Source organism: Benincasa hispida, chromosome 4, assembly GCF_009727055.1.
Source record: "Benincasa hispida cultivar B227 chromosome 4, ASM972705v1, whole genome shotgun sequence".
Lineage (NCBI taxonomy): Eukaryota > Viridiplantae > Streptophyta > Magnoliopsida > Cucurbitales > Cucurbitaceae > Benincasa > Benincasa hispida.
This window is the reverse complement of record NC_052352.1, coordinates 3840651-3912739: the sequence shown is the minus strand read 5'-3', so window position 1 is coordinate 3912739 and position 72089 is coordinate 3840651. Positions and strand designations below refer to the sequence as shown.

The window sequence follows — 72089 nt, the reverse complement described above, 5'->3', positions numbered from 1 at the left end:
GTTTACTAGACGACAACTTCTTGTTTATTAGATGACCGAGTACCCACTATACGATAGACTTAGACATTCTCCCACTTATTCGATCGGTTAAATTCCTCCTTCCCTCTACCAAATCCACACAGAGACCACACCTCCTAGCTTCTCACGCCGAGAATACCAAGGCAACAGAGTGGTAGTGTCAAGTGTTTCTGTTTGCGGGTCAAGAATTAAGTCTTACTCGATTGGGTTCGAGGATTTGACAGTTCATGAGTTGCATTGGTTGTTCGTGGTTGCTTGTGATCGATTTTTCGTGGACGCATGATTGGTGTTGATCGAGGGATACTTGAAGAAGAGTTCTTCAAAGGTATATCACTCGATTTCCTTTGGTTTTAAATGAAAGCATGCTATAATTTTCTTGATGATGTATAACTGTGGTTGTATGTTTGTAAATACTTTATTCTTTCACAATAAGTTTGGAACGATCTTGCTTTCGCTCACTGGTTCTCTTGTTTAAAAGTTCCTTCAATTGGTATTAGAGCCAGATTGTTCTGATATTCCTAAATCCATTGATGTGTTAAATTGCATTTACATTCTTGGTGGGTTTTAAGCATATCTACCTTGTGTTTAAGTGTTAGATGTATTTGTAGATGTTAATTAATGGAGTTTATAGGATGATTGTCTCTGTTTACTGCTTTTTTTTTACATTTCAAAGTTAATTTGTAAGGGCCCCTTTGTTTTTGGCATATTAACTTGCTATCGAGTCTATATTCAAAGTGTTTGGAGTGTTTTAAGTCGTTCGTGATAAAGGTTCAAGGCATGAAGATGCAGTTTACTTCGAGGAAGAAGAAGACCAAGGGTTAGTTAGATCGTGTAGCCTAGGCTAAACGATCGTTTATATTTGGCTAAGGCGATCGTGTATAAAAGTTCTACTCGATTGTGTTGTATTACTAAACGCTTGCACGGCTGATGCTACGCGATCGAGTAAAGAGTTTACTCGATTATGTTACGTTAGCTACTCGATCGTGTAAACGATGAGAGTAAATGATCACTGAGTATGGGATACTCGTTGCATGGTAGGCGTGCGCACTAAACGATCGAGTAAGCCAGCATGCTCATCGCATAGTCACTGGCTACTCGATCACTCAGTATATGATACTCAACACTTGCATCTCGATCGTTTAGACGATCATGCTTCATCACATAGTTTTTGTCTACTTGATCGTTTAGGCATATGTCATACTCGGTACACTACATGACCAAGTGCCCTTCATGCTTCATCGCATAGTTTTCGTCTACTCGATTATTTAAAGCAAGCTTATGAATCATATAATATAATAGTTATAATATATGCATGCATTAAGCATATTCATGCATCATCTTTATTTGATAAGTGTTATAGTATAAGGGTGTACGAAAGCATATATGCTTGGTTCATTACAATTTATATAAGAGTTATATATAGTAATGAATGGACATTGCATGAAGCATGACACTTAGGATAATTTATAAGAGTTATAAATACCTAGTTTAGCTTAGCAATATGGATGGTCTTAGTTGTTTCTTTTATAAGAGTTATAATGGAAATTAGAACTAAAATCAATAAGAAAGACATGTATGCATGCTTAGGCTTGAATCATGTTTTAAAAGAGTTTTAAAATTTGATTGAGATAGACCTAAGATCACAGTTCTAATGAGACTCGAAACGTATGTTTAATCTTTTAATCGGTTTAATAGGATTAAATTGACCAATAAAAGATTAAATATGTAGCAAATCTATCTATAAGGGACCTTTTGTCTAAGGCGGGTTCTGTCTAGGCTGGGGTAATTAAGCTGACGGAAACAGAATACCCCTACCTGGGAACCGACCTGGAAAGGTGAATTAAATAGATTTGATGCATGCATGCAAATTTGATGATAGTCTGTTAAAATGTTTAATGGGACTTCATTTGAACTTGTTTAATTATCAAAATCAAGAGTTGTTTTTTAGTAAATTAAACTCACACTTAGATAAAATAAGTAGTCGGATTTCCTAAGTTAATGAATCCCTCGGTAGAACATTCAGTGGGAGGTACTTGGGTATATGATACTTCACTTAAACCTCTACATATTTCTCCCTAACGTTCACACCGTGAGATCTATCCTTGGCCTCGAGGCACCCTGGAAGTATCCTCCTAAAAATTGAGAATGTCTCATCCAAGTGAAAGGGCACTTGATCACCCCACCGGTGACTTTTGTCCTACCTCTTTGGAACATCATTGCAAAATAGATGTCATTTCACTTAGGGTATATTAGAACTATTTTGATAAAACCTAAAAGTGGTATTAAAAGTGGTAATGCAAATAGACTTATTAAGTTTGTTCATGTTTTTCAGCAACTTTTAAATAGCAACCGCCACTTTAGCTCTATTATCTACCGAAAAATTGACCGGCGAAAACTACGTTAGTTGGAAAAACATGAGTAATACCATTCTTATCCTCGATGACCTCCGGTTCGTCCTTACGGAGGAGTGTCCTCCTATTCCAACTCCGATCGTCGCTCGAACTGTTCGAGAGGCATATGAGAAATGGACACGGACAAACAAGAAGGCCAGAGCTTACATCTTGGCTAGTCTAAACGATGTCTTGGCCAAGAAGCATGAGCCCACGATCTCTGCTCGTGAGCTCATGGAGTCCCTGAGGGGAATGTTCGGACAACCGTCTGGGCAGCTCAAGCATGAAGCTCTTAAGTGCATCCTTAACTCCGAAATGGAGGAGGGTACATCTGTTCGAGAACATGTTCTAAACATGATTGTCCACTTTAATGTGGCAGAGATGAATGGGGCTTGCATCGATGAGGGCAGGCAGGTTAGCTTTATTCCGCACACATTACCAAAAAGCTCCCTACACTTTGTAAGCAATGTTGTTCTGAACAAATTTGATTATACCCTTACAACTTTCCTCAACGAGTTGCAGACATTTCAATCCTTTCTTTCAGTAAGGAGAAGAAGGTTGGTGAGGCAAACGTTGCTTCATCATCTAAGAAGTTCCATCGGGGTGCGGCCTCAAGAATTAAGCCTGCACGTTCTACTTCCAACACTAACAAGTGGAAGAAGAAGATGGGTATTAAGGGGAAGGGGAAGACACTGGCTAACCCACAACTTGCCGCACAGCGGGGTAGGCGACCAATGTCGGTTGAGAAAGGAAAATGTTTCCTTTGCAACCAGGGTGGGCATTGGAAGCGGAACTTTCCATGCTGGTTAAAGGAAAGGAAGAAGGCTAAGGCCAAGGCCAAACAATGTAAATGTGATTTACTGGATTTGGAAACTTGTTTAGTGAAGAATGATGATTATGCCTGGATTATAGACTCTAGGGCCACTAATCATGTTTGTTCTTCTTTTCAGGAGATTAGATCTTGGTGGCAGCTTGAGACTAGTGAGATAAAGATACGAGTAGGCACCGGGCATGTCATCTCAGTTGTGGCAGTGAGAGGCCTCTAGTTGACTTTATAGAATAGATTTATCATTTTACATTATGTATATGTAGTTCCTGAATTAAAGAGGAACTTAATTTTTGTAAAATACTTGATTGAATGTAAATATACTCTCAACTTTTCGGTGAATAAAGTGTTTATTCTGAAAGGTGGTGTTGAGATACGTTCAGTTAAACTGGAAAATAATTTGTGTGTGTTAAGGCCGTTAGCAACAAATTCCCTCTATAACATAGAGATGTTTAAAACTGTCGTAACTCAAAATAAATGACTTAAAGTTTCTCCTAAGGAAAATGCCCAACTTAGTCACCTTCGATTAGGGCACATTAATCTCAATAGGATTGAGAGGTTGGTAAAGAATGGACTTCTAAGCGAGTTTGAGGAGAATTTTTTACCTGTATGCGAGTCATGCCTTGAAGACAAGATGACTAAAAGAACTTTTACTGAAAAAGGTTATCGAGCTAAAGAGCCTTTAGAGTTAGTGTATTCAGACCTTTGTGGTCCAATGAATATGCGAGCCAGGGGAGGCTACGATTATTTCATTACTTTTACTGATGATTATTCGAGGTATGGGTATGATTATTTGATGCAACATAAGTCAGATTCCTTTGAAAAGTTCAAAGAGTTCAGGTTGAAAACGCATTAGATAAATGGATCAAAACACTTCGATCAGATTGGGGTAGAGAGTTTTTGGATTCTGAGTTCCAAAATTGTTTGATAGAACATGGAACCGTTTCCTAATTCTTAGCACTTGGTACACCTCGGCAGAATGGTGTATCGGAAAGGAGAAACAGAACCCTGTTGGACATGGTTCGGTCGATGATGAGTTACGCTTTCTTATCGAACTCATTTTGGGGTTTTGCAGTAGACACTAAAACTTATATCCTCAACTGTGTTCCTTCCAAGAGGGTTTTGTAGTAAGTGGGTAAAGCTAATTTGCTTCACTTTCGCATCTGGGGTTGCCTAGCACATGTGCTTGAGGCTAATCCTAAGAAACTGGAACCACATCCAAGGCTGTGCCTATTTGTAGGCTATTCCAAAGGAACATGAGAGGTTATTTTTATGATCCTAAGTAAAACAAGGAGTTTTTTTTTTGACAAACGCTACCTTTGAGGAAGATCATATAAGGGAGCACAGTCCAAGAAGTAAAATCGTGTTGCGTGAGCTTTCTAATGAAACTACTGAAACTTCAACAAGAATTATTGAAGAGCCTACTACATCAACAAGAGTTGTTGATGGAAGTTCATTTCGTAGGTTAAATCCCCCTCAAAAGTTGAGGAAACCTCGATGTAGTGGGAGAGTCGCGAACCCACCTATTCGCTATATGGGTTTAACTGAAATTCTGCTTATGGTAGTCGATGGCGAGGTTGAGGATCCGTTGTCTTATAAAAAGGCAATAGAGGATGTTGATCGAGATGAATGGGTCAAAGAAATGGATCACGAGATAGAGTGTATGTACTTCAACTCAGTATGGGATCTTGTAGATCAACCTAATGAGGTTAAACCTATAGGTTGTAAATGGATCTACAAGAGGAAATGGGGTGCTGATGAGAAGGTGCAAACTTCAAGGCCAGACTCATGGCAAAGGGTTTTACTCAAGTCGAAGGAGTTGACTATGAGGAGATTTTCTCGCCTATTGCCATACTTAAGTCTATCCGTAACCTCTTGTCCATTGCCTCATATTATGACTATGAGATATTGCAAATGGATGTCAAGACTACCTTTCTGAATGGTAATCTTGAGGAGACCATTTATATGGTGCAACTCGAGGGATTCATAGCCCAAGGTCAAGATCAAAAAGTGGGAAGTTGAATCGGTTTATTTATGGGCAAAAATAGGTGTGTCGATCTTGGAACATAAGGTTTGATACTGTGATAAAATCTTATGATTTTGACCAAAACATTGATGAACTTTGTGTCTACAAGAAAATCATCAACAGTTCAGCAGTTTTCCTAGTGTTATATGTAGACGGTCTTCTACTAATTGGGAATGATGTAGGTTTACTGACTTCAGTTAAGAACTGGCTAGCAACCCAATTCTAAATGAAAGATTTGGGAGAGGCTTAGTTTGTTCTTGGGATTCAGATCTTTTGGGATCGAAAAAACAAAGTGCTAGTGTTATCTCAGGCATCGTACATTGACAAGATGTTGATCAAGTACTCGATGCAGAACTCAAAAAGGGGCCTACTGCCTTTTCAACATGGAGTTACATTGTCTAAGGAACAATGTCCTAAGACTCCTCAAGAGGTTGAGGAAATGAGAGGGGTTCCTATGCATCTACCATTTGTAGTTTGATGTATGCGATGTTATGTACTAAACCTAACATCTACTATACTGTGGGGATAGTCAGTAAATATTAGTCTAATCTAGGACAGGGTCACTGGACAGCTATCAAGAATATCCTCAAGTATCTTCGGAGAACGAGGGACTACTGCTTGTGTATGGATCTAGGGATTTGATCCTTACGGGATACACAGACTCTAATTTTCAGACTGATAAGGATTCTCGAAAATCCACTTCAGGATCAGTGTTCACTCTTAACGAAGAGTTGTAGTATGGCGAAGTACTAAGCAGGCGTGCATCGCTAACTCCACCATGGAGGTTGAGTATTTAGCGGCTTGCGAAACTACTAAAGAGGTCGTTTGGCTCAGGAAGTTCCTAATTGAACTGGAAGTTATTCCAGACATGTCTAGGCCCATCACTCTTTATTGTGATTATAGTGGAACTGTGGCGATTTTCAGGGAGCCTAGGAGTTATAAGCGTGGCAAGCATATAGAGCGGAAATACCATCTCATCCGCGAGATTGTGCATCGAGAGACATGATAGTCAAGAAGATAGCTTTGGAGCATAACGTTGTTGATCCGTTTATGAAGGCTCTCATGCTACAGTTTTTAGGGTCACCCACAGGGCATGGTTTTAGGGGACCGACCGCGACTGGACTAAGGCAAGTGGGAGATTTTTTATTGGGCCTTTGTGCCCTAGTTTATTGTTTTGTACTTGTATTTATCTTGTACATCCCACTAGCTTTAGGACAAGTGGAAGATTATTGGGGTTGATGCCCTAAATCTCGTAGGGTCCTGTAGTTTGTAAACACGTGTATGAACAAACATTTGTGATATAATAATATGAGATATTTTATTCACTACTGCCTATGAAATATGAGATATTTTAGTTGCATCAATCACTAACCAATAAACTAAGATCCTTGGTTATCGTTGTAACTTAAGCATTATGTAGAGGCATACAAGTGGCTCATGTCTTAAGTGACAACTTAAATGGTCTATAGTATATGGATAAAGTAGGGAAACCTTATCTTGGTGACACTATGGATACGACCCATATTGTAGATGTTACAAATGTTGTTAAGTGCTACAAATGATTTGACCCTGGTCATTTATATGGAGACATGCGAGCGGGGATATCCTATATAAAGGAGTTTGTATAAGACCAAACTACGAAATGTTTAGTCTCGTTATGTAACGCCGTTCATGACAGAGATTTCATTTCACTAGGATGCCCATAGGTAACATGACCTTAATCTTGATTGAGTTGGGAACTCCTGCCTATGAGGGTGGTTCTTTGATTTGCATGGGTGCGAGTGACCAGATCGCCGACTCAAACCTACTACTATGGAGATTTGTCTGATTGGAGAGCTAGGAACTTAGCTACACAAGATGAAATTCACTCATTCCCCAAAACAGGGGTAAGTAGATAAATTGTTCCCTTAAGGGCTGATTTCGGGGCTTGAACAATATGGTGTCACACCTTCTCATGGCCCGAGAAGTGTTCACTCTTAGTAGGACTATGATGTATTGTTCATCAGAGGAATTAGTGGTACTTAAGGAGTTAGATGTAACTATAGGGGCAAAATGGTAAATTGGCCCAACTGTATGCACGAGCGATTTGTGAAGGATTATCGTAATATTGATTGATTATATTCAATGGACAAAGAAATATATATATAGTGCGAAGAGTGCAGCTGTCTTTAGTGGAGTGTCCGAAAGTTAACAGATAGTGGATATCGTGATTAAAAAGTTTCGTCAGTTATTTACGTACGATTGGAGCTTCAAGCTACAGGTGCATAAGGTTTCCTTGGTAGCTCAATGGATTCAAGTTGGGAATTAGTTTTTGGGTTAGTTTGAAGTGTTCAAATTAATAGGAGGGAATTTGATTATATATGATATAATTAAATTGATTCAATTATATGTGATATAATTGAATTGATGTATTACATACATTAAATGGAGAAATTAATATAAATATGATTTATATTAAATGTCATAAAGGAGAAAAGAACAGTGGTTTAAATATTACATATGATGTGTTATAAAATTATAAGTTATAAATATAATATGATAAATTAGTTATTATATTTATTTATAATAAAACAATTATAAGATAATTGTTTAGTTGGTTATTATTTTCTCCTTTAACCGTGTTTCAGTGAGAAGTTACTCTCAGTTTTAATTACTGGTGAATAAAAGTGAAAAAGTTTCATTTTTTCATGATGGCATCACATAACGATCGAGTGAAAGAAAAAGCTATACGATAGCCTTTGTGAGAGCGAAAGACGAGGCATCGAGTTTACAAGATGTTAGCTTCTCATTTATTAGACGATCGAGTACCCACTATACGATAAACTTAGACATTCTCCACTTACTTGATCGTTTACTCGATCGTTGAGTTCCTCATTCCCTCTACCAAATCCATATAGAGCCCACACCTCTTGGATTCTCACACCGAGAATACCAAGGAAACCGAGTGGTAGTGTCGAGTGTTTCTGTTCGAAGGTCGAGGATCTAGTCTTACTCGATTGGGTTTGAGGATCTGACAGTTTGTGAGTTACACTGGTTGTTCGTTGCATTCATGCTCGTGATCGATTTTTTGTGGATGTGTGACTGGTGTTGATCGAGGAAATACTTGAAGAAGATTTCTTCAAAGGTATGTTACTCGATTCCCTTTGGTTTTAAATGAAAGAATGCTGTAATTTACTCGATGATGCATAACTGTGGTTGTATGTTTGTAAATGCTTTATTCTTTCACAATGGATTTGGAACGATCTTGCTTCCGCTCACTGGTTCTCTTGCTTAAGAGTTTCTTCAGTGATTGAATCCCGTGTTATATCATATAGTCCTAGAATTTCAAGTCTAAATACTTCCCACCTCGATCTGATCGATGTGTCTTACTAAATTTACCTAATTGGTTCTCAACCTCGGTCTTAAATTCCTTGAACTTTTCAAGAGCTTCAGACTTAAAATGAATAAGGTAATGTAACCGTACCTTGAATAATCTTCCATAAAGCTAATGAAATATTCATAACCTCCCCATGCTTTAACACTCATTGGTCCACAGAGGTCTGAATATACGAGCTCTAAGGTTTCTTTGGCTCGACGACCTTTTCCAGAAAAAGATCTTTTTGTCATTTTTCCTTCGATACATGACTCACACAACGGTATCTTCTAACTTGTTTAGAAGTCAATTTTTAGTCATTCTCTTGATCCTATTGAGATTAATGTGGCCAAGTCTCAAGAGCCAAAGATAGGTACTCTGAGAAATGCGTTGCCTTTTTCTTTCAGTTTCAGCTATTTTAAACATTTTTCTGTTATATACAACTTCAACTTTATATGGTTTTAACTTATATAAGTTACTATTTAAGTTTGCAGAACAGATTTGTATACCTTTTTTTGTAATGAACGCTTCATTAAGACAAAAATTTACTTATACAAGGAAGTACATAAAGAACATTTTCTAAATACAGATATCTATTTCCAAAAGTTAACTTAACAGCTCCCACTTCTTTTGCTGAGATACGCTTCCCTGATCCAACCTGGAGAGTAATCTCTTCTTCTTCAAGCTACCTCCAAGAACTATTTCCTGAGAAGAAAAATAAACATGATTAGTGGCCCCTGAATCCAATATCCAGGTAGAATCTTCATTTTCCACTATACATGTTTCAATAACTAGTATATCTAATATACCTTGTCTTTCTTTCTCAGCTTTCTTCTCGACAAGATATTTAGAGCAATTTTTTTTCCAATGCCCATTTTTGTTGCAATGGAACATTTTACTTTGGAAACTTTCTTTTTGCCTTTTTGTGTAGTTGGAGTCTTCCCCTTCCCAATTTCCTTCTTTTTCTTTTTAATACCTCTATTCTTGGAGAAGGAAGGCCAAAATTTACTCCCAAAAGACGAATTTTTCTGGGGTTTCCTCTGTGAAGTGGAAGCAATATTTGCTTTTGCCTCCGAACCTTTATTTTTCAATAAAGATTCACAAATATGGAGTTCGTTGAAAAGAGTCATCAAGTTATACTCTATCTTATTCATCATGACATTCATTTTGAATTGAAAAAGCTCTTCGGAAGAGACTGCATGATGAATCCAACTTGACTCTTCTCATTCGTGACGACTACATTCACTTCTGCAATATTGAAGTGAACCATCATGTTCAAAACTTGTTCCCTTACGAAGGTTCCTTCCTTCATTTTGCAGTTGTAAACGAATATTGTGTCATGCATGGCATATGTGGACGGTTCTCCAAACAACCCCTGGAAAGAGTCCATGATCTCTCTTGCAATAGTTAACCTCTCGTGTTTCTTAGACAGTACATCAGATATACTGGCTAAAATATAAACCTGAGCCTTCTCATTAGCTTTGAAACATCTGTCATATGCATCCCGAACTGTCCAGTTTACGTTGGGACCAGGGGATGGAGGACACTCCTCCGTTACAATGAATCGAAGATCATCTATTACTTGTATCGTGTTTATATTCGATTTTCAAGTTTCGTAATTATCGCCATTAAGTTTTTCAGAAGCTAGCAATTATATAATGGATGATGGCATTGCTAAAAAAGTAAAAAAATTATTAGATAATTGATTTAACTCTTTTTAATCCAATTTATTTAGCAAAAATTATGTACCCGTCCTCATTATTCTTTTACTACGATACTTCAGTGAGTCAAAATAGCCCCCACTGAAGGGCAATCGACTACTCCTTCATTGAATCAAGACATTCTTGACTAAATACTAATACCAGAATAACTTTTATCCTTATAGTACTTAGTTACCGTTCATTTGGTCAAGATCTTTACTAAAACTTAGTAAGTCTTGTAAGTATATATCCACTTTCGAATTACAAAGATCGGAATCAAACAAGCCCTCGAAGGAGAAATAATTGTTTGAAAACGAACCTAAGTAACCCTATCCATTTCTAGAGTTCACGGTGTTCCAAATCCTATGTTATAACCCTCCGAAAAGATAACCGACGCTAAACGACTAGCAAAGGGTCCCATAAAGCCAACCAGCAAGTGCAACATAGGAATCTTACGGTGTGATCTAATGGAAGAGACTGTAGGACATGTTGATACACACCCTTCACCCACTTACTATGAACTACATCCCCTATTCCCCTTGTTATTGACCCATGTAAACACTTTTCGAAGGGAAGTTATCGCTAATAGCAGCTCGAAGCCGAGCATGGATCTCACGGTGTAAACTCTTAGGAGTGAGAGCTAGAAATAATATATCTTATATACTATTAAGCTCCCACTGAAGTGTTCTATTTTATAAAAGATTGGTTATGTACTTGGTTATTAACCGGCTAATATTAAACAACCTAAGTCTAGGTGATTTTTCCTAGTCTAACTCTTATACTAGGATTAACATATGATGTCTAGGTGATAAACCAATTTTATTACCTTACACCACTCATGCATGCTCATAAAACTAGAGTTATTGACTTAGACGCCAGTTTAATCTCCAGGTAAGAGGTGTTCCATAAACTATCAACTTAAGTACCCCTAATCTTAGACAAGATCTCCCCGATTAAGTAAACAACTCTTGTTTTACAAGTAATCGACATATTCTAACTCTTTAAAAGGCGATTGAATTGCACCAGTTACCCTAGTTGAGCATGCATCTTATCTTTGTTATAGATTTTGAAAGTCTAAGTTATTTTATAACAATTATAAAATTAATTACAACATTTATAATCCTAGAACATTCATTTATAACATGCTTTAATATAACACTTATATTAAAACTAAGCATTCATACTATATACATTATAACACTTATAATATATATCAAATGCATGTCACATGCTTATCCTATGGTGAGGTTTTTGAAAAAAAAAAACTACATGGCATACTTTATGCACACATAATTAAAGTAATATCATATATCACATGCATAATAAATAAACATACTCAAGTGGACCGATTTTGGCATAAAAACAATCAAACAACTAAAATATTATAAAAATAAGCAAACAACTCCCTCGAACCGGCTTCAAACTCTTTGAATTTAAACCAACTCGAACCAGCCAAAAACCACTCGAACTGGCTCAGAAACTCCAAAAACCATGTTGAATCGATCAAACCGGCTTAACCAAGTCAACTGGCCAACGAGCGCAGACGTACATAGGAGGCGCACGGGTTGGGAAGTCGGGTCAACGATTCGGGTCGGGCCGGATCGAACAAGGAAGCAGGCGCGCGAGAGGAAACGAGGACGAATTAGGTCGGGTCGGTCGCATAGACAGGTCAGAGTCATATCTGGACAGGCATGCACGAGAAACGAGGAAAAGCTAATTGAGGAGCGAGTCGGGTCGGACCGCCGCGGGTCTGGAGCGGAATTTCCAGGTCAAGAAGCAAACTTTCGGGTCTGTGAGCCAGTTTACACCAAATTTGAAGCTGTCTTTTTGCCGGAATCGAGCAATTACATCCTAATAACGACTCTAATGATTCTAGCAAATTTACAGACCCTTTGCCACACATAAAAGCTCATATACATGTGAGCAATTACAAATTTCAACAAGAAATTAAATGAAAACAAATGCCAAAACCATAATGTATCTACTTTAGTCAACCAAACATTCAATAAATGAAAAAACACCCACCAATATGCAATAGAACGTTATAAGCATGCGCTGATACCAATTGTTGGAATATTAAAGAACACATGCACAGTGGAGTAAGGATCGATAATGTTCTAATTACATAAAAACAAGAATAAGCATGCATAAGGATTAGAAATTACAACCTTTCTAGAATCCATCGCAATCTTCCTCTCCCGAGCTCGATCGACACCACTAAGACAAATTCTTCCTATTCTCTGGTTGAAGAACACGGTTGTGGGACCGTTTTAGTAGCAAAGACAAGGGAAAATCACTTTAGTAAAAGGATAGTAAAGAGATTTTGATGGAAGAGTTTAGGTCAAAGGTCAAAGAAGCATTAGATTTTACAAAATTCAAAAATCAAACTATTTATAGAAAAAATACATGCAAATCCTATCTTGCAAGTCTTCCACCTCAAAGTCCACTAACATGTAAACTTTAGGTGTCAAGCTTGGGAAGTGTCACTTCAAAATCCACTTAGTTAGTGGGAAAATCCAAGAATTGGATTTTTTCACTAACTAATTTTTTATTAAAAATAAATAAATACAATTTTTCAAATTTAGAAATTATTTAATTAAAATAATTTCAATTAAATAAGATAAATAAATTTAATATCATATATTAAATTGTCTTTGACACCTAACTTTGATTAATCACATTAATCAAGTTTAAAAAACACTTTCATGCTAATGATCAAGTATACTATAAAAAATAATTAATTATTTAAATATAAATTATATCTCATATAAAGCATAATTTTTCTTAAAGCCCAAATTTGAACATTTCCAATTCTTACTTCGCCTAGTTCATCAATTTTGTCTGTAGTGAGCTAGCAATGAGACCCGATGGACCTACAGATCATGGGCTCCAACGATCCGAGACTAGCCGGTCAAACTCTTTAACCTAGTTAATCAACATTCGTTAACTAACAGGACTGTCCATTATAGCTTGTAGTTGCACTTCCCTCACTATAGATATATTATATGTTCATTTGATATAACCATCATCAATAAGTTTATCCTTCACAGATTGTTCGTAACCTTAGCGGTCAAATACTGAAATACCTCTGAGTTACATATTTTCTCCTTAGGTACCATTATCCCTCTAATGAACAATTGATTTAGGATCATAATCACTAAATCCATTCCCTCTCAGGCCAACGAGAGGATGGTGGCCCTTGTTCAAGACTTGGAATCAACCCTTAAGGGAACAACCTTTCTACTATCCCTAAAATGGGTAAAAGTTGAATTCTATCTTGCAAATTATGTCCCCAACCATCTACTTGGTCTTATCCCTGAAATGGAAGGCATATTGAGCAGCGAAGCTTACCTTCACCTATGTAGATCAAGGGACAGTCGTGAATAAACAGGAGTTCATAGACAGCCCAGGATTCATATCAAGTTGTCTAGGTTATCAATAAGTGAACGTAATCAGTATGAACAGTAAACGGTGTTAATATGTAACAGTGATTATTTCGTGGTCTGTCTTATACAATCTCATCGTGTAGAACACCCCCGCTCATATGTCTCTACATGAGCGAACTGATCACATCATTTATGGCACTTTACAATATTTGTAACAATCATAAAGCGGGTTATATTCAATAGTATCTCCAGAAATAGGTACCCAACCTAATTTAAGTACTATAGACGGTTTAGGCTATTTTACTTAAACTTGATCAAGTTTATGTCTCCACATAAAGTCCAAGTATTCATGAAAATAGCCAAGGATTCGTAGTTTATTAGATTTAAAGTTATTAAACAATTAACAACACTTGTCTGAATAAACTCCATGTTTATTGTTTACAAAACTACGAGTTTTAGGACATACAACTCAACACTATAAATGCATATGGTTGTGATTTGCTATATTTTGCAAATGATTATTTTCTGAACTTCAAGTTCATATTGATATGTATATGGATCTAAATGAGACAATAACGATGCATTCTATGTAATTTCTTTTTCCAACTTAATTCCTCCCCCTAATGTTGGAAAATTTGTCTCATCAAACTCACAATTAGTAAATCGTGCAGTAAATACATAACCCGTCGGGGATTTAAGATATTTGATAATTGATAAGAAATCATATCCAATATATATTCCTAACCTCCTTTAAGGACCCATCTTAGTGCATTGTGGTGGAGCAATTAGAACATATATTGCACATCCAAAAATTCTCAAATGGGAAATATTTGGCTTATGACCATAAGCTAATTGTAATGGCGAGTACTTATGATAAGGTACTGGTCTAATGTGTACAAGTGATGTTGCATGCAAAATAGCATGTCCCAAGGAAGCTTAGCTCTCATAATTAATGGTCTTGCAATTAATTACAAACATTTTATAAATGATTCTGCTAAACCATTTTGTGTATGAACATGAGCTACAGGATGTTCCACACTTATTCCAATTGACATACAATAACTATCAAAAGCTTGGGATGTAAATTCACCAACATTATCAAGACGAATGGTCTTAATTGTATAATCAAGAAATTGTGATCTTAACTTAATTATTTGAGCAAGTAATCTTGCAAATGCAAGATTTCGACTTGATAATAAGCACACATGTGACCATCTACTGGATGCATCTATTAATACCATAAAATATTTAAATGTTCCACTTGGTGGGTTAATAGGTCCACATATATCACCGTAAATTCATTCTAAAAATGCAGGTGATTCAGTCCCCACTTTAGCTGGTGATGGTCTAATTATCAATTTTCCTTGAGAGCAAGGAACTCTTCAATGGGTGTCCATTTGATTCTCCTTATTGTTGTAGATCATGGATGACCCAGATGGTCAAGCCAAATTGTAAATATGTCTAGATTCATGAACTTTAGATTCATTATTGCATATGTTTCAATTACTCGTATATGAGTATTATACAATCCATAAGATAAAACAAACAACTTTTCCAATATACGTTTTTCATTTGAGACAATAGAGATAATATATAGATATTCCACATTACTCTTACTATCAGTCTCAATATGATAACCATTGCAACATAGACCTTTAAAACTTAGAAGATTTCTCTTTGATTGATTAGAGAACAATGCATTGTCAATTGTAAATTTTATTCCTCTATGTAAAATAATATTTGCTTTTCCAAAACCTTCGATCAAGTTTGCATAACCTAATATTGTATTTACTTTTACTTTCAGCATTGTCAATTTCGAAAAGTATTTTTTATTTGTAAGTATTGTATGTGTAGTTGCACTGTCTGCCAGACGTAGATCTTCTTTATTCATTTTTTAGTCATCCAATATATGAAAATAATCCATGTTTCTTCATTAAAAAAAAAATACAATAAGAAAAACAACACTTAAAATATACAAAAGTTACTTAAAAAAACATGAAGATAGATAAAAGAAAACAATAATATTAAGTCTAGATATTCTTAAAATCAAAAGAAACATGTGATATTCCATCAACTGTACCAATCTTCTCTTCAGAAGATTCAAAGAAGTCCGCCACATCCAAATTTATCATATGGGATGGGTCAAATATATCATTATCCCGGTATGCAAAATTTGCTTTCACGTTTTTTCTTTTTTCTTCAGGGACACCTGATAGAGGTCAACAAAGTGTTTTGACGTACGACAGGTACGTGACCAATGCCCAGTCATTCTGCATAGGAAGCAGTTATTTTCAACACTTTTTGAACTCTTATCTTGTGAAGTTTTTCCTTTGTGATCATCATTTTGTGTGTTTCTTTTGAAATTTGAACGATTAAAATGATCACCACGAAAATAATAATTATTTCTTCCTCTGCCACGGTCATGACCTCGACAGCGTCCACGACCTCAACCACGATTACTATTAAAATTTACAACATTCACTTCAGGGAATGGTGTTGTTCCGGTTGGTCGGGATTCATGATTTTTTATCAATAACTCGTTATTTTGTTCGACCACGAGAAGACATGAAATTAATTCAGAATACTGTTTAAAACCTTTCTCTCGATATTGCTGCTACATGAGCATATTCGAGACATGAAATGTAGAAAATGTCTTCTCTAACATATCAGAATCAGTCATTCTCTCTCTGCATAATAACAATTTCAAACTAATTTTAAATCATGCGGAGTTGTAATCACTTATGGATTTGAAATCTTGTAGCCACAAGTACATCGACTCATAACAATCTTTAGGAAGAATAATTGTTTTTTTATGATCATACAATTTTTTTCACAAGATACGGGGATCTTTTATTGTAAGATACTCCATTTTCAATCCCTCGTGGATATGATAATGAAGGAAAACTATAGTTTTTGCTTTATCCTGACTGGATGTCGTATTTCCTTCTTTAATAGTCTCCCCAAGATTCATAGCATCCAGGTGGATTTCGGCATCAAATACCCATGACAAATAATTGTTGCCATTAATATCAAGGACGACAATCTAATTTTGTAAGATTTTTCATGACAGTACTATCATAAAATATTGTACTTATGTTAGAAATTTAATATATATTGAATATGAAAAATAACATTAAATTTATTAATTATAACGAAGAGGGAAAAATCGACATACCTTTAAGCCTACCTTTAGCCAAAAAAATGACAGAAGCTCGTGTTGATAACGTGTTATGAAATTGATGAGCACAATAGAAACACGGATATGGAGAAAATATAATATAATAATAATAATAATATATAATTTAAAATAAAATAACTAAAATTATAAAATTGGATAATAGAAAATTTAGTGGAATTTGAAGTGGATTTCTTACCAAAGAGTGTGATTTTAAGTTCCACCAAATGCCACTATTTATAGGTAAAGTGGCAAGTAGAATGTGGACTTACATGGACACTAAACATGAATAACTACAAGGCACATGGACAATATGAAGGGTGACATATGACTTTTGAAACACTAAGCAATGGGCATCTATTTATTATTGTAATATTCATAATAGGCTTTTCATTTAAATCTTTGGATAATTTGAAATTTTACCATATACCTGTTAGGATTTATTTTCTACATTTCATAGTCTATAAATTTGTAAATAAATTATTGAATAAATAAAGTATTATTAATTTTCAAATAAATAAAGTGTTATTTATTATTTGCATAACTCAAATCCAATAAACTAATATCCAGGGTTATTTAATATAACTTGAATAATATGTGGTTGACATACAAGTGGATTACGTTGAAGTAACAACCTAAAATATTTCTAGTATATAGATAAGATTGAGTGTTTTATCCTAGTAACACTATGGATGCGGTCCATTTTGTAAGTGTTATAAATAGTTCGTGTATAGACATGTGAATGGAGGTATCCTATACAATGAGATTGTATAAGATCGTACCACTGAATATATAATCTCTCTTTGTAACACTGTCTTAAGAGATCGATACTTCAAACGATAACCATGTAACTCGATCATAATCCTGAGTGAGTTATGAACTTCTGCTTGTGAGGATTGTTTTTTTATTTGTAAGGGTGAGAATGGCCTTAGTTGTCGACTCAATATGTCTGCCATTTTGGGGACGATATCAAGTGAGGAGCTGGGAACATAGCTCCACAAGATGAAATTAACTTCTTCCCGTTCTTAAGGTAAGTAAAAAGGTTATTCCCTTAAGTGTTGACTCCAGTACTTGAACAATGAGGCCTCACCCTCTCACTGACCCAAGAGGGACTTTGTTTATTAGCAGACCATAAATAGATTGTTCATTAGAGGATCAATGGTACTTAAGGAGTAATAAGTAATCACAAGCATAGAACAGTAATTTGACCCAGTTGTAATTACGAACAACTTTAAAATGGTTAAATCAATGAACACATAAATATTCTACCGTTCATAGGAGTGCAACTATGGGTTTTAAGTGGAGTGTCTCATAGTTAATAATTGTTGATTAATATAATTAAAGAGTTTATTAATTAATCTCGTACCATTGGAGTCTATAACTGTAGATCCATCAGGTCCCTCTACTAGCTCACAACAGTTAAAATAAGGATATTGAATGTTGAAAGAATTTGAAGTATTCAAATTATTTTAAGGAAATTTTTGTTAATGATATAATTAATATAATGTATATAGATATATTATAATATAAAGTTAATTTTGAATTAGATTCAAATTTAAACTTTATAATATGAGAATAATATTAATATTTGAAGGAAAATTTTCACAAGTAGAAAAAATTCAAACTATTTATAAAAATAGCAAAAAAAAAAAAAACATTGATAGACACTGATGACTTCTATCAACATTTATCACATAGTATCAGTAATAGACTTTTATCAGTTTCTATCACTGATAAACCTTGATGGATTTCTATTAGCATCTATCAGTCTCTATCAAATAAGATTAAATTTTTCTATTTGTGTAAATAGTTTTCTTTATTGGGTTGTTTTTAAATATAGAAAGAAGAACCAAGGTATTTACAACATATAACAAAATTTGAAAACTATCAATGATAGATACTGATAGCCACTGATAGACATCTATCAGTGTCTATCAGCGTCTATCATTGATAGTTCTCAAATTTTGTTATATCTTGTAAATATTTTCGACAATTTTACCATTTGAAATACCTTATTTATTTTTCTATTTTTGAAAATCTATAAGTTAAATTAATGTTAATGAGGTTCATATTAAAACTATAGGTTATGAGAGAATATATATGTTGGAATATGATTCATATATATTTAAATTAAATATAAGATATTTAATTAAATAAATAAATAAGATTTAATTGATATTTAATTTAATTTAATATATTGGTTATAGTTTAGTTAAATAACTGCCTTGCATGTGTAGGAGCGTGGAGGAGTGGAATGAAGAGAGTTAACTCCCCTCACGTGTTATTTGAGGTATATGTAATCTACACTAAAACAGTTGGTGAGTTTTTCCAGGCTCGATTTTTATGAAAAAAACATAACAGAAAAGAAAAACCTCTCCTTTTTTGTCATAATTCTCCCTGAAAAATTTACCAGAGTAGAGTTCTCGGTTAGGTTAAAATTCCCTGCTATCTTCACAACAATCCCATAATACTCATTGTTCCAATAGAGAATAGCAGAGAAGATCTTTGGTTATGTTCATGATTGTACATGTTGTTTTTAGAAGACCAGGAAAAGACCTTGAAGACTTAGATCTACAAAAGTATAAATCTTCTTCCCTTTTCTAATGTAGAAAGGCATGCTAAATATGTTCTTATTTCTCTGTTTTGTATTAATTCTTATAACAAAATTAGGGTAAAAGTGATCACACACTTCCGTACAAGAATTCGATACTAATTTTAAAAATTTCACCATCATTATATANGTTGGGGGATCGAACCTCTTTGACTTCGAAGTCGATAGTACGAGTTGAGCTACGCTCATGTGGCCACCATCATTACATTATACTCAATTTCATTCATTAGAATTTCAAACAAAATTTTCAATAAAATGAAATATCAAAGATATAATTGGGACATCCCTCCCCGCATCTAAACGTTCATCAATTTGAATGTTATCCTCTCGTGAGAAAATATGAAAAGAGTGATGACTCTCCTCGAGTATTAAGACCATAAGAGATGTATGGAGTACGAAAATAGGATAGAAAAAACCCATCTTAGTTCTGTAAGAATGAAATGACATATTTATGATTTTTGAAGACAAGTTTTGGAAGTACGATGTGACAATTAATGGTCACAATGGGATCGTATAGGGTGAACAAACAACATCGGGATGTCGTGGCTTTCCTTTATTACAACGAATTATTATTGGAAAACGAGAAGACATGTATTGTGGAGGGTACTAAAAAGGGTTAGAAATCAAATCCTCTTTTTAGAGGGGAAAAAGGGACACGAGTGGGTGTGACTGTAGAAGAAGATATTATTACATTTAAGATGGAAGTGAAAGGGAAAAAGCAAGAGATGTTGTTTTTTAGGGACAAAGACATTGTACTAAAAAGTGGTTCACGTGGGCATGGCTTTTCTTAAAATTAAAAATGATTACATACAAATAAGAAACAAACGCTGAATTAGAATCGTTTTTGGGACATCAAAACGTAAAACCTTCCAAATCCCGCAGTGTTGTTTGACCATCTCTGTCGTTTTACTTCCACTTTTGGACAACCACTTGTTGATAACCTCACGTGCTTGTCACATTTTCCCATCCTTCTTTCTTTCTTTCTTTTTTCTTTTTTTTTTTTCTACCCCTAGAATATCTTACTATCATGAAACTATAATTGATTGAGTCCTCAAACTTACAAAACTGTTAAAAGTTTTTTACTCTCAAATTTATATCATTATAGAAATTATAACAATTCTCTATATTTGGTAGTTCAATTTTTATCATTTGGATGTCTCATTTCTATAACTATTATAAGTTTGAGAGTCCAATTTCAACACAAGTTTGAGGATTCAAAAAATTGAAGCTACCACGATACTTCAGGGATGATATTTGCAATTTATTGTTCTTTTTTTTTTCTTTTTTTAATGGGGGATTTTCAAAAATAGAAAGATAAGAAAACTATTTAATTTTCTTTGATAGAAGTTGGTAGATAGAAATCTATAAGTAGTTTTTTTTTTTTTTTTTTTTTGCTATGTCTGTAAATAGTTTGACATTTTTTCTATCTGTGAAAATTTTCTTTTTTAAATTGTAGATTTGGTCTCTATAGTTTAGAGAAAGTTAGAATTTAATCTTTATGATTTTAAAAGTTAAAATTTAGTATTTATGATTTAATAAAACTTCATAAATATCTATATGTTTGGATAAAAACTCAATAAATTATAGAAACTAAATTCTAATTATAAACTATAGGAATTAAATTCTAAATTTTTTGAATTTTTCTAAAATTACATGGACTAAATTTGCACTAACCCTTTTCTTAGTCGTGTTCTTTGATTCACTCGGTTTCTTTGCCATCCATTTATTAACTTTTACAAAATGAAGATGATAAGTTGTGCTGTGTTTGATTCCAATATTATTTCTACTTCCACAAGAATTTGTCTTTTTATTGTTTTTAGTCAAAATTCTTTTAGTGATGGAATGAGCTCTCTCCATTAGATGTGCGATTAAAGTCCTACTACGAATGATTATGACTAAGAATAATTATCTCGGTTAATCAAGAGGTTTGTTATCTTAAAATGGGCGATATGATCATGATTATGAGTAAAAATCTAATCTATATTTATTAATACGTATGTTGTCGATATTTATACTATTTTAGAAATTATAAAGAGTTGTTGTCCCAACATTATTTATTGTCAAAAGGATAAAATAAATAGGTGAGTGCGTGTACATGTCACCCTAATTCAAAAAAATGTCTTTTGATTTACATTATAATCAAAAAAATTTAAGTTTTTTTTTTAGTTCAGGTCGAAGTGAGAGAATCGAACATCTGATCTCTCAATTAAAGGTATATATCTCAACTAATTGACATATACTCATTTTAACAGCTAAACTATAAATTTAGTAGTAAATTTGATAATCCTAGCAATTTAATTTTAAAGTTCAAAATATTTCAACTATGTCAATGAGTACTATTAACTAAATAAATACATGTAGAGTTTATTTGATTTGACACTACAGAGGAGATGAATCACACAAAAAAGTAAATTGGAAATCAAATGACATGTACTTCATTGTCACTTTATAAAAAATATGTACCTAACTCTTAGACCATGCCATTCTATTTTGTCTAGTTATTTCTCGTTTTTTTTTTCTTTTTTAATTTGTCACATCATGCTAAACGAACTAATATGAAATAAATTAAACCGTCATTTAGTCAACAATACTAACTAAATAACTAAATGAAAATTACAATTTTATTATTAATATAAGTGAGATATAGAGAATCGAACATTTGATTTTAAACGAAGAAGTGTATTTGTTGAATTACGCTCACTTTAATAATAAAATTACAATCATCAACCCTCACATAAACTTACTAATAGTTAACAAAATTAACCATTATAAAACTTTATAACTTTAGTCAGTTTTAAAAGACAATGAATCAGGGCCACAAATGAAATAGAGAGAATGATTCCTCTTTCAGGTGGGGGTTTTGTTCATGTGAAAGCAGAGTATCTAATATCAATTTATGGAACAGAGTTAAAACATTCATGGACCAAGAAAAATTTGATTCCAATGGGTTATCATACACCTCCATCCATCCACAATGGTCCAAAACCCTTTTAAAGTGATGGGCTTCCTAAGCTTAGAATATTCATTGTCTTAGAAAGTAAGGTTAAAAAAAATTACTTTTACCCTTGTATTTTGCCCCCAAAAATAGAATCAAATCCTAAACTAATACTTTCAATTTCATCCAATTCAAAACTAAATTTAAATGAGTGGACTAATAAATCTCTCTTTAAAACTAACTTAAACTTTGGTGAACCATTGTATAAGCTACACAAAATTTAACACACAATTCTCAAAATCATGTCACAAAAAATGTCCAAATCTAACTAAAAAAAAGTACCTAAATATTAAACAAAATCAAACTAGCATATATATCTATCATATATATATATATATATCAGTTGTCAAAATTAATACATATACTTTCAATAAATCTTAATTTAATCTTTTTAAAGTTAATTTTTATTAAAATTGATTACATAATAATCTTAAAGCAAATCTTAAAGTAACACCGACGACGATTAAAATTTTAGATTGAATTTATTTCCATTATTTTATTATTTTATTTATTTATTTATTTTTGAAAGATTTGGTATGGAACCTAGAATGTGGATGGAAGAGAGAGACGAGTGAGAATGCAAGGGGAGAGAGAATAAGAGAGGAGGTTGAGGGAGGGGAGAATAAAATGAAAAGATTAATCGACATTTTTTTCGAAGTCATCTTGTCATGTCAGTCACATATCAATTTTTTATTAAAACTTAATGAGGACCCTTTTAAACCTATTCTTAAAAAATCAAGGATTACCAAAAGGTATCTTAGTAATATGAAGACTAAATGTACCTATTCTTTGAAATTCAGAAACCAAAATAATTTTCATGTTAGAAAAGAAACATTGCAAATATATTTCCAAAATTTATAAAAGAACACTAACAAGAAAGTTCCAAAAGCTAACTCATATCACTCAAATCAATACAACTATTTCTAAAATTCATCTCTTACCAATCTGTCAACTTTATGAGTTCTTTGAACTGATTTTTAAAGCAATTTTAACAAAGAAATCCAAGAAAAGTTCATATATAAATAACTTTCAAAATATAAATAAACAGAATTTGCAAGTTTTCAAAAGTAATGGTACAACAGGATTCTGAAAGATAACCTGAATTTGAAGGATAATTATGTAGTTCTGTTCTGTTCAAGATTCTCATTTCCAGATTTATAAAAGTCCAACATTTCTTCTTCAACAGGATGGGTCTTTCCAACAATCACAAGACAATGTAGAGGCGGCCCAAAATCAATACTTCTCAACTGCTTCATGGTGCCTGCAACAATCATCTGATCTTCGCTTCCGAGACGAGCAAATCCCACACACAGTGTGTCATCGTTGTATACTGCAGCATGAAAGCAATTACAAACATTTCTCACCTAGCCATACCGTTTGGACAAACTAAACTCTACCGTCAAATATATTACTGACAAAACGGGAAAACAATCTAAAGCAAAACTTGAAATACCGGCGTGGCATTAGCTAAAATGATTCCGACGATCACGTTAGCTTGGGGTTCTCTTTACTCTGGAGCCTAACCACAATAGTTTTCCAAGCTTTGCTTAAGAATATTATTCCGTTCCGCGCGTTGCAGAATGGAAAGTAGATTTCCTCATCAACAGGCAGTAAAAGATATTTTGTTTCTTTGGCCTTCTCAATAAAACCAAAAATTTCAGGTCATTTACGTGTTCATACCAGATTGTTCTTCCATTTGCTCAACCTCCAAGAGCTGTTCAATTGCTGTGTTTATAGACATAAATCTGGGTGGTTCATACTCTTTCCTTCCCCTGAAAATTTTAGGTAAATCAGAAAAAAGAACTTTCCACCAATTGCAGAATGATTAAACTACTAATTAGAACATGGGAAGCATAGAAAGTTGTTAGGCGACCGATGTGGTAGGGGATCAGTTACAAACCTGCATAAAGACTCCAAAGAAGGTTCCTTCACTCGTATATCTGGAGAAATATAATATTTAACTAGATGTGTGAATGAAATACATACATATATAACAAGGCACTAATCGTCAGTAACAAGCAGCTGCAGCAGAAGACTTCAAAACATTTCAACCACAACATTCAAGAACACTAAACAAAATATAATAACAAGGCTCCTTAGTCATCGCTAGAGATGAAAAAAAACATCATGACTTTAACATAAACATAGAGCCAAATTTATACCATTCTCAAAATATTGGAAAAAAAAGGTTTACAGAACATGATATTATACAATACAATGGAATTAGCTTAACTTCAAGACTATTTTTCATGTTGGAGTCATAATATCTTGGTCTGAATGATTAAGAACAGTATCCTACCTAACAAGCAGAGCGTGTGCAAACCAAGTCCACGGTTTTTCTGAATCTTCTCATAGAAGCTACTCGGTTTCCACGTTTCAGTAAAAAAGGGTATCGAAACGGTCTCCCCGTAGCGATATAATTGCAACCCACAAATTCCAATTGCGTTCATCACAGATGCATTGTACACCACTCTGACTTCAATCCTCAAACTCTTTGCTCGAACTACCAGATCAGAGTGAGTCGTGGCTCTGTATTATGACACAGTATATAGAAGATAAATATTTTGCTCAAAAGCAAATCCAATTGCAAACATCTTCAAAGTAGAAAAAAGGTCTCCGCGCCCCCATTGATAAGGTGTTCAATGAAAATGAGCATAACGCAATAAAAGAGGGAAAACAAACTCAACCCGAGCTTTAAATTAGATCACTATTTTTCACTTCATCTTATTTAAAATAAACTCAAAATTGCACATACAGTCCAACCAATTGGAAGAAAATCAATAGATTCCTCTTTCAGAAGTGATTCATCCTTTCCAAACGTAACATACAACTCCCTGTTGTACTATAAACTAAACCCGGCTCGATCTTTTACTGAAAGGATATCACCTAAGTAAAATTATTCTTCTCCTAAAGTCCTACTAAATTAGCAAGAAAGATCATTTCGTGGGTAGAGAAAAATAGAAGTATGCCAAAAGATGAAAAACGACTCAAATTAATTTTTTTTACCAAAAAAAAAAAAAAAAAAAACTGGTAATATACGCACCAATCCCTTCATTTGTCTCGTGTGAAAATTATGTCTTTTAACACTTTTAAAATGAAAATCGTAATCATAACCATATGAAAACTTATGGCAACTTTCAAGCTAAGTTTTCCATTGCATCCTCATATTCACTTGATCTTTTTTGAAATAAAGTCAACACCTAAATAAAATTATTCTTCTACCAAAGAAGTAGATAATAATAGAAGTATACGAAAAGATAAAACCCACTGAAATTAATGAAAAACCGGGACTATAAATATGATTTTTGCAGTTATCTCAAATGAACATCAATCCAATAATTTGAAGAATTGTGAAACCTATGTGTTTTAAAATACAAATCGTAATGGGGGATTTTTTTAATTCAAAACTAAATTGAAATTTAACCAATGATCGAATTGAGATCACAGAAGAAATCATCCAGAACCGTAAAAAGCTTAAAAAAATGGAAACTTCGTACCCGAAAGCGTCGCCAACAACAAGAAAAGCAACATCAGAGTTGCGAGCTTCGGAGAGCATCTGGTCGGCCTTCTCCTCCACCATTTCCCGATCTGCAACTGTAATAGTCTTCCCGTAGAGCTTCTCCTGTTTGAAAACTCGAATTCAGAATCCAGAGAAAGAAGAAGTTTGTGAGGGAGATCTGGGAAAGAAGAGCAATACCAGAGAAGAAATGCCGTCGGAAGCAAGGCCGAAGGATAAGAGAGAAGTGTAGGCTTCCATATAAACCTTTTCGCATTTTTTCACACATTCTAATCCTCTGAGAGTGATGTCCTTTTCGTCTCCCAATCCTAAACCTATAATGTACAACATCCTTCTACTCTTTCTCTTCTGAACTTAAACCCTAAAATTCTTTCGAAATCTAACCGTTTCCTAAAACCCTAGCCTCCGTACGCGACGGCGCCACTGCTTTCGCCGGAGCCTTCCTATAACGTATTTAAGAGGCTTTTTCTTTCTTTCTTTTTTATTATTTTTATTTTTTTATTATTTTTTTCCCCTCTGTTTTCTGAATTTCAAAAGGATAAGATTTTAATCCAACCCACTATGCTCTGGGCTTCGGTCCATTTTTCATGTTCTGTAGTTTTTTTTTTTTTTTTTTTCTCCCTAGAAAAACACAGACTCTGAAATTGTAAAAGCTATGATTTCTAGCTTTTAGATTTGGTTTTCTTAAAAATTTGCTAGCTTCTTTGCTTTTTAAATAAATATATTTTGATAATATTATTTCAAATTGATATAATTTGTTAGGTCTATTTTCAAATTTTAATTTATTCATTTTTATAACAATTATTTTTTTTAAAAAAATTATCAAATAATTTATATTAAATAAAATTAGTTAAAATTTAAATACATGCAATTTTAAATAAATCATATGAAAATAATTGAAAGAGTAAACCTAGTTTGGTTCATATAACTAAATTACATCAATTTAGTATTAATTTACTAAATAACGTAACTAGTTTTTTAATTAAAATTAAAATTTATCAAACAATGTTTTATGTCATTACACAATTGATTTTTCTAAAAGCACAGCTGTCGGTAATTATTAAAAGCTTCAACAATCTCAAATGGAGTCTTAATTTAATAATAATTCGGTTCCTTAACTTTAATATGATATGATAATGAGATTTGTTATATATGTAGATTGATAAACTAATTTAACGATCAATTCTATATTTTAGAAAAAATAAATAATAAAATAATAATTCCTTACATGATAAAATTTTGATAGTTAATTTTGAAATTTTGTTATGGTCATAAAAGTTCAATAACTAAATATGATTTATGTGTGTGTGTTTTTTTTTAACTTTTATGTTTTTTAAGTTCAATAATGAAGTGAGGATTAAACTATTGATATTTAGAATATTAATAGATTTTTTTTTTTATCTAATAAACTATTTTCAAATTGACAAAGGAGCATACAAAAGTTATAATATTGCTGATTGAAAATAGCACAACTAATTAAAGTATATGTCCTCGAACAAACTTGATTCTCTCACTCTACATGTTGAATTAGCTAAAAAACATATTGTTGATTCTATGATCATTACAAGAAATCGAACTTCTCCTGATGTCACAAATCGCCAGGAAAGGGTGGAAAATGCGTCGGGAGAGTCTCTTCCGACGAATAATGGATTGTCAGGAGTTTGGTTGGGAAAAACCTGTCGGGAGAGGAACTCCCGACGTATGAAACAAAGGCGTCGGGAGTTAGTCAAAGAACTCTCAATGCATGTATAGGGCGTCAAGAGTTCCTCCAACTCCTGACGCAGTAAAATATACGTGGGTGTTTCTTCATTAGTTGAAAATTGTCTTTTAAATATTTTTAATTTATAATTTACAATTTTTTAAAATTTAATCTAAATAACCTGTAAAACATAATTAACCAACTTAAACAGATTCACATAATAAATAAAACAAAGAAAACGAAATCTATACTATAACAAATAAATCAAAAATTACAATATCCTATAATAAAACAAAGTCGATACGAAATAAAAGAAATTTGTTTTCACAAATACATAGAAGAAATAAAATGAAAACAACGTATGGAACACAGTATCTTGAACAATCGTCCAATCTCATATCTAAACAGCATCCTACGATAAAACAAAAACATTCAAATGTCCTCATCTTTAAACATCCACAACATATTCAAACTTCATAAACAAAACATCCACAAATGTCATAATCGTCCAACCAAACTTCATAAATCAACAAGAACACATTAGAACTTCATAATCATCCAACCAAACTTCATAAATTTCATAAACAAGAACGAACACAAATAAAACTCAAATTTTCTCCCCAAAAAAATCTAAATCAATCTCAACCCACTCCTATAACACATTAGAACTTCATAAACATTCATAAACACACAAAAACTCCAAGTTCAATGACAAACGAGTATAATCAAATTCTATCCACCCCCACAACAAACATGAAACCTCCCGAACATAAAAAAAACACACAAATTCCACTCCAAAACGATTACAACCGAACTCTATGCACCCCCACAACATATTCAAATTTCATAAACATTAATAAACACACAAAAACTCCAAGTTCAACGACAAAACGAGTATAATCAAACTCTATCCACCCCCCATGACAAACATGAAACCTCCTGAATATTAAAAAACACACTAAAAGGACAAAACGACAAAAAGCACATCAAAATCCAGTTGTTTGGCTACCATAACTGCAAGATAGCCAACAATTCTTTATCATAAAGTTACTTAAGACTTAACTACTTTGCTACCATAACTGCAGGACAACAACATATTAAACACCTAAGTAATGTAGTAATCATACCTAATTCGATAGGTCTTCTCTCTGTGATCATATCATGTCTTCAATCATTTTTTCCATTTCTTCCATTTGTCTTGCATGATCCTCTTTCATTTGTTTCTAAACGTCTTTAAGTTCCTTAATCCTTGATTGAGATTGTTCGAAATTGGCTCTCAATTCCTCCATTCCCCTATCCGTTCCTTGAGTAGATGACGAACTCGATGAGCTGCTACCCCTTCTTTACTTAGGTTTAGGACCCCAACCTAGGCCTTTTGAGTAGACGACCCCTTTTGAATACCCGGGTCGTCTACTCAAAATCGTCTCATAGATTTCATCCCCTGTTAGTGGTTGAGAACCTTCTAGAGTGGGGTTGGATTATAATTCTAACATTTGATTCTAGACATATTAATTAAATGTGTAAGTACGAGCGACTGAAGTTAGAAATAAAAAACAACATGATAGTAAAACAAAAAATGTTACATGTGCATTTTCAGCTGCCTCGTTCACGAACTTGCCATCTTTAAAGTGTGTTTCCCTAAATAGGTCAACACGTCCTATTTCTCGACCTTCCTTTGCCTGCAACTCTATCTGAATTTGTAGGAATGACTTCGATCTGCCTACGTGGTCGAACGGTAATTTCTCTCTATTCTTCCTATTCGTCTCTGACATTTCCTACATTTCAACAAATAATAAATAACAAATATTCTATAATAGTAAATGCAGTAAATGATGCATGAACTAAATTATTTTAGCCTGAAATGCTTTACTCTCGAAGCGGTCACACAAAAAATACCAATCTTCTGGCCTATTTTTAAGCCAGTTAGGCAAGTTGGCACGTGCTTGCTGAAGATCTCCACATTTCCTGTAATGTCTGTGCAAATCTACTCTAAATTCTTTGAAGGAGTTTTGCATTTGATGTTCTATAAAATAGTTAAGTCATTGACTGGACAGATCAAGTTCGAAATGAGGCTACAAAAGAATGAAGGAAGAATTAGCATATATGATGTTCACGACTCTTAGTCTACAATTGACTTTAAAAGAACAAACTTATAATTATTTACAACAATTGACTCTTAGTCAATTCTATAAACTCATTTGGAACCTCAGCAAAAGTACGACATCGTACTGGAAATGCAGATCTCACGGCAAACCAATTGCATTACTAAATCGTACAGAATGTTGAGAAAACGACTTTGTCTCCCCTTCATTTATCACGATTGTAATTCTGCCATGTTTTTTTTATGTATTTTTCCAACTCGATGTTCAGCGAATGCTCGGGTTTCCTCCGAGTGGATGCTTATCTGAGGAATAAAAAATTTAAAACAGTTTATGATGTGTTTCAGTTAACAGAATATATTTCAAAATATACTAACCTAAAGTGTCACCCACAGAAGATCTCGTGTTGCCTAGATATATATCCTAGAATTCTTCATCGCATCCTGTTGCCTGTTAAGGGTTGACATCGTATCTATACAAACACAAAAAGACAAAACAATATTAAATTAATATGAAATACATGTAAACAGAGAAAAAGAGAATTGAGTAGATATATGATTACTCATCATCGTAATCTAATTCAAATTATTCATCAGCACTTGAACTGTTATTGGGAGATAATTGTTTTTCATCATCATCGTTTACTCATCATCACCATGTCCAATAATTGGTCTTTCCAAAACTATAGGATCAACGTCAACTCTGCATAAAATAACCTTCTCAATGGTTTCATCCACTCGAACTCCACCAACAATTTCTAGTAAATCTAGTTGTGCATTTTTCAACATCATCCACTTCTACTACATCCCATATTCACTGATTTTGGACTACTTGAACAACTTTCCAATTGCTATCATATTTGACGTCATCAATATAAAAGACTTATTGTGCTTGGATAGCAAAGATGAAAGGCTCACCATGTCATTGTATCGACAATACCAAAAGTGTGATGCATTGATCGATTTGTATCCTAAATCCACATGTGTCCTATTAATTTTGTTGTTATCCGTGTCAAACCATTTACACTTGAAAAAAAAAACACATCTTCTGTTCGCATATTGGAAATCTAATATTTCATCTACAACACCATAGAAATTATTATCCACACTTCTGTTCCCACTGATCTCCCGGCCACTAGGAAATTTCACTGATTAGACATGAATCCATCCGAAAATTTCACTGATTTCAAATACTTACAAAACGAAATCTGTTCACCATTAGTTAATGTATACGTGCATGTGGTTTTATAAATCTGTTATCGACCTGTATCAAGTGTAGGTCCTTTCTTATCTTCAAATCTTGTAAGTCTGATCGAGCGTTCGTTGTATCCTTTGTCTTTCCTTCAATATTTAACAATGTGCCCACCAAATCGTCGCATATGTCTTTTTCAATATGCATTACATCCAATTTATGTCGTAACAATAGTCTGGACCAATATGGAAGTTGGAAAAAAATATTTTTCTTAGTTTAGTTTAGAATTCGTTTTCTTTTTTTATCTTGCTTCGATGGATGTTTGCTAAGCACAGAAAAGTTTAACATATTTATTTGTTGTAAGGTCTCTTCTCCATTCATTACGATTAAAGGAGGTCTACGTTCAACTTTTCTATTATGTTGCCTACTTCGACGCCAACTATGATTCTCTGGAAGATAACATCGATGTTCCATAAATGATATTTTCCCTCTTATCCCAAAGGACGATTTATCTTCTTTGCATATTGGACATGCTTGATAACCTTTTGTACTCTACCCAAATATGTCACCAAACGCAGAGAAATCATTAATCGTCCATAATAACGTAGCATATAGTTGAAAAACTCACCAGTAACAGAATCATAAGTTCGTACACCAATTGTCCATAACTCTTTCAACTCTTCAATCAACGGCTGCAAGTAAAAATTAATTTCCTTTCCAGGAGATTTTGGACCAGGTATGAGCAAAGACATGGAGAAGTTTGTTTCATTCATGTGTTTCCAAGGGGGAAAATTATAAGGAATTATCACCACAGGCCACATACTATAAGAAATGCTTATATTTCCAAACAGATTGAACCCATTTGAAGCTAATCCCAAACGAACATTTCGGGGATCTAAAGAGAAATGAGGAAATTCACGATCAAAATTTTTCCACCCCTCTGCATCAGCTGGATGTCTCAATACATCCTCCTTTTCAACTCGCTTATCTTTATACCATCTCATGTCAGAAGCGTCTTCTTTTGATGCAAACAATCATTTTAATCTTGGTATCAATGAAAAATGATGCAATATCTTATGTGGTATTTTTTTACCCTTGCCATTATTAATTTTGTACCGAGACTCACCACAAACGGGGCATTGCTGCAAATATGCAAACTCTTTCCAATACAATACACAATCATATTTGCACGCATGAATAGACTCATAACCTAGGCCTAAATCACGCAATTTTCGCTTGGCTTCATAAAAGGAAGTAGGAATAGCGGTGCCAGTTGGAAACGCTGCTTTTAACAATTCCAGCAACATATCAAACGATTTGTTACTCCAGCCGTTGAGAACTTTGATATGCATCAACTTCACTAAAAAGTTCAAGGACGAAAATTGCGAACAACCAGAGTATAATTCATTACGTACTTTGGTCATTAAATCCTAGAATAAGTTTGTGATATCACTTTCTTGATCATTAGAGGACATTTCATTCTCAATCTTTTCTTCATTTGCATCTTCGTTTTCAATTGGAACTTGTAAATCGTTTATAAGATTCAACATCTCATTTTCTTCGACAACATTACCCTCTATATTATCTACTTCAACATTCTATATCGAATGAGTTGTATGACTTTCAAAACCTCTAGATAAGTTTACTGGCTCTCCATGATATACTCATTCATAGTATGAGGGAGATATTCCATATGTTAATAGATGTCGTTCCACGATATCTATTTTTTCCCAAATTGAATTCATACAATTCTTGCATGGATATCTTATTCGTCCGGAATCATTAATATGAAACTTCGCCATATCTAAAACTGGGATACTCCTTCTCTATACTCCACTGATAACTTATTCCTAGTCCATTATTTATTCATCCTTAAAAATAAATATTTTCTGACCAACTTATAATCCAAAACAATAACCTAAATTAGAGGACAAAGTACAAAGTCTTTATTAAGCATGATTTTTTATTAATTTAATAAACAATTCCAAGTTTGTTCGGAGAATTTAAAATTTTAATAATTTATAATAGACGATTTGACTTTTTTTGCCCTGTTATTGATTTTTTTGCCCCTGAACGAAGTCCAAAATTAAGTAAATTGTAACATCCATAATCCACCAAATTACATAAATTGTAACATCCATAATCCACAATTCACAATAATCCATTAAATTGCAGAAATTTTCACATCTATTAATGTAAATTAAGTAATCCATAACCTTAAGAATTAAAAGGAAAAAAAAAAACTCAATCCACAACAACATCCACAATCCATAATTCATAATTCGCATTAGATTACCAACATGCTAGAAATTAAATTAGCAATACTAATTACCAACATTACTAACATGCTAGAAATTAAAAACAATGACTTAAATTAATATATAAAATAAATGAAATGGATGTGCACGGACCTTGTTGAAAGCTTGAAAATAAACATCAGAATCGCAAGCAATGAAAGGGGAAGGCGGCGGGCGACGTGAAGGGGGAAGATTATCGGCAGCGCAAGATGAAGGGGGGCGACGGTATGAGCGGAACGACATCGTGAAGGGGGCGATGGCCGTGAAGGGATACCGGCGGGGGAGAGGGAACGACGGGGAAGAGGAAAAAATGGGGGGGTGGGGATTAGAGTTTTAATATAGAGAAGAAGACGAAAAATAAAGGAGAATGGGATCTGATTTTTTACCAGATCCCATCTCGACGCCGTCCGATGGGTGTCAGGAGAGCCGTCTCGTCCTTATGGCGTCGGAGAACACCCTGTCTCCCAATGACCGATTTAGGCGTCGGGAGAGCTCATTTTTCTTATAGTGGATTTTTTTTTTTTTTTTTGCTAATAAAAGCCATTGCTAATTTGTAGTTTTTAAGATCATCCAAACATAACTTAACGATGTGATTATGTATTTCAAACATAATTTAGTGAATAAGACACTTATTACTATCTAAATATCAATTGTTCAAACTTCTCAGTCGAACTAAAAACTTGTCATGGTTAATATTTTGTTCAATGGTTAAGATATTTGTAAAGAAAAAACAACTAAATTTGTTAGTGTCAAATTATGCATTTCTCAAAGTTGGCAGAGAAAGATATGTGACATTGAGATAAATAATTTATTAAAATCTCGTTTGATAATCATTTTGTATCTTATTTTTGTTTTGAAAAATTGAACTTATTTTTTCACAATGACTTTTATTTTTCCTATATAATATTTAAATTCTTAACCAAATTTTGAAGATAAAAATAACTTTTTAGAACTATTTTTTAAGTTTTCAAAACTGGTTTACTAAAATATAAACAAGAAAATTTAAAAGCCAATAAATGAGCCTAATATTTATAGGCTTGGATTATGACATTCACTAAATTAAGATTTTGGCTTTTTTTGTTTCAAAAGTTGAAATTGCGGAGAATTGAGCCATTGATTTTTTACTTTTGAGATGATAATTTTGGAATATTTTTATCCTTTAAATTATACTCATATTTGTATGGTATTTTCGAACTTTCGTATATGAAATTCAATTTCTTCATTTCTTCCTTCTCTCTCACAAAATTTCCAATTCATTAATTCTCTATGTTCTTTTTTTCCGAGTGACGTTGTAGATTTCCAACAAAAATGCAAATACGCTAAGTTTAATAATTTATATCTAATTTTTAGTATTAAAAGGCTTTGATTTTCATGTAAATTCAAGCCTAAATATGAATAAAATACCGATTATCACTTAAAAGATGCAGGATTAGATCTCCAACTCTATAATGATTTTTACAGTTAAAAATTTATAAGGGCATTATAATAGTCAAAATATGTGAAATTGGCCAAAAAAGACAAAAAAAAAAATTTGAAAGCATCATTTGAAGTTATAATGTTGGAGTTGAATGTCTTAAAAATTTGGGGAGGTATTAGATACTTTGCTCATAAGGTGGGTCCATATGATACTTTACTCAATAATTGGTAACTCAATCGCTCCCAATTTTTCATTAGCATTTATTCTTATCCCTGCTGTGACCTTGGGTAGTTCACAAGCCAATCATCATTTGGAAAAAATGCGAACTTTTCAAACATGGATAATTTTCATGGGTTTTTTTAAAAACACTTTTTTCTCATATCAATCTAAAGGGTCCGAAAAATTGAAGGAGAGTATCAAATTAGTTAAATAGTCCATGACTATAATAGTATGCATTTAGATATAGACTAAGAAATACAAACATAGATACGGATACGATACGATACGGGGATACGTTAATTTCTAAAAAATTAAGATACAGATATGTTGAAAATATGTGTGTATATATATATATATAATGTTTAATTAATTGCTATAATACTTATTCTAAGTTTGATTAAAATAGATTAAAAAAAAAGAATGAAAACTTGAAAAAAATCCAGTAACGTCGAGTGATTGTTGAGCGACTAGAGTAGACGGTAGGAAAGAAGTAGAAGATGAAGATTGAAGAATGAAACTGGGGATGAAGGAGATGTGAATCATGATTTCTAATAGTGAGAGAGAATTGAATAATGAAGATTTAATTACATTTCATTGTTTTTTTTAATTTTTTTTTTATGTTTTTATCATTTTTAATTTATTTTGTTTTGGATTGCTCAATTTAAGTGGATTTTTATATTTTGAAGTGATTTTAAAACGGTTGAAATCACTTTTGTCATTTTCAAAATCATCGTGAAATATGTTTAATCCTTCAAAACTAATTTTGATGATATGAACATTGTATTTAGAAGTGTAAATTTGAAAACTAAATTAATTTTAAGTAATTAAAAGTGTGTTTTCGAGTGATTTTAAAAATGAAAAAAATGTGATTTTTGATAATTTTAAAATCACTCCTAAACATGTACTAAAATAAAATAGGGTGTGGGTTGAGCTTAAATTTTGAAAAAAAAATGACTTACTCTTTACGTATCTGGAAGCATATACGCGTATCTGAAAGTTAAAAATAAAAATTAAAAAAATTAGATACTTCAAATCACGTATCAGACACATATCTAAACATATTCGTATTCGTATCTGATACCGATTCTCTGCACAATTAGAAGTATCTATGCTTCCTAGGATGTAGACTATTTTAGTAGGAGAGAGTAAGTACTCGTGGGCCAAAATGAGCTTAGTATTGACATGTGTTGATCTGATATATGAGGTATAGGTTGAATCCCCACCATTGTAATTGTGGGAAATAATAAACAGTTATTTTTCATAAACATGGGTGGGTTATAATAATCCAAACACCCTCATTTGAGGGGGTAAAATTGTAAATTGATGCTTCATTTTAATTTGAAATGAATTTTATAACAAAAGTCAAGGATCAAAATTCTGTTCACATGGATAGACACAAATCTCTCTCGTTCTCTCTCCAACATGCTACCATATAAATAGCCCCACCAACGCCTTCCAATTTCCGAAAATTCTCAGAGGCAAAAATCAAAATTAAAACAGAGATTGGTGAACGGAGCGAAATTGAGAGGTCTCCCTGGAGTTCTATTTGATCTAGCTGCTTACGGACCACTTCACTGCCGCCGCCGCCACCGCCAGGCTCGGAGTTTCGGTCATATTGTAATTCGTTCTTCAGCTTTCTGTGCGAAGTGAGTATCAATCAATTCTCACTTGTCTTCCGTTGCTTTTTCATTTCTCTTGATCGGTTAGTTTGAACTATATGTTCTCTACACTTAATATATTTATCATTTGTTCTTCCTAGCTAATCTTGATTTTCTTTCTGTTTTTACTCGATCATTTACCTGTGTTGAATTGAACTGATCGTGCTGATGGATTTCGTTGCATTTCTCTTTATTTTATGTATTTTTCTTTACAATTTTCTAATACTTGCTTGAGAGCTACCCTAATTTACCGGATGATGCTTGAGTTGTTGTTTCCGCTTGATTTTCTACTTAGTAATCAATTTGTTTGTCTGGCTGTTTCCTCTTTTTCGATTATGCGCGATTAAATTAAGAGTCATTTTGCTTTTATTACTGTTTCGTTTCGTTTCTGGCTAGCATCTAAAATGCTCACGGAAAGTGAAGGATGTGTTCTTCCAATCACCGAAGTATTGCTTGTATTCGTGTGAATGCTTTTGTTCTTTGTTCATTGCATTCATTCCACTTGTATTCGTGTGAATGTCTTTGTTCTTTGTAGATTCCATATTGACACACCACAATCGGCTAAATTTTATGTTTTTTCACAAAAAATTATAGTTTAAACTGCCGTTGTAGTTTAACTTTATTTTTCCTATTTGAATTCCCCTACTTATTCACTTTCGATATCATTAAGAAAGTAATTATACTTCAGGTATCAGTTTATCTAACTCATCCTTTTTTGTTCTAAATCATAGGTCCTTTATACAAAATGATAGGAGCACTAATCACCAGAGGACTCACGTATGTTTATAAGTTATAATTGTACTCTCGATTTATATGTATGAAATTGTTGCTCTACAAATTGTAATTGAGTTTGGACTGTGGCGGTAGGATGATTTTGGGCTATGCCTATCCTGCTTATGAATGCTACAAAACGGTTGAAACCAGCCAGCCAGAGATTGAACAACTTCATTATTGGTGCCAGTACTGGCAAGTTACACAACTCCTCAAATTTTGCAGTAATATATCATTTCTTGATTTTCTAAGTTTCATGTTCATCTCTTGGTGGACGCAGGATTCTGGTGGCTATATTGACAATTCTCGAGAGAATTGGCGATTCTTTTATTTCATGGTAGGCTTCTTCTTTTCTTTTTTTCTTTTCCCTTCAAATTTTAAATATATTACAAATGATATTGGAAATCGTATTGAAAAATCCTTCATTCTTTTAACGAAATTTTTTAATATAAAATTATACTTGGATAGTTAAATTTGAATTGTTTCCTTTTTAGCTTCTTCAAATATTCACATTGCTGCTTTCATAAACAAAAATGTTGATGTATCAATTTTATTAATTAAATGTTGATGAAAATTTTATTAAAAACTCATATAACCAAAGTTTAAAATATCTATGAAAGTTCCTTAAAAATTTATAAAAACAAAATTTAGATTAATAAATGAACGTTCCTTTTTAAATGTCGATCAATCTTTTATGTTATGTTAAAAGTCCTAACATGTAGCAATATTGATAAAAAATGTCAACCACATACCATTCATAAAACCTTGTTCCAAAGCACTTGGTTATTGTATAGGCTTTTTTTTTTTTTTTTTTTTTTGGGCTGTGTTTACAATGGTATAAAACAGGTAAAATCGCACTCAAAGAAAAATGTTGATATTTAGAAATAACTTGGTCACACTCTCTAAAAATTAGTTTTAAATTTTCTTAAAAGAAAAAATTGTTTCATTCTTGTTCCCAAACAAATGTCAAGGTCCTTTTTAGTTTCTAAAAAGTATCTAAATTTCTTTTAATTTGAGAATCTTGAAAGTATTAGGAATAGGTTTTTAATAAAAATAAAATTTAATAAGAGAAAAATCCTACGTCAATCAAATGTCATAAATTTTCAAATCCAAATAAAAGGATAATGATTAGTTGCAGTCTAAGCCACACTCAATTCTTAAGTTCTCCTTCTCTCCACCACACAAAAAATAAAAAAAATAAAAGTATATTTTTAAAAAAACTAAATGGCCACATGTCATTTTTTCATTGGAGTGGGTAATGTTACCATTCTTAAGATCGTATTTTGGTGTCCTATTAGCTTTTTATTATTATTATTATTTTGTCTTTGGTTTGAAGGTTTCCGTTCTATGGTGAAGCAAAGTTGGCATTCTTCGTTTATCTATGGCATCCAAAAACCAAGGTACAAGACTATCCTCAATTATTAGTTACTTTGGTTATAATAAATTATGATTTAAATGATTTATGTATATTTGATAACTATTAGTTTTTTAAAATTAAAGTTTATAAACACGAACTTATAAATATTAGCTTGTTACTTTCGCCTATTAATTTTTATGTTTTGTTATCTACATTTTAAAAATATTTTAAAGGTTTCGTTTGACAACTATTTATGTTTGATTTTTTGTTTTAAAAATATTTATACTTGTTCCCTTTCAATTTCTTTATTATGGTTTTCACATATTTTAAGAAAACACATGAATTCGTAATCAAGTTTTAAAAGCAAAAATTTATTTTGAAAACTTTTTTTTTTTTTTCGGTTTTCAAAACATAGTTTGGCTTTCTAAAATATCACTAAAATTTGAATAACAAAATATCAAAACTTACGATGGAAGTAAGGTTTATAAGCTCAATTTTCAAAAACAAAAAATTTAAAGCTAAAAACCAAATTGTTATAAAAACGAGGCTTAGAAAGTTATTTTTAAGAATTTGTTTTTGCTTTGAAATTTGGCTAAAGAATCAAATGTTTACATAGGAAAAACGAAAACTATGATTAAGAAATCATGGGAAAACATACACAATTTTCAAATACCAAAAATGAAATAGTTATCAAGTGAGACTTAAGTGGTTGGTTTTAATTCTAGTTAATTAATAATTAATTCAATCACGAAGTATAATAATGTAGATTATGTATTAGCAATTTATATTTAGTTCCATAAAAAAGAATATACATACATATTAACGAAAACTTTGAGGAATGAAATTGGTGATTAAAATGTTTGGTAAGCCACGTTGTGTTGACAGGGAGCGAACCATGTGTATGATTCGTTTTTCAGACCATATGTTTCAAAGCACGAACCTGTAATTGATCGGAACTTGTCGGAGTTGAAGCTAAAAGCCAGCGATGCTGCATTTCTCTACTTTCGAAGAGCTGCTTCCTACTTTCAAACTACTTTGTTTGATATATTTTCTAAGATTAATACTGCCACTGCTGCTGCTCCTCCACCTCCCAAGGTTAATTCAACAACTTCCTTTTTCCTTACAATTGTTCCATGTCTTATAATTACAAATTTGGTCCCGTCCTTTTAGAAAAATTAAAATTTAGTCTCTATAATTTTAAAAAGCTAAAATTTAATCCTTATAATTTGATAAAATTCTTATAAATAATCCCTATGGTAGGACATATAAATTTATGATAGAGACTATTTACGAAGGTTTCATCAAATCAATAGGACATTCTAAAATTTTCCAAATCAAGAGATCCAATTTTCCATTTAACCATTTATAGTATTTCAGATTTAGTAAAATTGATTTTAGAAGTGAATTTGAATGTAATTCAACTAGTTTAAATGTACCTCTTTTGACCAAGAGGTTAGATAATCGAATTTATGGTTTTCATCCATATATATTTTTTTTAAAATATCTTAGAAAGGATGTCTTTTTGTTCCCCTTTTTTTTAATGTGGTAAAATGTTTCTTAATATTTAAAAGTTATTGGAAATGCTTTTAAAGATGTAGTTACTTCAAAATATGTGCTTATAGAAATATTTTCAACAATTTTGAAATATTTATTGGTTATTTCAAAAACTTTAATTTTTTTAGAAATTCATTTAAAGATAGTAGTTATTTCGTCATCTTTTTGGAAAAGGTAGATAACAAAGTAAAGAAACTAATAGGTGAAAATAAAAATTTATGTCAAATCATGAATGAGTAATTACATCCAATCTCCAAAAAAAATCTCACATCTTTCTTTCACTATTTCGACCCCGGCGTTGCTTGGTCGGTCTTGTTTCAAACTTTCTCTTTTTGAAATAGAATAAATTTTTAAAAACCAAATAGTTATCAAAAGGGAGTCTTAGAAGCATAATTATCAAGTTCAATTTAAAATTTTCCACACTTCCATACGTGGATTTTGTATCTTTTTCTTAGTTCAATATGGTAAGATGAGAATTCAAATCTTTTAAGTGATAGTATTGAGTCCACAATTTTTATTTGTACTAAAAAATAAAAAAATAAAAAAAAAAAACTTTCAAAAGTAAATTAATTTTAATTTATGATAGAATGAATTAAAATATAAAATGCAATATACATTTTAATTTCTATGTAATTTACAAAAATTGACGTTGAAGGATTCAACTGTATTTGCCCTTAAAACTATGAAGATTTTTATTCAAAAAAGAAAAAGAAAACTAAGGAGATTTAAGGTAGGTTTCACTCTCTCACATCGGTTTAAGATGTTCTTTTTTGGGAACTACTTTTAATATGTATTTTTTTAGCTTTAAGAAAATGTGTTTAGAGGCACTACATTCAAAAGTGATTCTACTAATCACAAATGTACGTATCTTATTACTACACTATGATTTTGTCAATCACTTTTAATTTAAAGTCACTTTTTGGTGGGTAACTTCTCTCAATTGTTACAAAGAGTTTTAGTTTAAATATTATTTTAGTCCTTATATTTTCAATTTTGATTCATTTTACTCTCAATTTTGATTTATTTTTATTCTTGAACTTTAAAAAAGATTATCATTCTTATTTTTTAAAAATAAAAATGAAGGGAGCAAAATGACAACTTTTAAAGTATAGAGATAAAAATAAACTAAAGTTGAAAGTATAGGAATCAAATAAACATTTTGAAAGTAGATGGATCAAAATGGAAAAAAAAAATAAAAATATAAAGACTAAAGTAGTATTTAACTAAGAATTTTATATAATCTAATTTTTTTAAGTGTATTTTATTGGCTAACACTGTCAATTTTTTTAAAAGATAAAGTACTGTCAGAAAATCACATTGAAAATTAAACTGAGACTCTAAAGTAGTAACCCTGTCACAAGTTACGCAAATAGAAAATATTATTTTTCTTTGACAGGAATAAAAGCATAGCGATAGCCTTTTTAAGGAGAAAAAAGAAACTTGCAAAAATGAACATCAAGCATTACATGGAATGTGCCATGATTTGCAAGGATAGAAATATACTTGATATTTAGTAATTCTTCTAAATAGAACGTTATTAAATTGCATAAGTTTAATATTTACGTGTAAATATTGAATAACAAATTGAAGATGTTTTTAGGTTTATTTGAAAATTGATTTTCAAAAACAAAATTTTAATTCTTAAAACCAAAAAAGAAAAACTCAAACAGGTTTTTTTTTTTAGTCATTTAACATGGGAGTGAATTTTAGGGCATGTTTACTGCTCCTTAATAAAATTGTTGTAATTGTAAGAGATTTTTTTCTATTATTCATAATTTATAAAATATTGTTAACTAATTTTCTAAAACATATTTAAATAGACTCCACTTTTTCATATTACAATTGATTGAAAAGTAAACATGGGTTTAATAAAACAGTAAAGCAGAAATTTACTGACGTCTTTTTGGAAATAAAATTAATAGGTTAATTATAAGTGGCCTATTTATTTAATAATATAGAAACAAACAAATAAAATAAAGTTTCTAAATTTTATTATTTTTTTAAAAAAATGTCTTCAAAGAGCTGTTAATGTTCAGTTTATTTTCAGAAAACAAAATCATATCAGTGGTAAAACTCATCGGTCCAGTCATACTAAGCATGGCTCAAAGCATCTTCCTTCAAATCCTGTTAATAAGCTCTACTCTTAAAACAAACAAAATAAATTATATTTTTAAAAAAATAATAAAATGAAGGACAAATTGCAAAACCCAACTATGAAATATAGTGGTAAATGTAATTGCATCCTCAAACTTTTAATTGTAAAAGTTGGACCCACAAATGATTAAAAAAAAATTGAATCTACAAGTTTGAGGGACCAATGTTAACATTTGTATAAGTTTGAGAATTCAATTTTTAAAATTGAAAGTTTGAAGATATAATTACAACGACCACCATACTTTAATAGTGGTTTTTAGGGGGGGGAAAATTCTACTCCCTCACAGTAAAGAATTTGGACTTGAGAACTTTGTGTGCTTTATTAATTCACGTGGCTTTGTGTAGCCCAGTTGTCCTAACAATGTGATACAAATGAGATTACAGCCGCAGAAGCAACCATCATCTCTTTCGGAAAATAAGCAGGAAGAAGATGACGAAGATGAAGCGAAAAACAAATGAGATGGCAATGGCAACGGCGGAAACAATTAAGAATACAATAATAATAATAATAATAATAATAATAATAATAATTGTAACACAAAGAAAAGCAATTCCAAAAGAAGAAAAGCAATTCCAAAAGAAAACTCCATATTGTAAAACCATATTATCAACCCAATAACGAAAACTGTAATAATGAAGATCGATTATATATTAGAAGTTTCTCATCCTCTTATTTCTTTTAACTCCACTCTCTCTAATCTATTTCATCTTGTAAAAGTATATTATTGATGTGAAAAGATTAAATTTATCTAAACCCATCTACTTAACTTTTTAAGTTGATCGGTGATTTAACCAATGTTAAAAGACGACTTTGAGGTTTTTCTTCTTGAAGAGGTCACGCAGTATAAAGCGTAAGTCTCAGATTAAATAAAAAAAATATTTTACACATCTTAAATTGGTATGATCAAGTAATGCTAAACATGACCGTCATATAAAAATGTAAATAATAATAATAATAATAATAATAATAATAAAATATTGCCCCATAAATTTTCACTTAATAAAAAATTCTAAAAGGATATCTTTAACTTCACATACTATGGTCACTAATAGGCCTTATTTATAGATACTATAAGTATTGTCTTCAATGTCCTCAAAGCCACAATAGTAAAAATAGTAATAGTTCAAATTGTCACCATCCAAATCTTTTATATTTTAGAATGAGGCAAATCATTATTATTTTTCAAACTACTAGACGAGTCATTGAAATTTCAGAAAGGCATAAGTCTCTTATGGTCAATAAATACATAAATCTCGAGTTAAAAGTTAGAGCCTTGTCTGAAGGTGTTAGCTTCAATAACATTTTAAAACATTGGACTACACATATTGGAGGAGGTCATGTACATATTGTCATTGAGACCTTCTACAAATTTGTAAGCCCAGATGAGGACTGTTACTAGGATTTGATTGTAACCGGGGCGGAGACTCAAACTTACACCAAGGAATTAAACACTAATGTAATTTTATTAGGCAGAGGAACTTGACTATTACTATGTTATTGGTAAGGGAAAACTAAAATTCTCAGTTAGAAATAGAAAATATCATAAAATTTATAAAGAAAAACAACATCTTCTATTAGTATAACACCTTTGTTTTATAGTCTAAAGAACAAAATCATGAATTACAATATCATATAAATATGGATATGTAGATATATAGCACAATTAATTGCCCTGAGCATTTGGAAAGAGTAAGGAAATAAAAAGAGGAGCTGTAAGTAGGGAGGCCTCAGGCATACCTCTTCAACAAAAATGCTGTGGACTGTGGAGAATAGACATAAACACTTCATATCTTTGAGCTGAGAGTTGATAATACTTCATTATTACTCTCTTTATTTTCTGAGGAATTCCTTCGGAGGTAATTTCTGTAAGAGAAATGGAAAAGTGTTGAAACATCATGGCCTCTTTGATGGAAAAAATTTGTGTCGTGCTCCATAAAGAAAACCAGAGGTTCTTGATTGTTGGTCTTCCGGGACAAGTTAAAAGTTGTGTTCCTCACCCCATAAATGAGTAATACTCACTTGTGAATTTGATTGGAACCAGTAATCATCGTCTACCTGCAAAAAGAGAGCTCCGGGAAAATTAGGTTTCGTTTGATAATCCATTGGTTTTTCGGTTTTTGGTTTTTGAAAATTAAACTTCTCAAATTTCTTGCCATGATTTGCGTTTTTCACAAGTAAAATGATTGAATTCTTAGCCAAATTTCAATAACAAAAAACAAGTTTTTATAAACTACTTTTTTAGTTTTTAAAATTTAACTTGGTTTTTTAAAACTTTAGCAAAAAGTAGATAAAAATGCAAGAAATTTAGAAGTGGAATAAATGTTTATGGGCTTAATTTTTAAAAACTAGAAATCAAAAACCAAATGGTTACTTAACGAAACTTTGAATGCATGACCGCCTTTGGCTTTTAAATTGGACCTACATTATTATGTACAGGTAAAATTCTTTGCATTCCTTGAAATTCTTGGAAAGGAGAAGTACTGTTGGTAAGTATGCTAGGATTCCTCTGCTGTATTGAAGATAGTTTTGCTTGCTTGGAAATATTTTCTTCCCGCCCTTGTTTTGCAGTCCTACAGGCACAAAAAAAATCATCATGTTCGAGATGGATATATACTCGTAAAGCGAAGTGGAAACTCAAGATGAATGTCGTGTAATAGTAAACGAAATGAATTCCGAGCAAGAAGAGGAGGCTGGCATGGAGAGAAGAGCTAAGTTTGTAATATACCTCAAGAGGTACAAATCAATTGGCCCGGTGGTGCTTTTGATGATCAGTCTACACTGCCTCTCAGAAAAACAAGCCTCCTGGTTTATATAGGAAACTTATATATCAGATGCTAATGCTAATGGATTAGAGAAGTTGCCAAAATTTATTAATTTAAGATGATAACTACCTCATCCGGATCGGGCACTTCAATACAGCTAGCTTGGGGGGCTTTAACTGCTATAAGTGTCTGATTCTAATCCAGCAGTTACAGAACAATAGTGAGTTAAAGAGGAAATTGTTAAATTTGTAAATTTTATGGAAATTACCAGAGCTGAAGAAAAATAACCTTAAAGCAAGGAATTCGCAAGATATCTTCTTCTGTTATAAAAAGGTTCCTGGTATATAGTACAAGAGGGGCAAATATTAAAGAAAAAGAAGCAAAATGTAACTTCGATATGAGTAAAAAGATTGACGGGACAATCTTACTTCCTGTGATTTGCATTTTCCTCGAGATTTCTCAGAAGTTCTTGTTTCATCCTGCATAAAAAGCATCAATAAACCTTTTATTTTTCTTTTCTTTTCTTATAAGTAAGGGAAGGAAGAATGGTCTTATTTTCTAAGACCCAACCAACCTTATAAGTTCATCAAGTCTGCGTTCATCTGCATATAAACTTTTAACTTCAGCCTGCAATAATAAGATCACAATATAATGACTAACAATTTAGATTATGCTAACTGTGAGTATGAATTATAGAGTTGTAAGGTGCAAAGCCATTTCTATTATCTATACCAGTAGTAGCATTCTGTCGTATGATATTTTTCATCATATCCATTGGAACTATAAATCTTCAGCAATGTGCTCGATGGTGAATTTACAGTCTCCCAAACAATCAACATGACATAATGTCAGTGTTAATTTCTAAATTCTCTGTTGGTCCCCAATGGCAAATGTCTATACTAGAAAGGTCGGAAAGGGAATGGTACTCCAGAAGTTAGTTAGAGAATGTTGTATATAGATTTTATAGAGGGGCAATGAGCTTGAGATTATATCGTTACATTTGGCGAAAGGTTTGAGCATAGTCATCTCCAATAAATTGAGAAAGTGTTAATAAGGCGAATTGGTGTTCTTTAACTTTCTACTAGTAAATCAAGATTAGATAATAAAATAATCTTCTTATATGTGATAAGCTTCTAACATTTATTACATGTTTGTATGACCCTACTTAAGAAGTAGACCAACAGTGCTGCGGTTCATTAATTATTCCAAAATATGGCTATTAAGTATGATACAGCCTAAAGGATAAAAAGAAGAACTTGCTCCAAGAATCAAATCAAATCTCTTTTATGAATAAAAAGTTGTGAATACAAGAAGATAATTCTCTATTTATAGAGAATTGGAAAACAAACTAATACTAATCTTAATTTAATCAAGGATTTAACCAAGACACTCCAATTTACTCTAATCTTACTGCATCAATTTAGCTTCAAGTATAATGTGACTTTTAGTTCACCTATTTCAACAAAAAAAAAAAAAAATCGATGAAGTTTCAACAATAATTACATTAACGAAACTGAAAGGAAAGCTCAAATTAGAGTCATTGATGTTAAATTCACGTATAAGCATGATAATTTAATTTAAGGCCAGACCATTTCCAATTAAAGGTACTTGGCATTGGATGATACGAACATATAATTAAAACAATATACTTAGTTCTTAAATGTTCAAACATCATAAAGACGGTGCACACGTAAAAGGAACTAACTACAAGATGTGTTGATCGGAGGGCAAAGTATGACCAGTTGAGCTGTGTATTTGTAAAATAATCAATGAATATACCTATCATTAACAAAAGCGAAATCGAAATTTGAAAAATAAAATCTCCAAGATAAAAATGCAAGGCACCTTTAATGTACCAACTTGATCGTTGAGCTCTCGAGGCCCACGCCTCTCGCATCCCCTGTTCACAAGATTTAAAGTAATGCTTACTCAGTGCACGTTGCAGTTTACAATGGAAAATTAAGGATAATGTCAATTTAATTACTTCCAACGTATGTGGTTCGTCGTGGTTTTCTCTATGAGACCAATTCCTTCAAGAACATTTGTAATGTCATAAATCCTCCTCTTTTGAACCTGTATCAAACATTATTCTTAAAATCTTGTTACAAAAGAAATAAATAATTAATAAATCTAAGTATCAAACTTGTAGAGGACAATAATCTCAGCTAATTTGAAGAGCTTCTCTAAGACCTTCCAGACGGGAAAATTAGATTCTATACCTTTAATACGTCTGCAGTTTTATTTAAATCAAGTGTTCCATCTTCAGCCTCCTGAACTAACCTGATAAATTTTTTTGTCAAGAAGCCTGCGGATTAAAATACACAATTTTTCAAATCTCAACGGCCAGGTCCAGTGTGTCTCGTAAGATTTTATTAGAAAATTGTTCACCTCGACTTTACCTAACGAGCTGTCGTACCGACCGTTAGTAGATAGATTAGGACCATCAACAGGCTCTACAACAAAAAGAAAACCCATAGAATAAAAAAAAATTGAAAGAAAGAAACTAAATGTGCATAATGCATAATGAATGGGATGAGGCCAGAAATGAAATGCATATGAGATGAACTCTAACCAGTTGGCTAGAAGGATATCGTAATTACCATCTATTGATTTTTGAGTCCTAGACTTCGAATTTTTCTGTAACTTCGATCTTTTGTTTTGTTTTCCAATGGATACTGGTTCACATGAAGAATCATTAGATCGCATCCTCTGTTCAGAGGCTACAACTTGTCTACTAGCCAAAGCCTCGGAGTCATTAATATCATAAGCTCGTTTCAACTGTCAAAAAAATGTTGGTCCAATAAAAGTTTAGAAAAGAAACAGAAAGATAGAAGTCAAATAGATCGATATTTAGATCATCGGTTCTGATATTAACGAGTTCAAAGGCATTCATAAAATATCGAAAAATTGCCTCGCTAGTACCTCGCGACATTTATGGATAGGATCTTACAGAAAGGCACTCCACTACGCAAAAACCGGAAGCAGATTACAATTGCTAAAATAGAAAAAATCTATTACTAAAAGCTCAAGAGAGACAAACATTAAGATGTGTCCCAAATCTTCACAACTCTAATTAAATTCGAGATAATTCTACTGGTGGAGTAACAATTTACACATTAATTAACAGCTAATCAAATCGAAGTAGAAATCACGATCCAGATTCATAAATTCACCAATCTTTACTCTAAAAAAACCTCGCAAACTCAATAATTGAGTATACACACCGATCTTCGAACTTAAATTAACACTCAAAGAAGATTGATCGCACATCGGGAATCAGAAAACAAACAAACAACAAAACGAAGAAGATAAATAAGAAACTCACGTCTAGTGTAGCAACTGCAGAATGTGCGTCGGTAGCAAGACGGCCGTTGCAATCGTTGGACTGATCCGACGGCGGAGAAGGCCGATGGTACTGAAGGAAACACAGAGGCGGAAGAGCTGGAGCTGAGGAGGAGGAAGAAGAAGAAGAAGAAGAAGACATGTCGCGATGGTGAGAGTGAGAGCGAAGGAGATGAAATCGGAAATCGGAGTGGCGGTGGCGGAGGATGAGATCTTCGACGGCGTTCGACATCGGAAAAGATGGAGGAAAAAGGGAGGGAGATATGGAGGATTTTGAAGATTGGAGGGAAAGAGAGAGAGAGAAGGAAAAAAGAGGAGAGAGAGAGAAGAAAGAGAAAGAGTACGTAGAAGCGGCGAACGAATCAAAAAAGGAGAGAGAAAGAGATGGAATATTGGAATATAAATAATAATATTAATGAGTTAAAAATACCATTTATTCTCTTACTTTTTCAATTTTAGTTCATGTATTTTAAATAAATTCTAACTTTTTTAAGCAGAGGTATATAAGAGCAAACCAACCATCAAACTACAATTTTAATTCCTCATCGATGATGATGGAAAAAAATACTATTGAAAAAATATTTTTTGGAAAAAAAAGTAACCTTAGAAGAATGTCAAAACTGTAATAGCATGAGTAGATTTGTTTTCCTCCAAAAAATATGAATAGAGCAATATTAATATTCATACTGTTGGGCCTTTACAAGCTATTGACAATCGAATCTTTTGGGCGTTGCAAATGAGACTAAGGCCCAAATGAAAAAGAAAACCAATTGTTGCCTTGTGAAAACCATCTGAAGGCAAAACCTTATGCTAAAAGCACAATCCGTGTGAAAGAAAATCTGAGCTCTACACATTGACGATAGGATCTCGTTCAAAGCACTCACAGAAAAGAATTGCTTTGAATGACTACACTAATGAAATTCTTTATTTTCAGATGAACTCAAGAGAGAAAAAGAAAATGGAGAAATGTTGTCGAAATTGCTCGAGGAAGACGAAGAAGCTGAAGAACGGAAACAATAAGATGAAGCAGAGGAAGAGAAAGACAAGAACACCAAGAATTTTACGTGGTTCAGCCTAAAATAGCCTACATCCACGGAGAGGAGCTGATATTAGTCTTGGAGATTATCTTGAATATTAGAGATAAGTTCTTAGCTAGCTATTTTCTTTTCTTTCTATTTTGTACGGTACATAAAAGACTAGCTACAAGTGTATCTATAATTTGTTTTGTGTACAACTGTTTCAATAAACTTTTAGAAGTTGATTTCATCAATTTACATTAACAATCTCCACCTTGAAATTAACTTCAAGGAGTTTCTTTCAGCTCCCCTTTTGCTAACCTTCTTCTCTCAGCTCAAGCCCTATAATATCAAGGCACTTTTAAAGTTTGAGATGAGTGACAGTCTTGGTTAACATGTCGGAGGCATTCTCTGAGGTATGAACTTTTAGTACTTCTATCTGTTTGTTTTCAATCTGTTCTCGTATGAAATAAAATTTCACATCAATGTATTTCGTCGATTATGATATTGTGGATGCTTAAATAGATGTATAATACTCTGATTATCACAGAATATTTTTACTGTATCTTGCTTAAGACCAAAATCACGTAGGGGCCCTTTTAGCCATAACCCCTCATTTATTGCTTCTGAAAGAGCTATAAATTCAGCTTTAGTAGTGGAAAGGACTACTACTGACTATAATGTAGCCTTCCAACTCAGAACACACCTTCCATATAGGAAGATATAACCTGATAGGAATCGCCTTTTATCTAAGTCTCCAGCATAGTCAGAGTCAACATACCTCATTAATTTTGGTTCTTTGTCTGATGCTTGCTAATACAGTAGTTTGGCACCTGAAGTGCCTTTAAGATATCTCATAATCCACTTTGTTGCCTCCCAATGCCTCTTACCCAGATTAGCCATGTACCTACTTACCAGACTTGTAGCATAAGCAAAAATCTGGCCCTGTAGAAATCATTAGGTACATTAGACTTCCCACAACTTGGGATTATGGAATAGTTGACATTATCTTTAAATGTTCAATGTCTGACTCTTTTGGTGAATTTTCTGCTGAAAGTTTGAAAAGATTTGCAATAGGAGTACTGACTGCTTTAGCTTCTGTCATGTGATATTTCTTGAGTAATTTTTGACAATATTGCGACTGATCAATGCTAAGTTTACATGATTTTCTATCTCTGATTATGTCAATGCCCAAAATTCTGTTTGCATTACCCATATCTTTCATTTCAAATTCTGATTTTAGTAGGTCTTTTACTTGATTTAAGTCTTTGATAGTTGTTCCCGATAGCAACATATCATCTATATAGAGAAGTAGATAGATAGGATGTGCATATGTGTTAGTGCTTATATAAACACGGTTATCATAAGAACTCTTAGTAAACCCATTTTTCTATATAAAATCATTGAATCTTCTGTTCCAATAACTAGGAGACTGTTTAAGGCCATAAATTGACCTTTTAAATAGACAAAAATGATCTTCTTTCCCTCTGACTTCATTGCCTTAAGGTTGGCTTGTATAAATGACTCCATCTAAGAAGCCATGTAGAAAAGATGTTTTGACATCAAATTGCTCCAACTCTTGGTCTTATTGAGCCACAATGGACAATAAAAGTTTGATAGATGTTTGCTTGACCACAGGAGAAAATATCTCATTGTAGTCAACACCTTGTCTTTGAGTGAATCCCTTTGCAACCAGTCTAGCTTTATATCTAGGTCCTTGACCATTAGGGATTCCTTCCTTGTATTTATAAACCTATTTGGATACAATTGGTTTGCATCCTTTAAGTAAAAGAGCCAACTCCCAAGTGTCATTTTTAATAAGTGATTCAACCTCCTCATTCATTGCCTCTATCCACAATTTAGCTTTAGGACAACTTACTGCTTCTTCAAAGGTAGAGGGTTCAATTTCATTATTCAGGTCTAAAGCATTTGAAGCTAAATTAATATAGTCATCATATCTTGAAGGGCGGACTATAGTTCTTCTTTGCCTATCTCTTGCTAGGCTATAACCCCTTAGGTCTGGTTCCTCTTGCTTTGGATCAGAAACAACATCTTCTACATCTTCTTCATGTTGAGGTAGCTAATCAAAATGTGATTCTGAGCTTGAGGGATCAGTCGTAGGGTTTAGAACCTGCTCCACCTCAATTGTATCAAACTTTCCTTGAGGTGCTGTAACAATTGAGCTAAGATTTTGCATAAACATTCCAGTCTCCCTAAAAATGTCATCTCTGCTTGTTATACACCTTTTTTCTGTAGGATGCCACAATCTAAATCCATTCACACCTTCAGTGAAACCCAAAAACATATATTTCACTGCTCGGGTAGCCAACTTCCCTTATTCTGATATACAAAACCTATGCAACCAAACACCCTTAGGTTGTTTAGATTAGAAGGATGTTTGGTCAACCTTTTTTCTGAAGTAAGTAGATATAGAGAGGCATGGGGGCATCTATTGAGAGTATAAACTGTATAAGATGTTGCCTCAGCCCAAAACTTCTCAGGAAGAATGGCATCTGATAAAAGGCTTCTCATTCTCTCCATGATTGTTCTATTTAATCTCTCTGCCACCCCATTTTGCTAGGGTGTATATCTGATAGTCTTGTGTCTAATAATCCCCTGTTGCCTATAAAAGACATTAAACTCTTCTGCACATAACTCAAGCCCATTATCAGTCTTAAGACACTTTATTTGGCTATTAGTCTATTTTTCAACCATAGTCTTCCATTCTTTGAATTTATCAAACACCAAATCCTTAGTTTTAAGGAAAAATACCCAACATTTTCTAGAGTAATCATCAATAAAGGTTAAGAAATATGGCTCCGCTCAAGGATTGGAAAGGTGAAGGGCCCCATAGGTTCGAATGCACATAATCAAGGATGGCCTTGGTTGTATGCTGAGCCTTGACAAAACTCTGCCTTGTAACTTTGCCTATCACACAATGCTCACAGAAGGATAGGCTTTGATGAATTTCTTTAGGTAGAATTCCTTGATTGGCAAGAGCTTGTAGACCTTTGGCACTAATGTGAGAGAGTCTTTTGTGCCAAATATCTCCTTCGGTAAGCTCTTTAGAAGTCACAACTAAGGCTGAATGCAATTTTTGAACTCCTTGAACAACATAGACCCCATTTATTTTAATACCTCTGAAAATAGGCTTACTATTCTTCAAAACTTCATAGTAGCTTTCCTTTCCTCTGTATTCACAGTCAATTGAATCAAGCATGCCTAATGAAATTAAGTTCCTCTTCAACTTAGGCACTTGTCTAACATTTCTAAGTAATTTGACTGGCCCATCTTCAAGCTTGAGTGAAACATAACCAATACTAATCACTGGACATGAGTTATTATTACCCATGTATATTGAACCTCCATCCAGATTTTTATATGTTCTGAACCAGACTTATGAGGTATCATATGAAAGGAACACCCTGAGTCTATAACCCAATCTTGGTTCTTATCCGATCCATCATCTACCTTTTGATTTGATGTAGCTAGGGCATCTGAATAGAAAAAAAAGTCCTCATTTACTGAGGCTTCTCCTGACTGACTTGGCTGACTTTTTTGTTGAGGCTGTGTTTTTTATTGTTTATTCTTCTGTTCATTTCTCCATTTCAAGGTTCTACAATCCTTGATTAGATGCCCCAACTTCTTACAATATTTGCATCTAACCTTGGATTTTTCTTTACCTTTTTCTGTTGAATTATGCTTGCCTTTTTCTTTGTTGCTCTGTTTAGACTTCCCCTTAACAAATAAACCTTCAACATTGGGTTTCTCTTCTTTACTGGTTAGAAGCTCCATTTCTCTGATTTTAAGGGCTGAAATTATTATATCGGTTGATAAGAAATCTCTACCATACTTTAAAGTTGTCTTAACATCTTTATAAGAATCTAAAAGTGAGTTAAGAAGCACAAAGGCTTCATTATCGACTCCCATCTCTTCGCCTTGAGTCTTAAATTCAGTTGTAATCCTCTTGAAGTCATCTAGATTTTTTGTTAATGAATTTGAGGAGCTCATCTTGAAGGTGAAAAACCTTTCCCTCAATAAGAGTTTGTTCGGCAAGTTCTTTGTCTCATACAACTCATTTAATTTAGTTCACATCTTGAAGGTTGTTTCTTGGTCAATTACCTGTCTTAATATACTATCTGACAGATTTAGAACAAGAGTACCATGAGAAATTAGCTCCATATTCTCCCTTTCTTCTTCGTTGCTATGATAGGTAGCTTACTTGGATCTTTAAGAGCTTTGTGAGCCCTTTGATACCCCAAAATCGCTTTAATCTTGACTTTCCACAAGCCAAAATCTTCTTTCACATCAAATTTTTCAATACCATATCTTACTACTGCCATTTTTATTTCTTTGATTTCGAAAGCTCCAAGATTTACTTTCTTTTAGTTCTTGACTAATCTTGAAGTTTTCTTGCAAGCTCTGATACCACTTATTGGGCCTTTGCAAGCTGATGACAATCGAACCTTTTGGGCTTTGCAAATGAGACTAAGGCCCAAATGAAAAATAAAACCACTTGTTGTCTTGTGAAAACCAACTGAAGGCAAAACCTTGTGCTAAAAGCACAATCCGTGTGAAAGAAAATATGAGCTCTACACGTTGATGATCGGATCTCGTTCAAAGCACTCACAGAAAAGAATTGCTTTGAATGACTACACTAATGAAATTCTTTCTTTTCAGATGAACTCGAGAGAGAAAAAGAAAATGGAGAAATGTTGTCGAAATTGCTTGAAGAAGACGAAGAAGTTGAAGAACGGAAATAAGAAGATGAAGCAAAGGAAGAGAAAGACAAGAACACTAAGAACTTTACGTGGTTCGGCCCAAAATAGCCTACATCCACGGAGAGGAGCTGATATTAGTCTTGGAGATTATCTTGAGAATTACAGATGAGTTCTTAGCTAGCTATTTTCTTTTCTTTCTATTTTGTAAGGTACATAAAAGACTAGTTACAAATGTATTTATAGTTTGTTTTGTGTACAACTGTTTCAACAAACTTTTAGAAGTTGATTTCATCAATTTACATTAACAATACCAACCAAAAAAAGATCCATAACCCGAATTTCAGATAGAGAAGATTTTGAAAAGATGACCTACAATGCATTGAATTCCATCGTTAAAGGCGGATTTTCTTAGGATGACAATGGCTTCAACTTCCAAGATTTTAGTGACTCTTAAATTTAGTCATTGTATTTTTATAAATTTCAAATTTAGCCATTAAATATTAAATTTTATCGAAACTGATCCGATAATAATAATTTCATATGAAAGGTTCCAAAACTAAAATGAAATAAATTTTAAGGGAGTAGGATGATATTTTAACCTAAATAATAATGATATATGAAATGGAATAAAAAAAGGAGATCTAAAAATAAAGATGGTGAAAATTACATGAACGGTCAAAATGAACATTGCTCAACTGACATAGTGTGTTAACTCAGAAGTTCGATTCTCCACTCATCGCATTTAATTCAATGCCTTAGAGGAAAAGAATCACATGAATGGACTCACCCACATTCGTGTTTTTGGGCGGGAACGGACATATATCAATCAATTCCATTCTCCACTTCCTACCTTATATTATATATACATATATAACCTTATATTATGTTATTCGGTTTTAATATATTTTTAGGATAGTTTTATATCTCCCAATTTTGGGTTGTCTCAATTAATCCTTGAAAATAATAATTTTATCAATTGAAATTTTAAGTTTTCATAAATGAACTAATTTATAAATTAAATAATATAAAAATAGAAAGAGAGAGTAGTAAATAGATAATTACTATTTTTCATTAAATTTGACCTTTTTCATTATTTCTCTATTTATTTAGAAAGAACTACTTGAGAATCTTTCCTTTTACTAACAAAATAAAATCAAGTGAAAATGCTGCAAATCACTAACAAAATTATATAAATTGGTTCACTTACTAAAGTTCAGAGTTTATATTGATATAATTATTAATTAGTTTAAAATTTTAATTGATACAACAACAACGTCTAATAGTATAAATGTATTATTCTGTTTAGAAGTTTAATTGTCTTGACTTTTTCCTTTCCGATCATCATTTAATCAAATAGTCTTGGAACTATTAGATTAATTTGAAAGACGGTGAATTTATAACCTGAGCTAAGATGTGATCTTGGACAAGGTCCTTCGGTCGACTTATCTGATAGAGGTTCAATAGTTTATCATATAAAATACTTCCAAAATAAGGCTGCTATTGGAGATTTCCTTTGATTGGCTTTATATTTTTCTAAGACCTTGATTTATGCAGATGTCTCACGAAAAGCCTTAACGTTGAGTTTAGACATCAAAATATTTTTCTGTAGAATATTTTTCCTTATCTAGAAAAATCTGACATATTGGTTTTGTCTGATATTTTGCCTTAATGAGGCATGGACTATCTTCTCCTTATTTCATTTTCTGATTTCGTTTATAAAAGGTGTAGTTTATTGAAAGTTGTTTTGAATGAGTTAATTTGTATTTTTTAGAGCAAGAGATTTTTTTATCTCGGCCAAACTATTCTATATTGTGTACCTACTTGTTGTTCATTATTCCATTGTACAAGTTCTTCATCCATTGATTGCAACACATTGAAGATTATGAAGCCTTAAAGGGAGTCTAACCCTTAACTGCTAGAGAAAGGATTCCCAGTCTTAGGGGAAGCCTAAAACTCAACTTGAGAGAGGGAGTCCTTCATCTTAGGGAGATTCTAAGATTCATCAGTGAAAGGAGTTCACTGACTCGAAGGGAGAAGTCTCATCCCTAATATCATCGAACTTAGGGGGAGCCTAAGTGAAGGAACTCTTAACGAAGAGCATTCATGAGTACGTTTAGATCTTTCTGATTTTATCGTGACCGAAATACAACACATACATTCTAACATACAGTTATGCAAATTCATACTAATTAAAGGCATGCTTTGAACACTAAAATACAAGGGAAGCCAGTTGAAAATACTCTTAAAGCTTTGGAACTCAAACGCAGCGGAAGACCTCTACGCGAACTCTATCACCCAGCAAACAAGTCGGCTGCAATAGCACGATTGTCTACACGAACGACAACAATGTGAACAAACATGAACAAGTGAACAGCAGCGGGGATGACACCACTAAATGGAGCCCTTGGTATTCTCGGAGTGAGAATCCAAAGAGTGGTTCTTTGATGAATTTGGTAGAGGTTGGAGAAAGAATAAATCGTGTAAACGATAAATAAGTGGGAGAGAAAATGAGCTATCGTATAGCTAAGTGCTTATCATTTAGAAGAAGCTACACGATAGTGTAGGTTTTACTAAGTAATCGTTTAGTAAATGGTAGACAATCGTTTAGAAAACACGGCATACTATGCGATTATTTAGCGCTGGTGTGCGATGTTTAGGCGATGAGCGACGATCGTGTAGTCTCTCAAGCTATGCGATCGTTACGTTTTCACACCGTTTGCCAATTTTTTTGAACTTTTGCAAAATAAAACAAATTTTCATTTTATTCATCGGGTACCATAAACCGAATATGGTTGCTCCCACTAACGCAGGACCGAGAGAAGTTTTAGGTCAATTATCATATAATTAACCAATTTAATAATTAATGAATATAATCATATTATATTCTTACTCTATAGTTTGATATCACATATTTACTATAGTAATTTCTCCTCCACATGATATAAATCATATTTATATCTAATTTCCTCCAAAATAATGTATCTCATACATTTAGTCAATTATATCATATATACTCAACCAGTTCAATTATATCATATATAATCGAACTCCCTTTTGTCAATTTGAACATTTTAAATTGATCTAAATACTGATTCTCGACTTTATCCAAGCCACCTAGAGGACCTAATGGACCTGTGGCTCAAAGCTTCAACGGTCTGTGAATAGCTGACTAAACTTTTTAGCCACGAGATCCACCATCCATTAACTGTCAGACATTCCACTAAAGACCAACAACTGAACTCTTCTTACCACAAATATATTTCTGTCCATCAGATGTTATTCACGCTCCAACGGTACGTGAATAACTGACTAAACTCTTTAGTCACAGGATCCACCATCCGTTAACTACCAAACACTCCACTAAAAATTGACAGTTGAACTCTCCTTACTACATATATATTATGTGTCCATCTGAACCAATCAACAGTGCGATAACCCTTCATAAATCGCTCGTAAGTACAGCTCGACCAATAACCGTTATGCCCCTGTAGTTACATTTAACTCCTTAAGTACCATTGATCCCTCTAATGAACATAAGTCCTCTCTTCCAAAGAGAAGTTATGGTCATTATGTTCAAGCCTCGGAATCAGCCCCTAAAAGAGCAATCTATCTACTTACCCCTGTTTCGGGGAAGGAGTGAATTCCATCTTGTGTAATTGAGTTCCCAGCTCCCAAATCAGACAAGTTCCCAAAAAGGTAGGCATGTTGAGTTGGCAATCTAGCCACTCTCACCCATACTAATCAAAGGGCCGCCCTCAAAGGCAGGAGTTTCGAAAACACTCAGGATTGAGGTCATGTCACCTATGATTATTTAGGTGAGATGTAAGTCTCCAGTATCAACATCGTTATATATAGAGACGAATCATCTCGTGGTCCAGTCTTATACAAACTCTTTGTATAGGACACTCTCACTCGCATGTCTCTACATGAATGGTCAGGATCTACCATCTGTAGTAGTTCACAACACTTGCAAACCTCTACAAAGTAGGCCGTATCCGTAGTGTCACCAGGATCAGGTATCCCTCCTTAATCCTTATACTACATACCTATTTAGGTTATCACTTAAGGCATGATCCACTTATATATCTCATATACATGCTTAAGTTTACATACAATAACCATGGAGCTTTGTTTATTGGATATGAGTAAATGCCAAATAAAATAACTCTTATTATATTCATAACAATGTGTATAAATTACAAACAACGAGACTCTGGGAGAATTAGGACACCAATCCCAACAGTAAGATTATTGGAAAAGGAACTCTGAATTATCTAGGTCTTCCAAAAATGAATGATGTAATGTTGGTTGAGGGGTTTACTGCCAATCTTATTAGAATCAATCAGCTATGTGACCAAGGTCTAAATGTGAGTTTTACCAAAGACAAATGTGTTGTTACAGACGATATCGAAACTTTTGTCATGATAGGTACGTGTGTTAGGTTTTATGCCCTAAAACTCGTAGACAGTAAACGTTATCAATTGATTATCATCAATAAAAAGTTATAGATGTTAATTCAATAAATATTATTGTTTGTGTTGTTTGTCTATTTTTGTCTTACATAACCCTAAATCTAATAAACTAACATCTAAGACTGTCTTATGAGTTTTGAACTGTATGTGGATATGACCAAAGACAAATATATTGTTACAGACGATGTCAAAACTCTTGTCATGATAGGTACATGTGTTGGGTTTTATGCCCTTAAGCAGGGATCAATGTTCAAGATATTGTCCGAAGGGTCTATAGTATAGGGATAAGGCTAAGTACCTTATCCTGGTAACATGGATACAACCCATTTTGTGTTTGAGACAAACACAATGATCCAACGTGTTCATGTAGTTGACATGCAAGTAGGGATATTCTATGCAATGAGTTTGCATAAGACTGAACCGCGAAATAGTAACCATTAGATGTAATTAGTTAGATTCCTATTTCAATAAGATGACTGAGGCAGCTTAGTCTTAATCCCGAGTAGATTATGAACTCTTATTCACGAGGGGTTATCCTTTGATTTATATGGATGAGGGTGGCCAGTTCACCGATTCAATATGCCTACCATGTTGGAACAAGACCGAGTGGAGAGTTGGGAACATAATGATACAAGATGGAATTTGTTTTTTCCCATCTTAAGGGTAAGTAAATGGGTGTTCCCTTAAATGGTATCTTCGAGACTTTAACAAAGGGTCCTAACCCTCTCATTGGCCTGAGAGAGGTTTCCATTTATTGGTTTGACCATAAACAAGTTGTTCATTAAAGGAGCACTGGTACTTAAGGAGTCAGAGGTAACCTAAGGTTAAACGGTAATTTGACCAAACTGGAGTTACAAACACTCGTGAATGACTAACTTACTGTTATTAGTCTATATTTGTGGACACATAAATGTATCTATAGTGAGAATAGTGCACCCGTGAGTCTTTAGTGGAGTGTACCCACAGTTAATGAATATCGATTAACTTGGTTAATGAGTTTAACCAATTAATCTCATATCGTTGGAGCTTTTAATCTATCGGTCCACCAAGTCCCCTTGTTAGCTCACTAGAGGATATTTAAGAAGGATAATTTGAATTGTTCAAATTAATTTGAGGAAACCATATATTATATATTAATATGATTAATATATAATTGATTATGGATATGATCTATAATTTAAATTAAATTGAAAGTAATATTTGAATAAGATTGAATTAATTAATTCAAGAGAATTAGATTCACAAAGAATTAACTAATTGAGTGGTATTACACATATACATACGATATTTATGATAAATAAATAAATGAATGAATAAATAAATAAATATATATACACACACATTAAATTGGATTTAATGTATAAATAGTTATTTAATTAATGTGTAAATTAAATTAACTAAATGTTATTTAATTGTGCTAATTAATTCTATAAGTGTTATTTAATTAATTAATTGTGGAAAAGAAAAAAGGGAAAAGGATTAAGAAAAGGGTTTGACTTTCTCTATATAATGACCTCCTTATGGCCCCTTTGAAACACACTGACAATACACAACATACAAGTGTTATTATGCAAAAAAATTTCTAAGCCATAAAGAGAACTCTCTACTCTCCAAAATCCTTTTCTCCTCTCTCTCTCCCAATAGTTGGATACCACCTATCCTTCTATTGGAATCCTAGAGAATAACGATGTTACTCTCGTAATAATGTTCGAGATTATTTAAGAAATCGTTCATGATCAAGATCATTGAAGGAGCCGTTCATTGGAACTTCGAGAGGATTGTTCGTAAAACTTGGGAATCTACAAAGGTAATAATGGTTCTAATCTTTTCTCAAAGCATGCTAATTTACATGTTCATATTATGTTTTTGTTTACTGAATTTGTTTATGTAAAAATCGAATTGCAGGATGCAAGGCGCTTTCACACAAATACTTTTGCAGCAGGATTCGATCCCTTCAATTGGTATCAGAGCCAATTTCTTGCATCCACATTATTCGTATTTTTTTAAAAAAAACAAAATCAGTTTAGAGGTGGGTTTAATATTTTGCATTTGGAATGATTGAATGTTGGTTTGCAAGATTGGATGTTTTCGATTTTGACACGTAGATTACTTTTAATTTGATTAAATTTTAAGGGTTTATTGTATTTTTTGGGTAATTTAATCTTTTTCAAGTCTATAAGTTTGTGTCAATTGAAAGAGCAACGGTTACTGAAGAGATCGGAAGAAAATGGAAGTGTTCAGAGCAAGTTTAGAGCAAAAAATGATGTGAACAACAACGTTCTACTGCTCAACATCGCGATGCTGCTATTGCAATGTTGCAACGCTGAAAGGCAGATGCAACACAAAGCAGTCATAGCGTTACAATGCTACCTTCAGCATTGCAACGCTCTGAGTTTCAACGAAGTGCTGCCGGCGCGCGCGAGGACGATTTGGTTGCAACTATTTTTACCTAGTTCCCTTTGTATTATCTAATTAATATTAATTAATTAAATTAATATAATAGTTATATTAATTTAATCAATTAATTTTGCATTAGAGTGCCAAAATCAGTCCAATTTTTTTTATTTAAATTAATATATTTATGCATTGGATGGATGTTTAAATTAATCTTTGAATTCATATTACATATTGTATGTCATATAGATTAAAAAATATCCACCTTAGGATAAACATGTACATGCATCATAAATAAATATAAAGTTTCAATAGAGTGTTGGCGATGCGCGCGAGGATGGTTCAGCTGCAACTATTTTGACCTAATTTTTGTTGTATTATTTAATTAATGTTAATTAATTAAATCAATATAATAGTTATATTACTTTAATCAATTAATTTTACATTATGGTGTCAAAATTGGTCCAATTTTTTTATATTTAAATTAATTTAATTATGCATTGGATGGATGTTAATTAATCTTTGAGGCATATTACATATTATATGTTATATAGATTCAAAAATACCCACCTTAGGATAAACATGTATATGCGTTATAAATAAATATAAAGGGTTATATTTTATAGATGCATGATTAAATTAGCATGTTCATGCATCATGATATAAGTGTTATGTTAGTGATGTATGATTAACCTAAGTATGTCCATGCATCATACTATATATTAAAATTGTTATAATAAATAGTAGAATGATGTATGTGAATGCTTGTTTTTCATGTATGATTTATATAAGTGTTGTATTTATCAAATGAAAATAGAAATTGCATTGAGCATGACATTACTTAGATAAATATGATTGTTGTATTTAGTCGATGTCTTTAGATGCAAATTTATAGGTTTTAATAAACCATTAAAATATAAGTGTTATAGTTTAAAATATACAATCAAGGGTTGCATGCAAACATAGGTCCAAATTAATTTTAAATGGTTTAAAATTAATCAAGCTAGACTTATGTTTTTTCTAATGGGATTAGGAATAGGTTAATCTTTTTTATTTGTTTTAACCGGATTAAAATGAATTTAATTAAAAGATTAAATTTATAAAATAATTGCCCATAAGGGACTTTTATCTAAGGAAGAGTCTGTCTAGGAAGGGGTATATAAACTGACGAAAATGAAATACCTCCACCTGGGAACCAATCTGGAAGGTGAATTGGGTAACTATTTTATAAGCATGCAATAAATGATTGATTTTATTAAAATGATTTAATAAATGAAATCAAGTATTGTTAAATTATTCAATATAAATGTTATATTGAGCAAATTTAAAGGGACTTGGATAAATTCATTAACCGAGTTTTAACTAAGTATAATAAAATCCTAAAAATATTAGAATACTTTAGTGGGAGGATATTAGTATATATGATATATCAAGTTTTAGCTCTCACGTTCTTAAAAGTTCACATCATGAGATTCATGCTCGACTTCGTGTCGCCCTGAGTGCGGCTTCCCCTCGGAAAGCATGAGTCAATAACAAGGTAAATAGGGAAAGTATCCATAGTAAGTAGGAGAGGAATGCGTGTCAATGTATCCAACGGTTTTCTTCATTAAGTTGCACCGTGATATTTCTATAGTCTGCTTGCATGTCATCCTGAAGCGAATCGTACCTTCGAAAGGTTTGATCATAGGGATCAGAACAACACAAACTCCAGCAATGGATAGGGTTTTTTAGGTTAATTTTCAATAGTTGTCCTTCCCTTTGGTAGCCTGTTGAAGCATACATCTGAGATCCAAAAATGGGAGGGTCACACTAATGAGATGAATTAAGTTAGTTAATGAATCATTGACCAAAACAACGGTAGCTAAAAACTATAGGAATAAGATTTATTCTGGTGTTAGTGATTAGTTGAGATTGTCTCAATTCAGGAGAGGAGTAGCTGATCATCATTCGATGGTTGTTGCTCTAAACCTTTGAAGTATAGTTGCAAAAATGAAAATCAATAGTTAGGATTCTATGATTACATATGTTTTTGCTAAATTGATTGGATTATTAAGTAAGGATTATGACAAATATAACTAATACGGTCAATTGATTGTTGTATGTTTCAACATGCCTTTCACAATCATATATTTGCTTAAAATGAGAAATTAACCAGTGAAAACTATGCAACGTGTAAATCTAATCTGAATACAATTCTTGTTATTGATGATCAATGGTTTGTCTGGCGGAGGAATGTCCTCCAGTCACCACACAAAATGCATTCCAAGCGTTGAAGAATGCTTATCACCGTTGGATGAAGGCCAATGATAAGGCTCGAGTCTACATCTCGGCAAGCCTGTCTGACATTCTTACCAAGAAGCATGAGGTCATGATGTCTACATGTCAGATCTGGAGTCCCTCTAAGAGATGTTTGGACAACCATCCATTCAGATCAGGCATGAGGCCCTCAAGTACATTTACTGCGCATGAAATAAAGCCAATCAGTAAGAGAACATGTTCTTGACTTGATGGTCCAGTTCAATGTCACTGAAATGAACGATGTGGTCATCGACGAGCAGAGTCAGGTGTTCTTTATTTTAGAATCTCTTCCAAAGAGTTTTCTTCAATTATGCAGCAATACGGTTATGAACAAAATACAGTGCAATCTGACTACTTTTCTAAACGAGTTACAAACTTTTGAGTACTTTATGAAAGGTAAGGGACCAGTAGAAGGAGAGGTAAATGTTGTCCATTCCAAAAAGTTCCATAAGGGTTCATCCTTTAGAACTAAGTTTGTTCCTTCGACCACTGGTTCTAAAAATATTCAGAAAAAGAAAGAAGGGAAGGGGAAGGCTCCCGATACTGGGAAAAGCAAGGACAAAGCTAAGGTTTCCAAGGGCAAATGCTTCCATTGTAATGTGGATGGTCAGTGGAAATGCAATTGCCCTATGTACCTTGATGAGAAGAAGAAAGAGAAAAAATATAAATATGATTTACTTATTTTTGAAACCTGTTTAGTGAAAAATGACCATGATGTCTAGATACTTGATTCAGGAGTCACTAATCACGTTTGTTCTTCTTTACAGGGAATTAATTCCTTCCAACAGCTCGAAGAGAGTGAAATGATGCTCAAGGTTAGAACGGGAGACGCCATTTCAGCTCCTGCAGTAGAAGTTACTAAGTTATTTTTTGGAAGTAATTTTTGTTTTTAGAAAACTTATACATTGTTCCCAAAATGAGTAGGAACCTTGTTTCTATTTCATGTTTAATTGAACAATCATACTCTGTTTCTTTTAATTCAAATGAAGCATTCATTATGAAAAATGATGTGACTATTTGTTCAGCTAAACTAGAAGGCAACTTCTATGTGTTAAGACCAACTGAATCAAAAGCACTTTTAAATCATGAGATGTTTACAACTGCTTATACTCAAACAAAAAGGCAAAGAATTTCTCCAAGTAACAATGATATATATCTTTGGTATTTGAGATTAGGCTATATAAATCTCGATAGGGTTGAGAGATTGGTAAAAATTAGACTTCTAAGCAAGTTAGAAGATGATTCATTACCTCCATGTGAATTTTGTCTTGAAGGAAAAATGACTAAAATCATCGCTAATTTTGAAGCACGGATTTTAGGAGAAAGGGTTATAAAGCCAAAGAACCCTTAGAGATCGTATATTCGGATCTTTGTGGTCTAATAAATGTAAAGGCTAGAGAAGAATATGGATACTTCATCTCTTTCATAGATGATTACTCAAGGTATGGTTACTTATACCTAATGGAACATAAGTCTGAAGCCTTTGAAAAATCCAAAGAGTATAAAGTTGAAGTTGAAACCTATTAGGTAAAACAATTAAAGCACTTCGATCTGATCGAGGTGGAGAGTATATGGATTTAGAATTCTAGGACTATATGATAGAACATGGAATTCAATCTAAACTCTCAGAACCTGATACACCTCAGCAGAACGGTGTATCAAAAAGGAGAAATAGAACCTTATTAGATATGGTTCGTTCTATAATGAGCTATACTCAATTGGCTAACTCGTTTTGGGGGTATACAATAGATATTGCAGTTCAATCTTAAACAATGTTCCCTCATAGAGTGTTTCTAAAACACCTTTCGAGTTATGAAGGGTGCGCAAACTAAGTTTACGTTATTCAGAATCTGGGGCTGTCCTGCACATGTGTTGGTGACAGATCCTAAGAAGTTAGAACCTCGTTCAAGATTATGCCAATTTGTTGGTTACCCTAAGGAAAATGATCCCCAAGAAAATAAGGTGTTTGTATCCACAAATGCTACATTTTCTTGAGAAAACCACACGAGATATCATAAACCACAAAGCAAGATAGTATTAAGTGAAGCTATTGAAGAATCAACAAGGGTTATTGATGCAGTTGGTCCTTCATCAAGAATTAATGAAGAAGTCAGCACTTCAAGTCAGTCTCGTCCTTCTCAATTGTCGTAGTGCCTCGACGCAATGGGAGGGTTGTGATACAACCTGACCATTACTTGGTTTTAATTGAAACTTAGGTTGTCATACCAGATAATGGTGTTGGGGATCTATTGTCCTATAAACAGGCAATGAATGACATAGACAAAGACTATTGGGTCAAAGCCATGGACTTGAAAATGGATTCCATGTACTCCAATTCAGTATAGGATCTTGTAGATCCACCTGGATAAAACTCATATGGTGCAAATGGATCTATAAAATAAAGAGAGGTGTAGCTAGAAAGATACAGACCTTTAAAGCTAGTCTTGTAGCAAAGGGTTATACCTAGAGGGAAAGAGTTGACTATGAGAAAACTTTTTCCCCTGTTGCTATGCTTCAGTCCATAAAAATTCTCTTATCCATGGCCACATATTATGACTATAAGATATGAAAAATGGATGTCAAGAATGCTTTTTTGAATGGTAATCTTGAAAAGAATATCTTTATGTCTCAGCCCGAGGGATTCATAGCCCGAGGTCAGAAGAAAAAATTTTGCAAGCTGAATCGATCCGTTTATGGTTCAAAATAGGCATCCAGGTCTTGAAACATTAGATTTGATACAGCGACCAAATTGTTTGGTTTTGATCAAAATGTAGATGAACCTTGTATCTACAAGAAAATCACAACGATAAAGTAGCTTTTCTAGTACCTTATGTGGATGATATCCTACTAATTAGAAATGATGTAGGGTACCTTACTGACATTAAGGAATAGCTGGCAACTCAATTCCAAATGAAAGATTTGGGAAAGGCATAGTATGTACTTGGGATCCAAATCATTAAGGATCGTAAGAACAGAACACTGCTCTATCTCAAGCAACTTATATTGACAAAATGTTGACTCGATATTCGATATAGAACTCTAAGAGGGATTTATTACCTTTCAGGCATGGGGTTCACTTTCCTAAGGAATAGTATCCTAAGACACCTCAAGAAGTTGAGGATATGAGATATATTCCCTATGCCTCAGCTGTGGGTAGCTTAATGTATGCTATGCTCTACACTAGGCCAGAAATTTGTTATGCAGTGGGAATAGTCAGTAGGTACCAGTCCAATCAGGATTAGACCACTGGACAGCGGTTAAGAACATCCTCAAGTATCTTATGAGAACGAGGGATTATAAGTTAGTGTATGGAGCTAAGGATTTGATCCTTACACGATATACTGACTCTGATTTCTAAACTGACAAGGATTCTAGGAAATCCACGTCAGGATCAGTGTTTATCCTAAACATGGTGCAGTATCAAGTAAGGATGTATTACAGATTCCACTATGGAAGTTGAGTATGTAGCTGCTTGTGAAACAACAAATGAAGCAGTTTGGCTAAGGAAGTTCCTAACCAATTTGGAAGTGGTTTCAAATATGGACTTACCCGTCACCTTATACTGTGACACAGTGAGGCAGTAGCCATTGTTGATCTCTTTACGAAGGCTCTCTCTCGACTAAAGAGTTTGAGGGTCATCTAGGGAGTCAAGGTCTACGAGACATGTACATTGTATAATCTAGAGCAAGTTGAAGATGTGTAATGGGTATATGGATGCCCTAATTTATTGTATTTATTTACAATAATCCCGCCTTTTGGATTCTGATATCATGTACAACCCATTGACTAGAGTTTTAGTTCAAGTGAGAGTATTTTGGGTTTTATGCCCTAAAACTTGTAGATAGTAAACGTTATTAATTGACCGTCATCAACAAAAAGTTATATATGTTAATTCAATAAATGTTATTGTTTGTGTTGTTTGTCTATTTTTGTCTTAAATAATCCTAAATCCAATAAACTAACATTCAATACTATCTTATGAGTCTTGAACTATATGTGAAGACATACAGGGATCAATGTTCAAGATACAACATGAAGGTTCTATAGTATAGGGATAAGGCTGGGTATCTTATCTTAGTAATATTGTGGATACGACCCACTTTGTATTTGATACAAACAAAATGATCCAACATATTCGTGTAGTTGTCATGTCAGTGGGAGTATCCTATGCAATGAGTTTGCATAAGACTGGATCGTGAAATAGTGACCACTAGATGTAAAACTGTTAACTAATTAGATTCCTATTGCAATAGGATGACTTAGGCAACTTAGTCTTAATCTTAAGTATATTATGGACTCATGTTCACGAGGGATTGTCCTTTGATTTGTATGGGTAATAGTGACCAGTTCGTCGACCCAATATGCCTACCATTTTGGGGACAAGACCAACTAGAGAGCTGGGAATATAATAATACAAGATGGAATTCATTTCTTCCCATCTTAAGGGTAAGTAGATGAGTGTTCCTTTAAGTGGTGTCTCAAGGACTTGCAAATGGCCCTACCCTCTCATTGGCATGATAAGGATTTCTGTTTATTGGTTCCATAAATAGATTGTTCATTAGAGAAACACTAGTACTTATGGAGATAGAGGTAACCCAAAGGTAAAACGGTAATTTAACCCATTGGATTTACGCACACTCGTGAAGGACTAACTTGTTGTTATTGGTCTATATCCGTGGACACAGAAATATATCTGTAGTGAGAAGAGTGCACCTGTGGGTCTTTAGTAGAATGTACCCATAGTTAACAAATATTGATTAATTTGGTTAATGAGTTTAACCAATTAATCTCATATCGTTAGAGCTTCTGATCTACAAATCCACCAGGTCCCCTTGTTGGCTCACTAGAGTATATTTAAGATGGATGATTTGAATTGTTTAAATTAATTTGAGGAAACCATATATTAATGTGATTAATGTATAATTGATTATGGATATGATCTATAATTCAAATTAAATTGGAAAGTAATATTTGAATAAGATTTAGTTAATTAATTCAAGAGAATCAGATTAATAAAGAATTAAGTAATAGAGAGGTATTGCACATATACATACGGTGTTTATGATAATTAAGTATATATACATTAAATTGGATTTAATATATAAATAGTTATTTAATTAATGTGAAAATAAAATTAAATAGGTGTTATGTAATTGTGCTAATTAATTAAGTGTTATTTAATTAATTGGGCTAATTAATTAAATATTTATTATTTAATAAATTAATTATGAAAAGGGAAATAGGAAAAGGATTAGGAAAAGGGTTTGGCCCTTCTCTATATAAAGACCTTCTTATGGCCCCTTCAGGATACAGTGACAATACATAACATACAAGTGTCATCGTACAAAATTTTCCCTAAGCCACAAAAAAAATCCTCTCTACTCTCCAATATCATTTTCTCCTCTTCCTCTCCCAATAGTTGGATACTACCTATCCCTTTATTGGAATCCTAAAGAATAACAAGGTTACTCTTGTGGTATTATTCGAGATTGTTGAAGAAATTGTTCGTGATCAAGATCATTGGAGGAGTCGTTCATTGGAACTTCAAAAGGATAAAGCTTGGGAATCTACAAAGGTAAGAATGGTTCTATTTTTTCCTAAAGTATGCTAATTTACATGTTTAGATTATGTTTTAGTATAATGAATTTGTTTATGTAAGAAACGAATTGTGGGATGCAAGACATTCTCACACAAACGCTTCCATTGCAGGACCATGTTAATCTTGGACAGAGGCATTGAACACAACCTGTCACATCCATACCAGGATTGTTTTCCGACAGGAACTTCAAGCACTATCTATGAGTTGTGGAGAGGAAGAAAATCGAATATAAGGTATTTCACATCTTTGGCAGTACTTGTTACATCGGTTGACAGAGAGGCTAGGAGGAAATGAGAGTCAAAGTCAGATGAAAGCTTTTTCCTTGGGTATTCCTCAAATAGTCGGGCCTTCGGGTTTTCAATAAACGTACTCGCACTGTCATGGAGTCCATTAACATAGTAATTGATGGTAATGTCGTCTCTTTCGATTCCTCGTCTACAGCTGAAGAAGACTTCTCTTCAACTCAGCTTGTTAATATTAATGCTCCTAACATTCCTTCTGACAAGCCCTCTAATCTGAGATCGAGTACTCTGGTGGAAGTAATCTTGGATATTTCTGAGCAGACAGAAGAAAGTAACAAGCAATCATCCAATAGGGTTCTTAAAAACCATCCTTTTAGTAACATTATTGGTGATTTTAATGAAAGGGTGATGACAAGAAGGAAAGACAAACTCAACTATCTGGAAATGGTTAGTAATATTTGTTTCACTTCTCAGGTTGAGCCGAAGAATGTCAAAGAAGCCTTTGAAGATGAATGTGACATCAATGCAATGCAAAAGAAGCTTGGATAATTTGTTAGAAATGATGTCTGGACACTTGTCTCCAGACTTGAGCCTGTGAATGTAATTGGGATAAAGTGGATCTTCAAGAACAAGATTGATGAGAATGAGATTGTAACTAGAAATAAAGTCAGCTTAGTGGCTTAAGGTTACACATAATTAGAAGGAATAGACTTCGATGAAACTTTTGCTCCAATTGCTAGGCTAGAAGCAATTAGACTGTTGCGCTTGGTATTTCATGTATTCTGAAATTTAAACTATACCAAATGGATGTAAAAAGTGTCTTCCTAAATGGGTATCTGAAATAATAAGTGTATGTCGCTCAGCCCAAGAGTTTTGTTGACTCTTCTCATCCTAACTATGTATATAAACTCAACAAAGCGTTTTATGGTCTTAAACAGGTTCCCAGAGTCTGGTATGAACAGTTGACCTAACTTCTAGTCAACAATGGGTACAGACGGGGTGATATTGATAAAACTCTTTTTGTGAAGAAATCCCCAGATAGCTTTGTTGTAGTCCAAATTCATGTCAATGACATTGTTTTTGGAGGAATGTCACAAGAGATGTTCGAGCACTTTGTGAAATAAATGCAACAAGAATTTGAGATAAGCATGGTAGGGAAACTATCCTACTTTCTTGGGTTTCAGATATAGCAACTGGATGGGGGTTTATTTGTTTTCTAGAGTAAATATACCTAGTGAAGAAATTTGACCTTAAAAATGCTAGTATCAAGAGAACTTCGGCTCCAACGCATGTAAAGTTATCAAAAGACTCTGATGGGAACCCAGTTGACGAGAGTCTATACACATAAGCATTATTGATCATATATAGTCTTTGTTGTCGACATGTGTGCAAGTTATTAATCATATCCAAAGAGCAATAATTTGTTGAGCGCCAAAAGGACAATCAAATACATAAATGGGACAAGTGAATACGGTCTACTATACTTATTTGGCACTAATAGCTCTCTGGTTGGCTATTGCAATGCTGATTGGGCTAGAAATTCAGAGGACAGAAAGAGTACTTTTGAAGGATGTTTCCTTATGGAAAATAATCTGGTTTCTTAATTTAGCAAGAAGCAAAATTTGTCTCCTTGTCTATAGTTAAAATTGAATATATTGCTATACATAATTTATAACATCCGGATTTTGACTGACAAATCATCCTAATGCTTTTTTAAGCTGTTAATGGTCTTTCTCGATGGAAGTTGAATGAGACTAGTTCTCATGTACGACTGGGGGATCTTCCACAGTGGATTGTAAATACTTGTCAATCATGATAAATATATACTATTATGTCTCTAAACTTTTTCTTGTTTCCTAGTTACCTTTTAAAATTATTTTTTTTTAAAAAAAAATACCTTGAATGTAATAACAAAATTATAAATTTTGCTTTGAGCATTGGATGCCGCAGTACGCAAAATTTTGACCTTTGGGATGCAATTATTAGGCTTACTGGGTCCATAAAACAATAATAAAAAAATAATAAAAATAAAAAAGAAGAAGAAGTTGAATTGCACAAATACATGAGAACATTGGTTAATTTATGCTAACTTCGTAATTTAGATTTTTTTAACCAAAATAAAACAGAACATACTGCCTATGGCAAATTTTGTATGAAAAATATTTGGGACAAGTTGATTTATGTATTTAATACAAAATCATCATGTGACAAATTTTTCTTTTTAAAAAAAAATTATTATTATGATTGATGAAATGTATGAAAATGAGTGCAATCCGACCTGCACTTAAATATTATTTTTTTGTAAAGGGTTTATACTAAAAGTAATTTTTAAGAAGAGAAATTATTTTAAATGGTAAAACTGTTGAAAATATTTACAAAATATAATAAAATTTTAGAACTATCAATGATAGACATTGATCGACTTCTATCAGTATCTATCAATGTTACTGATAGACGTTGATAGAAGTCTATCATCGTCTATCATTGATAGTTCTAAAATTTTACAATATTTTGTAAATATTTTGATTCGTTTTTTTATATTTGATAACAACCTTTTTAAGAATACAACGGAGATTTATTTTAAAAAATATATTTGTTTTTAAAGGAAAAAAATCGAGTGAAAACATGTTTGAATAACTGTTGGTTGTTCATTTTGTAAGTTTTTTTTCTCTTTTTTTTTTTTTTATTTATTATTATATATTATTTTATTATTAATGTAAATAACTTATTTTTCTAAGTCATTGTAGTTTGTTTTCTCTAAATTACTAGTTTGTGGGGAGTGATTCAGTGTAAATACAAACATAAATTTTCTTTTTAAAATAGTTTGAAA

At 33.0% G+C, this 72089-nt stretch overlaps 3 protein-coding genes across 3 annotated transcripts; 1 reads left to right on the top strand and 2 right to left on the bottom strand.

Annotated features, from left to right (window-relative positions):
- Nucleotides 1-23479: 23479 nt before the first annotated feature.
- LOC120075855 (probable diphthine methyl ester synthase) lies at nucleotides 23480-26507 on the bottom strand. Its single transcript, XM_039029562.1, has 6 exons — nucleotides 26177-26507; nucleotides 25977-26101; nucleotides 24779-25008; nucleotides 24380-24419; nucleotides 24160-24251; nucleotides 23480-23809 (listed from the first exon to the last, which is right to left on the bottom strand). Exons 1-6 carry the CDS (start codon nucleotides 26324-26326, stop codon nucleotides 23595-23597), a joined length of 852 nt encoding a protein of 283 aa, XP_038885490.1. The 5' UTR covers nucleotides 26327-26507; the 3' UTR covers nucleotides 23480-23594.
- Nucleotides 26508-36366: 9859 nt separating this feature from the next.
- Nucleotides 36367-43095, top strand: LOC120076851 (HVA22-like protein i). Its single transcript, XM_039030797.1, has 7 exons — nucleotides 36367-36564; nucleotides 37308-37353; nucleotides 37444-37542; nucleotides 37628-37684; nucleotides 38684-38747; nucleotides 39590-39799; nucleotides 42797-43095. The coding sequence occupies exons 2-7, from the start codon at nucleotides 37322-37324 to the stop codon at nucleotides 42869-42871; spliced, it is 537 nt and encodes a 178-aa protein (XP_038886725.1). The 5' UTR covers nucleotides 36367-36564; nucleotides 37308-37321; the 3' UTR covers nucleotides 42872-43095.
- Nucleotides 43096-43234: 139 nt separating this feature from the next.
- Nucleotides 43235-48892, bottom strand: LOC120076850 (transcription factor E2FC-like). The gene is made up of 13 exons (XM_039030796.1): nucleotides 48501-48892; nucleotides 47776-47953; nucleotides 47575-47628; nucleotides 47395-47480; nucleotides 47160-47248; nucleotides 47021-47075; nucleotides 45750-45802; nucleotides 45604-45654; nucleotides 45464-45512; nucleotides 45305-45370; nucleotides 45139-45215; nucleotides 44836-44983; nucleotides 43235-44468 (listed from the first exon to the last, which is right to left on the bottom strand). Exons 1-13 carry the CDS (start codon nucleotides 48747-48749, stop codon nucleotides 44391-44393), a joined length of 1233 nt encoding a protein of 410 aa, XP_038886724.1. The 5' UTR covers nucleotides 48750-48892; the 3' UTR covers nucleotides 43235-44390.
- Nucleotides 48893-72089: the final 23197 nt, after the last annotated feature.

Excerpts from the sequence above, each read along its gene's own strand:
- LOC120075855 (XM_039029562.1), bottom strand. The coding sequence starts at position 26,326 with ATGTTGTACATTATAGGTTTAGGATTGGGAGACGAAAAGGACATCACT. Across the intron at positions 26,102-26,176 it reads CCGACGGCATTTCTTCTCTG|GAGAAGCTCTACGGGAAGAC; the intron begins GTATTGCTCTTC and ends GTTTTCAAACAG. Across the intron at positions 23,810-24,159 it reads GCAAATGGAAGAACAATCTG|TATACAACGATGACACACTG; the intron begins GTATGAACACGT and ends TTCATGCTGCAG.
- LOC120076851 (XM_039030797.1), top strand. The coding sequence starts at position 37,322 with ATGATAGGAGCACTAATCACCAGAGGACTCAC. Across the intron at positions 37,543-37,627 it reads CATTATTGGTGCCAGTACTG|GATTCTGGTGGCTATATTGA; the intron begins GCAAGTTACACA and ends TGGTGGACGCAG. Across the intron at positions 38,748-39,589 it reads TATGGCATCCAAAAACCAAG|GGAGCGAACCATGTGTATGA; the intron begins GTACAAGACTAT and ends TTGTGTTGACAG.
- LOC120076850 (XM_039030796.1), bottom strand. The coding sequence starts at position 48,749 with ATGTCGAACGCCGTCGAAGATCTCATCCTCCGCCACCGCCACTCCGAT. Across the intron at positions 47,954-48,500 it reads CTGCAGTTGCTACACTAGAC|TTGAAACGAGCTTATGATAT; the intron begins GTGAGTTTCTTA and ends TTTTTTTGACAG. Across the intron at positions 44,984-45,138 it reads ATTGATTTGTACCTCTTGAG|GACTGCAAAACAAGGGCGGG; the intron begins GTATATTACAAA and ends TTGTGCCTGTAG.